The 71592-nt window shown below is 48.8% G+C and overlaps 1 pseudogene across 1 annotated transcript; it reads left to right on the top strand.

The window, feature by feature from the left end:
* Positions 1–39557: 39557 nt before the first annotated feature.
* Positions 39558–71361, top strand: LOC117078157 (annotated as a pseudogene). The gene is made up of 5 exons (XR_004434936.1): positions 39558–39612; positions 40235–40409; positions 63710–63836; positions 65837–65872; positions 68999–71361. The product of XR_004434936.1 is annotated as an inactive rhomboid protein 1-like (transcript).
* The last annotated feature ends 231 nt before the right edge of the window (positions 71362–71592 follow it).

Here is a 71592-nt window from a genome sequence, read left to right as displayed (position 1 = left end):
TACTGGTGAGAAGGCTCAGAGAGGCTAAGTGATTGACCCAAGGTCATGTAGTTTGTTAAATTGTAGAACTGGGACTTAAACCACGTTTCTCTGACTCCACAGCCCATGTTTTGTTTTGTTATACTTTTCTATATAATAAAGTCTAACATCTTCCTAAACTTATTTTAAAAGATAAAGCCTTTTGTTTTCATCCAAGGCTGGAATTTATCAGGCATCCAGAGCACCCAGAGATAGGCTCGGGGAAGCCAGACCACATCTCCCCTTTTCTCTTCCCTCCTAGTCCCCCTCTCTCAGGTCTGTGTTTGGGTAACACACGCCTTCTGTAGAGAGTACATATTTAAGCATTCCCAGGGCACACAACATCTGCTGCGTTGATACCAGCATTCCCTCCTGCAGGTGCGTGGTTCAGTGTGGGCGAGACAGAGTGTGGCGAAGACACGCTATAAATGTCAGCACGATATTCACACCAGACTGTCTAAGAATTAACAAGCCTTTGCAGAATGGCTTCTGTCGGCACCCCACTGTGTGGGGAGGACACACCCCCTTCAGGCATGGTGCGTTTGTGTGGTTGGCACAGAGAACACGTGAGGTTGTGTTTAGGAGTTGTGTGTGCATGCATGATTTTGGATGTGAACACACTATCTGCACACACTTCACAATCAGAGCCGAGCGACCAAGCCTCCCAGGGCCAAGGGAGTGAGTCAGCCATTGGCTGCTGAGGAACAGAGAGGCATGATGATGACAATTTTTCTTCAGGTGGAATGCTGCTTCCTGCCGCTGGAAGAAAAAACAAGTCCTCCTGGTAATTTAGAGGAAACAAACAAAAACACCTCAAATCAAACTCCAACTCTTGTAAGCTCTAGGGAGGATCATTAGTGTGAGAAATATTTTATCATTAAAAAAAATGGGTTTCTCTTTGTGTAAACAAATCAACAAAGAAGTCTGTTTATTTCTCACAATCAATTTTGGACAAATGTTATAGATGGAAAATTTGTGTCCCCCTGAAATTCATATGTTGAAATCCTAAATTCCAACATGATGGTGTCAGAAGGTGGGTTCCTTATGAAAGAGGCCCCAGAGAACTCCCTCACCTCTTCTACCGTGTGACAATTGCTAGAAGGTGCCATCTATGAATAAGAAAGTGGGCCCTCACCAAACACCAATTCTGCTGGCATCTTGACCTTGGACTTCCCAACCTTCAGAACTGTGAGAAATACATTTCTGTTGCTTATAAGCCACCCAGTCTAAGGTATTCTGTTATCACAGTCCAAATGAACTAAACCAAGAAGCAAAAGTGTGAGTTTTGTAATGGCTTCTGCTTATTCTTCCCCTGGTCTCTTGGAAGGACCAACTTTTCACTCTCTCTGACTGTCTTCACCTGAGACAGGTTCCCAGACATTAATCTATTGCATTGTCATGGAATGAGACAAGACAGTGAGTATCTTGCTGGGACACAGAAATAGGAACAAGGCCCTTGATGCCAGGTCTGAAGGGCCAGTGGAGACCTGAAGTTTCTATCTGTCCAGTATCCTTTCTCCCTTCTGGCAGTAGCACCCCAATTTATTATGGGAAGCCGTAACTTTCTCACTCTCCGATTACATGGTTTAGAAGGAGTTGACCCCACATTTAGCTCTAAGGTTGCAGATTTGACCCAGGCCTAGCCACTCAGCAAATTCCATTGCCATAACCACTGTCATTAGTTTAAGATGGGCATATGACTCAAGTTAGTCCAGTTAGGGACAATCCTGGGAACTTAGCTGGAGCTTTTGAGCAAGAGAAGGCTTCTTTCCACTGATGTTGCTAACTGCAAAGAGGTGAGACTGGGGCTTCCAAAAGTCGTCTTACCATAAGAGGAAAGAGCCCATCACAGAATAAAGCTGACCTAAAAGAAAGTAGAGCTCAGACTGGGAGCAAGAGAAAGCTTCTGATGACATCCATTGGGTACCTACATCCAGGCATGCCTGAAGCTATTATTACCCTGGGATTTATTAGGTGCTCGAGGCAATAAATCCCCTTTTGTGTTCAAACCAGTGTGAGTTGGGTTTCTAACACTTTCAACCAAAAGAATCCTGACTAAGAGAAGGCATTGATTTGACCAGAAGGTCAAAGCTCCCAGGAAGTTGAGGGTTGGGCTCGGTTTGAGAGCAGATTAAGGGAACTGCTTATGGCCAAGGAGTGGCAAAGCTTGAGTCTGACAGATGCTAAAAACTGAAGCCCAAGACTAAGAGTTTCCTTTCATATTGGGTGGTGATCAAAACTAGATGCTCTGTGAAAAGATGCTCAACATCATTAACCATCAGGGAAATGCAAATCAAAACCACAATGAGATATCACTTCACACCCACTAGGATGGCTAGAATGGAAAAAACCTCAAAAACAGAGAATAAATATTGGCAATAATGTGAAGAAATTGAAACTCTCATACATTGCTGGTGGGAATGTAAAATGGTGGAGGTACCTCAAAAACAGAGAATAAATATTGGCAATAATGTGAAGAAATTGAAACTCTCATACATTGCTGGTGGGAATGTAAAATGGTGGAGTTACTTTGGAAAACAGTGTGGCAGTTCTTCAAACAGTTAAACATAGAATAACTATATGAGCCAGCAATTCCACTCCAACCTAGATAGTCTAGAGATCTGTGTCTTAGTCCATTTTGTGCTGCTATAACAATAGCACAGACTGGGTAATTTATAAGGAACAGAAACTTACTTGGCCCACAGTTCTGAAGGCTGGAAAGTCCAAGACTGAGCGCCTGTATCTGGTGAGGGCCTTCTTGTTGCATCATAACATAGTGGAAGGCAACACATGGGCAAGAGAAAGTAAGACAGGGCAAGAGTGGGCTGAACTCGCTTTTATAACAAATCTACTCCTGCAAAAACTAACCCACTCCCACAGTAACAATATTAATCCATTCATGAGGGCAGAGCCCTCAGAACCTAAACACCTCCCATTAGGTTCCATCTTCCAACACTGTTGCATTGGAAATTAAGTTTCCAAGACATGACCCTTTGGGGACACATTTAAACCACAGCAAACTGAAAACATATTTGCACAAAATCTTGTACAGTGGATGAATATTCATAGAGCATTATGCATAATAGCCAAAGGGTGGAAACAACCCAAGTGTCCATCGATGAATGAATGGATGAAGAAAGTGTGGTGTATTCATACAATGCAATATTGTTCATTGTCAAAAATGAATGAAGTCCTTACCAGTCATGCTACAAAATGGATAAACCTTGAAAACACTGCACTAAGTGACAGAAGCCAGTTACAAAAGGCCACTTGTTATATGATTCCATATATAAAATATCCAGAACAGACAAATTCGTAGAGACACAAAGTAGATTAGTGATTTGCAGGGAATGGGAGAGGAGAATTGGGACTAACTGCTAAAGGGTATGGGATTTCTTTGGGGAAGATGGAAATGTTCTGGAATTAGATAGTGGTAATGGCTGCACAACATAGTGAATGCACGAAAAACCACTGAAGTTTACACTTTAAAATAATGACTTTTATTTTATATGAAGTGTCTCTAAATACATACTATATTAAAGAAAAAAACTAGATGTCCTGGGAGGATCTGGAAGAAGCCAGGCAGCACCTAGTTCATGTGGATGAAGGTTGGTTAGAAGAAGGCAGCCCAGAAATGAATGGCTGGGTAAGAATATAAGGGGTGTGTGGGATCTATGATTGACCTTATTTGTTGTACAAATGCCCTGTTTATGCATTGGTTGAATGCCCAGCACTTGGCCTCCAAGAGCTCAGCATGGACGCTCCAGAAGTCAGCACTCTTCTGGGTTTGCCTCAGTATTGGGGAAGTAGTCAGCCTCCAGCTTGCCCAGTGAAGAAAGCTCCTGCTCTCCAGGGAGCTAGAGCTCTGCCTAGATCAGAGGTGAAGAATGGCATACTCTAGTGCCAGGAAAAAAACTTGCATGTAGCAGATAAAAACTGAGGTCAGGAACTCTGAGGACAAACGGGGTACCAGGATCTGTGGACTGAAGAAGGACCATGCCATTTAACTCCAGCTCCCCTAGAAGAAACACTTTGGTAAGATCATCCCTCTGTGTGTGCTGTGCTGTAAGGCTTATGGATTCCCTTGATAATATCTGAAGTGATGCTGCCACTGTCAGTGCCCTCCTGCTGGTGACTTCTTATTGCAAACAATAAGAAGTCTGTGACTCTGCCTGCAGCGGCTCTCTGGCTGCAGGAGTAAGCTCAGCCCAGGCAAAGGGCAAGCTGGAAATGCCTGGGAGTGAATGCCCAGGAGCAGCCCTCAACTAGTAATCAATGGCAGCTGGTGCATAAATACCCCAGCTCCCTCACCCCTCGTGGGATGGGGGTTGGGGAACAACAACCACTCGAAGGTCTCCAGCAGGATTGAACCTCAGTTGTCCACAGTGGTAACTTGCTCATTAGTACCATCATTGCTCTCTCTCACTTCCCTGTGTGTTTTTCTTGGCTTCTGGATTACCTACCTACTAAACCACTTGCATGGAAATCTTAGTCTCAGAGTCTGCCTCTCAGGGAACCCACACTCAGAAAAGAGGTAACATTTATTGAATGTTGACTATCTTCCAGGGATTGTGCTGAAGTTTACACAGAGGGTCTCATCTACCCTTACAGAACCTCTGAGTTTGGCATTATTATACTCACTTACCAGAGGTCTTAGCCCGCTCAAGCTAATGTAACCAACTATCATGGACTGGCTGGCTTAAATAACAGACATTTATGTTTTGCAATTCTGGAGGCTGGGAAGTCCAAGATCAAGGCAGCAGCAGATTCAGTGTCTGGAGAGGTCCTCGTTCCTGATTTGCAGATGGGCATCTTATTATTGTGTCCTCACATGGCATAGAACAAAGAAAAAAGGTAAGCTCTGTTGTATCTTTTTATAAGGCACTAATCCCATCCGTGAGGATTCTATCCTAATTAGGTGACCTAATCACCTCCCAAGGGCCCCACCTCCTAATGTCATCACATTGGGGATTAGGATTTCAGCATATGAATTTGTGGGGGAACACAAGCATTCAGCCCATTGTACCAGATGAGGAAACTGAGGCTTGGAGAGGTGCAGCGACTTGCCTGCTGGCCTGACAGCTCAGATTCAAACCCAGGCTCAGCTAGTTTCCAATAGAATCCTCTGCAGGTTCATACAATGCCATGAACCTCCCTGTATGTAGGCTTGGTCTAAATCTCAAGTAGATTTTGTCTTGAGTGCTGATTCTGATTGGGCACTGTGTTGAGAAGGATTCTGAGGCGCTATCCCAGCTCTGTGGTCAGGAGTGAACCTTCATCCCTAGTGTCTTTCCAGCTTCTCTTTCTCCTTTATTCTGGAAAATGGCTCCTCTCTGACTTCATGTGGTTCTCTGGGCTGCCAGTCCTGGTAACAAAAAGCCCCCCTTCCACTGACTATATGACCCCAGCAGGCCAATCAGAAGCCTCCCCTGAAGTTTTCAGGATGGGGAAGGGAAGCATACTGTCCATCTTACCTCTGAATCATGAACTGGGAAGGAGGTAACTTCAGAGCTACCAGCTGCCGTCCCCAGGAGCCCTGCCTGAAAGAATGCTTGCAAACATACAGATACCTAGAGGAGAAATGAAGAGGGGAGAGAGGGGTCCAGTGAGGTTCCCAGGAGGGCCCAGGAGCTGCGCTGCTGCCTGCAGCTTCTTCTTTGGTTTTCTGAGTTACCCCATTATCTATATAACAAACCCCTTTTTGCTCAAGCTGGTTGGTCATTTCCAACAAAAAGAGTCCTGACTAACATAGAGTGCCATCATTGATTAGTAATGTCTGCCTTGGGTGAGTGAGTGGGGAGCAGAGGTTCATACAGCATATATTTCCCATTCCTGGCTAAGAGTTTGTCTGAGACAGTGAACATGTCCCATGACTAATATTCTTTAAACAACGAGAATATTACTTATCAATTCATTAACAAATATTTATTGAGTACATACATGCACACAGTCTTGTGCTAAGTGTCTCAGCACCATAAGACAAGAAACGTAAACAGAATTCACACTGAGCATCTACCATATGCTTGTTGCTTCATACGTGTGCTTTGTAATTTCCTCTAACCATTATAACACCTGGGCCTGAATGGTTTAATTATCCCCACTTTATAAAAGTTGAACTGAGGATCTCAGCTAACTAGGGGCAAAGCCTGGACTCAAGTCGAAGCTTTTGATCTCTGGTCTGAGGCTCTTTCCACCACATCCCTCACTCTTTCATTTCCTGAGTTATTCCATATACATTGATTCTGGCTAATTATAAAAGCAATAGCAGCAGTGACAACAAGAATAACAGCTGGCACTTACATAATCTTTACTACACATGAGGCATGGTTCTAAGCCCTTTACCATACTTAACTTACTTGGCCATTTCCAATGTTAAGCAGAAAGGCAGGAAACAGATAAATTCCATGTGTTTACCTACTTCAAGGAGATCGTGGTCTAGCAGACGAGACAAGCACCTAGGTGGGTAATTGATAATTTTGTGTTCACATCCACACTCTCAACCCAAAGAATGTCAAGACTCAGTTCAGGCATCATGTCCTCCAGGAGACCTCCCCTGACTCCTCTTTGATGCTTCCCCTGGGGACCCATGGCTCCTAGGTGCTGGGAAGCCCTGTCTGGTTCATCTCCAACGTCCAGTTCCCAGCATAAGACCTTGCTATGCTGGGTGCTGGGAGTATTTGATTCATGACCGTATATGGGGAAGTCCATGGGGATGGGTGGAGGCAGAAGATGGTGACTGTCTCGTAGAGAGGGGGTTCACAGAGAAGGCTCCATCAAGAAGGGGTGCTGGGTCAACTCAGAGGCGAGAGACACCAGGCCACTTTCATATTGGGAGGGCTCCTGATATCATAAATCATGGAGAAATAATGTCACAAAGTGGCATATTTTTAAACAGTTCAAGTGAATTAATGAAGACTTTTAACAACATAACCCCAAGGCACAAGAAGGTGTACGTGAGGGATGTGTTCCTGAAGACCTTGCATAACTCAAAACTCATAATTCAAGACCAACATGGACACTTCTGCTTACTGCCAGTGTGGCGCCACCGTGTGGCAACAGTGCAATGGGACTCACAGACCCAACCTGCCCACTATGAAAGTGCTATCGGACAACTGAATTTCCTGCCACTGCTTAGTGTGTGTGTGCGGGGCGGGAGATAGTGGGTAGGAAGATTTATATTATTTCCAGTTTTGTATTTAGAATGAGACTTCATTAATATTTTAACACAACACTGCCTCAAATTCACATAAAATGTAACCCCCATCTCAGGAACATCACCTGTGAATGTGTGAGGACCCCTGTGAATGTGAAGATGGGACAAGTTACCACTCTCCAGCCCCTGACAGCTCCTGGGAACTGCCATGCTCACATTGTCCCATGGTGACACATCGTCCACATCCTCTTTCCCACTGGGTCCAGCCACCAAGGCATGGAAGCATGAAACCAGGGTGGCCAGGTTCCACCACACAAGCAGTGTGCCCCACAGGCCTAGGGGTGCCATCCATGTGTAGCAGTGACCCTAGCACAGCCCCGTCAGAGGCAAACCCTTTGCTCTCAGGTGTTCTAGCAGCCCTACATCAGTCTTTTTTTTTTTTTTTTTGAGACGGAGTCTCGCTCTGTCACCCAGGCTGAAGTGCAGTGGCCGGATCTCAGCTCACTGCAAGCTCCACCTCCCGGGTTCCCGCCATTCTCCTGCCTCAGCCTCCCGAGTAGCTGGGACTACAGGCGCCGCCACCTCGCCCGGCTAGTTTTTTTTTTTGTATTTTTAGTAGAGACGGGGTTTCACCGTGTTAGCCAGGATGGTCTCGATCTCCTGACCTTGTGATCCGCCCGTCTCGGCCTCCCAAAGTGCTGGGATTACAGGCTTGAGCCACCGCGCCCGGCCCCTACATCAGTCTTGAGTTTTGGATCCAAGACAGCATCTCAGACTATTCAATCACTAATCCAATGAATGAATATTTATTGAGCATTTACTGTGTGCTGGCTACTGCTCTGGTGCCAGGAAAGTTCTTGCCCCATCTTGGGTCGAATATTCACATAGCCCATTTGGACAGTATTAAGGAAGTCCCAGGTCTTGGACTTTCTTTTAGGGGCAGAGATAAATCTTTCAATGCTCAACCGTGTTTAAAAAGTACGTCCTACATGCAAGGAACTGTCCTAGGCACTGAGCAGTGAGCAAACCAGGTAAAGACCCTGCCCTCATGGAGCTGCCATTCTAGTGGGGAAACAGAAAATAAACAACATAAATAAGTAAAATACACTAGACTTCAGTGATTCTATGATGCTGATTTCCCCCTGACATTTAACATTTCTGAAATCAGAGTGTGTCCTACATCAATGGTATCTTAGTCTTGTTCTGCCGTTTAATTGGCATGTTTTTCTTTCTTCATGGTGCATAAACTAATAGCTCATCTTGCTACTGGTGACATCTGAATTTGATGAACTGCACAGTAAGTTAGACCGTTTTGAGAAATAAGGAGAAAGCCAAGCAGGGAAGGAAGGTGGGGGTGTTGTGAAGGGCGGCTGCATTTAGACAGTCCTGGCAGATAGGCAGAAGGTGAATTTCAGCAAAGACCTGCAGGAGATGAGGGAGGGAGCCGCATGATGTCTGAGGGAAGAGCATTGCAGCAGAAGGAACAGCATATGTGAATGCCTCGAGGCAGCAGAGTGCCTGGAAGAGTGGGAGGCCCATGTTGCTGGAGGAAAATGAGTGAGGGGAGGTGAATAGAGGATGAGTTCAGAGGGGGAACAGAGGCCAGGTTATTTTGCCTTTAAGAGCTTTGTAAGGACTTTGGTTTTTACTCTGAGTAAACTTCCACAGCAATGTTGATCTTCAGACATCCACTTTGTGGATGAGGAAATGGAGTTCCAGAGAAGATTTTTAAAATGTCCCAGACCAACTCAGCAGAGTGGTGGAGCTCAGATCCTTAGCCAAATCTAACTCTTAAGGCTGTGGTCTCTCTCGAGCAGGCAGATGAGTGACCAGTACAGGGGAGACAAGTGAGGGTGGTCGAGGGGCCAGCCAGGCAACAAGGCCTCAGCTAGCATAGAGGAGGCTCTGAAGTTCAGGCTGGTGGGTGGTGTGACTGGGGGACAGCCTCCTTGGAATCTCTCTCATAGAGTCCCCCAAATTCACACAAGGAGCACCCCTTCAACGTGCAGTTCTTGCAAGGAGCTCTGGATTAAATGAGCCTGATTGTCAGGCAGTGATGCCACCAGAACATGAGTGTTTATCTTGTGGCTCAGAGACTTGGGTAAATACATTTAACAATTAGTGGCTAGTTTATGTAATAGTAATGCCCTAATAAGCCAACTCACAGGACTATCTTGGGGACTTATTAAGTATTAGAAGCTCCAAGTTGGATGCATGGAGCACACAGTATTCCAGAAAATCCTTCCCAGCCCCTCAGGTGTAAGTAGACAGGGAGGGAACAGAGGGTTGCCCACATCCCAATCCTCCCTTCCTCTTTTCTTCCTCCCTTCCACTCTAGAGCAAGACTGAACCTTGCCAGTTTGAAGACCACAGGCCTTAGCTGTGGGTAGTGGCAGATGAGACAGGCCAACCATTCCAGAATGTTTCCCTTTTGTAAAAGATTGATTGTATTAATGGCCTCTCTGTGTCTGCATCTCTCTGCAATATGACCTTGCAGCTCCTCCCATATAAAGGGGAGTCTGTTTCCCTGTCACTTGAATGCGAGCTGACTTCCTGACTTGACTTGCCAGGAGAATGTGGCAGGGGTGACTGTACACCAGTTCTAAGCCCAGGCCTGAAAGTGCTCACATGCTTCCTCTCACTCTTATGCCATGAGAACAAATCCTCTCTGTAGCCTACTGGAGGGTGCTGAACCACATGAAGGAGAGCCCAGGAGTCCTGGCATATAACCTGCACCAGCCTGAAGCAGCCATCTGACCCCCAAACAAGGGAGAGAGCCCAGGACAGATCGGCAGGGCTGCCTACCTGACTCTCAGCTCACCTCAGACATGTGAGCGATCCCACCTGAGACCAGGGGAATCACCTGGCTAATCTGTAGATCTGTAGTCTTATAAGCAACATTTAATGTTTTAGGCATTGAGTTTGTAGTGTTTGTTACACAGCAGTAGCTAACTGACAAGTTTCTGTTCTGAAGTAGTTCTTGATGGGCGGGGGTGGTGTGACTTAGGATGACTTAAGATATAAGGTCTTATTGTCCTTTTTTTCTTGGCAGTCAGGAGGAAATAGGACTTCCAAAGATCTCTGAAGAAATGTCAGGATATTTGTATGTTACTGTAACAGGATAAAAATGTGACCAAAAATGACTGTGACAGGGAAAAGAGATGTAACAAGAAAAATGTGTCAGGAGGCAGCATTCACTGACACGAAGTTCATGCACATCTTTTTTCCCCGCAAGCAATGGGGATACCTGTGTAAGCAAATACATTAATACTGCTGCTGTAACAGACACGCTCCCTGGCACTGACGAGCTCACCCACAGGATCCCTGCTGGGGTGGAAGGACGTGAGTATCCTTGTATCTGTGTTTGCTGACAGTCACTGAGAAGTGGCCAGCCTTACTGTTGCCCGTTTTTGCTGAGACCTCTATTGTCGTGGAAACTTCCTCAGCAAAGATTGCAGTCATGTAAAAAGGAAAAGAGATGGAGAGGTCTTTTTGAGTTTATCAGGAAACTCAGTGAAAATGTTGGCCCTGCAGCAGGCTAGATCAGGTGTTTGTTTGTTTTTGAGATAGTCTCCCTCTGTCACCCAGGCTGGAGTGCAGTGATGTGATATCAGCTCACTGCCACCTCTGCCTCCTGGGTTTAAGCAATTCTCTGTCTCCGCCTCCCGACTAGCTGGGATTACAAGCATATGCCACCAGGCCCAGCGAATTTTTTTTTTTTTTTTTGTGACAGAGTCTCACTCTGTCCTCCAGGCTAGTGTGCAGCAGCGTGATCTCGGCTCACTGCAAGTTCTGCCTCCTGGGTTCACGCCATTCTCTTGTCTCAGCCTCCTGAGTAGCTGGGATTACAGGCACCCACCACCACGCCCAGCTAATTTTTTGTGTTTTTAGTAGAGACGGGGTTTCACCATGTTAGCCAGGATGGTCTCGATCTTCTGACCTCGTGATCCACCCGCCTCGACCTCCGAAAGTGCTGGGATTACAGGTGTGAGCCACCGCATCCAGCTGAATTTTTGTATTTTTTAGTTGAGATGGAGTTTTGCTATGTTGGCCAGGCTGGTCTTGAACTCCTGGCCTCAAGTGATCTGCCTGTCTCAGACTCCCAAAGTGCTGGGATTACAGGTGTGAGCCACCACAGCCAGCCTAGATCAGGTTTGTTCTCACGGCATGAGAGTGAGAGGAAGCACACAAGCTCCTGTCAGGCCTGGGCTCAGAACTGGCACACAGTCACCCCTGCCACATTCCCCTGGCCGAGTCAAGTCAGGAAGTCAGCTTGCATTCAAGTGATGGGAAACAGACTCGTTAATGGGAATAGCTTCAAGGCCACATTGCAGAGGGACTCTGACACAGGGAGACCCAAAGAAAAGGCACCAGCTACTTAAACTTTTTTATCAGTTCACAGATTTCTTCACTTTCCCCCTGGAGGTAGGTACTAGCATTACCATTTCATAGATAAGGACACTGAGGCTCAAAGCAGTGAACTCTGCAAGGCCCATAGCTGCGAGGGGCAGAGCAGAGTCCTTAGGCTCCAGCCTCTGTGTCTCATGCTCTCTTGGGGACTGGGGGTTCCTGAAGTGATGGAATCAGCTTTCAATGGCCTAGTTCTTCGGCTTGGGGGTAGGTGCATGGGTATTCATTCATTGCATTACTGTTTCTCCTCTTTGTGTGTCTGAGATATTTTATAATTTTCTTAGAAGAAATGGAAAGTAATTACCTTGTGTTGTTTACCGAACCACAGATGCTGCATTTTGAGCCCCCAGTATATTCTTTATGAGCATCTTTGTGCAATCATAAAAATTGAGGAAAACAGCAAGAAGGGTGAAGGGAAAAGCAAAGAGAAGAAACAATCCTGCAAGAACGGGGCCAACCAGCCACATCTGCCAGGGGCCACCCCAGGCTTTGCAGATCAGGTGCCTGAGATGCTCTAGCAGTAAGGGTCTGTGATGCCCTGATTTCCAGTATTTGGGCCTGTTTTCTATGAAGAGTGATTCTTAGCTTGGGAGGAAAAGGCTTCTGGCAGCCTCTGTGCTCTGCGGGAGGCCCCAGCCTCTTCAGGCCACACTGCCCTATCCATCTGGCAGTGCCGGAGGCCTTCTTCTTGCAGCTGGACGGGTCAGCAACTTCCTGCCCCTGGGAGCAGCCCTGACCAATGGCTGAAGATAGTGGGGAATAAACATGCCTGCTCCCTTTCCCCTCAGATACAACACTGTGAGCTCTGGTCCTCCCTGGCTCTCAGCACATCTCCATGGCATTCCGCTCCAGTTGCCCATGGAGGTGGCTGGCGCCTGAACTCTCTTGGTGAGCTGTCTTCCCTTCCCTGTCTCACTAGGCCCTCTCTTAGCAGTGCACCCTGCCTCCCCTCCCAAGGAAAATGCCTGCACTTGCATCCCTGCCTCAGGATCTGCCTCTGAGGGAGCCTGAACCAAGACAGAGGAATATTTTCAACAAACCATAGAGGTGCTTTTGAGATCCTCCCCTCCCTGCCTCACTGAATTGAGAACTCATTCAGCAAACCACCAGAACGTCCAGGTATGCCACCCTCTCTGCACAGGGGCAGTGGAGAGTGCACAGGTTCTGAGGCAGCAGCCTGGGATGAACCTCTAGCAATTCCGCTCACCAGCAGTGTCACCTCAGATAAGCTACTTAAGGACTCTGGGCTTAGTTTTGTCACTTGTCAAGGAGGAAGTCCTCCTCCCCCTCTGTCGTGAGGATTCAAGGAGAGACACATGGACTCACCCTGTGTCCAAATATGGACACTGAGAAAAACCTCAATTTATGGTTTTAAAGATGTCAAGAAGTATTACCTTAATATACATGTCACAAAAATCCTTGTCAGACTCTGTTCTGATTTACTTGCTATGCAGGTCATATAGCAACTAAATGCCTAAAAAGTACAATTTAATGATCCTTTGGTAAACTCCTCTTCCCCTGGGCTGGAATGATGTTCTGGAGTTATAAATTAGAATGCTGGTACCCTACCTACCTGGGGGAGAGACATAAATCATGGTACACTGTGAAAACAGCACTAAGAGATGTCTGTGGTGGGCACTTGTGGGGTTTGGCTGTGGGATCCCCACAGGGCCTCTGGTTCTGGGACCCTCATTTCCCTCCAGAATCCGCTCCTGCCCACTCCAGACCTTCTGGTTCCGCATGAGTGGCCATGTGACTCAGGCTGGGCCAATCAGAGCTGTTGATCCCTTGACCAGAGTGATTGGTTCAAGAACCAGCACGTGACCCACGCTGGATCGATAAGAATCCATTCTGGGACCTTGTGTGGCTACCGGGAGAGGGAAGCTGTCTGTTGAACTTAAAGCAAGCAGGGTAAAGGCAGGGGCTCCTGGGGGCTGCTTGAGAGCAGAGGAAGGTGAGATCAATAGAGAGCTAGAGGCAGGGGCCCAGCAGCACGGTTTCACCCTTTGCCTCAGCTGCCTTGGAAGCCTGTGTCTAACACCTGAACTTTTCTACTACATGAGCCTGTGAATCCTCCTCCTCCTTTTTTTCCCCCTAAGCCATTTGCTGCCAAGAGTTCATGCCTTCTGTAAGGTCTGTGCAAGTCACAAAGAAGGCACAGGGAGGAGGTTAGCACTGCCATGAAGGGAACTGAGAAGCCTTCTGAGAAAGGGAGCCTCTGATTTTAGGCTTAGAGGGATGAATAAAAGTGTTTTTTTGGTGACCAAAGCAGGGAAGGGCATTTGAGGCAGAGGAAATCGCACACAAAGGTGTGGAGGTGGAAACTGGGAGTGCTTCTGTGTGGCTGGTGTACCGAAGATGAGGCAGAGGTGTGAGCAGGGGCCAGATCGTGGAGCTTGAATGCTAGGCTAGGAGGCTTCTCTCCTGTGGGAGGCTTGGGCGGGGGTTGGAGGTTTGGAGGCGGTGGGTGGGAGGGTGGGAGTCGGGGGAGGGCAGATGCCTGTGTGTGGTAAGCAGAATAGAGGGTGAGTCAGACCTTGCTGGGGCCATGGAGACTTAATGAATGTCTCCTGCAGAAAGTATCTCCCCATTGCCTGCAAGCAGACATCTTAAGGACTTAATATCCTAAGATTTCAGCTGGGAATGCGTTCTGTGAACACGTGGCAAAGCTGATGTCTGAGGTAACCTGGACAAGCTAATCATCTGGCCCACCTACACAGCCAAATCTAATTAAATATGTGTTTAGCATTCATGTGGAAGAGGAGTGGTGTTGTCTAAGGAAGGAGAGAGGAAGATGTGAGTGGCAGCTTCAGCCTCTGCTCCACTGCCTGAACAAGTGCACTCAGCTGCCAATCTTGCACCCCACGCCCATCCCTGTAAGGCAGCCCTGCAGTTACCTCACCACTCTCTTAGAAGTTACTAAGGCCGGCAGGGCGCGGGGGCTTATGCTTGTAATCCCAGTACTTTGGGAGGCCGAGGCGGGCGGATCACGAGGTCAGGAGATCCAGACCATCCTGGTTAACACAGTGAAACCCCGTCTCTACTAAAAATACAAAAAATTAGCTGGGCGTGGTGGCACGCACCTGTAGTCCCAGCTACTCAGGAGGCTGAGGCAGGAGAATCGCTTGAACCCAGGAGGCGGAGGTTGCAGTGAGCCAAGATCACGTCATTGCACTCCAGCCTGGGTGACAGAGCAAGATTCAGTCTCAATAAATAAATAAATTAAATTAAATTAAAAAAAGAAGTTGCTGGGGCCGGCCAGATGCAGTGGCTCATGCTTGCAATCCCAGCACTTTGGGAGGCTGAGGTGGGCGGATTACAAGGTCAAGAGATCAAGACCTGCCGGACTCCGTGGGATTAGTCTATAGTCCCAGCACTTTGGGAGGCTGAGGTGGGAAGATCACGAGGTCAGAAGATCGAGACCATCCTGGCTAACATGGTCCAACCCTGTCTCTACTAAAAATACAAAAAATTAGCTGGGCGTCGTTGTGGGCACCTGTAGTCCCACCTACTCAGGAGACTGAGGCAAGAGAATGGCGTGAACCTGGGAGTCAGAACTTGCAGTGAGCCGAGATTGCGCCACTGCACTCCAGCCTGGGAGACAGAGCCAGACTCCATCTCAAAAAAAAAAAAAAAGCCGGGCGCGGTGGCTCAAGCCTGCAATCCCAGCACTTTGGGAGGCCGAGACGGGCGGATCACGAGGTCAGGAGATAGAGACCATCCTAGCTAACCCAGTGAAACCCCGTCTCTACTAAAAAATACCAAAAAAACTAGCTGGGCGAGGTGGCCGGCGCCTGTAGTCCCAGCTACTTGGGAGGCTGAGGCAGGAGAATGGCGTAAACCCGGGAGGCGGAGCTTGCAGTGAGCTGAGATCCCCCACTGGGCGACAGAGGGAGACTCCGTCTCAAAAAAAAAAAAAAAAAAAAAAAGAGGGATCAAGACCATCCTGGCCAACATGGAAAACCCTGGCTCTACTAAAATACTAAAATTAGCTGGGCATGGTGGCAGGCGCCTGTAGCTACTCGGGAGGCTGAGACGGGAGAATCGCTTGAATCCGGGAGGCAGAGGTTGCAGTGAACTGAGATGACGTCACTGCACTCCAATCTGGCGACAGAGCGAGACTCCGTCCACCCCCCAAAAAAAAGGTCACTGGGGCCCACCCTCTGTGGAGCCCCCTGTGGAACAGCCTCCTCAAGGGTCTCACCCCTACCTCAGTAGCTTCTCAAGCTATCCTTTCAAACCCACATGGTTCTCCCAGGGACATTTTAGCAGCGCTTAGCCATTGGTGCCTTAGACATCTGACTCTCTGTCCCCTTCATCCAGTTCAGGGGTCAACAGGAGACCCCTAAAAACCGGAAATCAGGGACTGGGACAAAAATGCTGAGTGGATTGCCTGAGGCCACACAGCCTGGAGTTGACGTCAGCTCCCCCTGACACAATGTGTGGTCTGGGACTGGCACTGCCACCACTGGGAAGATTATTAGAAATGCAGAATCCTGGGCCACACTCCGGACCTACTGAGTCAGAATCTGCATTTTAACAAATCTCCAAGTGACCCATATGCATATTGAAGCTTGAAAAGTAGTTCTGCTCTGTACATTGCATGGAACTAGCCAAACAAAAAGAAGAAAAATGCCAGAAAAACTAACTTTGGCTGGGTTGAAACAAGGAAATTAAAAAGAGTTATTGTTTCTCTCCTACACATTCCAAAATGTGGTTATATTACTTTTGTAATGAAAAAGATGAACGCTTAAAATTTAAGAAAATCTGAGACACAAAATTACACAATGTCATAAAACTAGTAAATTATGAAATGGTTGTTTGCATTTAAAAGTAGGTCCCATTTACAGTCTGCTATTGCTTTTTGCTTTAATTGTTCTTTCTTGCTTTCTTATTTCTCCTCCCTCCCTCCCTCTTTTCCTCCCTCTGCCTTCTTCCTTTCTTTTAAAAGTACCCCAAAGCCAGAAGCAGAGGTGCTTTTGAAGGCAGGCTCAGGCCTCACCCCCTTGGGAATGGCTGGTGCAGGGAAGGGCATCTTCTGTCTGCAAAGGGAGCTCATTATAATATAGGTCTTATCAAAAGTGAATAGGGATGAAAATTTCCATGCTTATTGAAATGAAAAACAACAAATGATTTAAGGGTGAAGTGTGATTTGTAACTTGCCTTTTCTCCCTGGTGATCTCCCTTCATTAATTCTTTTTCTGTCCACACAGGATGAAGGCCCCTTCCCTTTCCCAAATTTCTCAAGGTTTTTAAGCCCCAAAACTGCTGGCTTCAGACTTGGCCTCTTTGCCTAGTTTACTCTTACTTGTCCTTCAGCACTCAGCATGAATGTCACTTCTCGAGGAAGCTTTCCAAAACTCTTTAGCCCTGTATCAGGCAGAGCTCTCATTTGCAAGTGGTAGAAAAACAAACTTAAAGTGACTTAAGTCAAAAAGAGTGACTGTTGGTTCAGATAATGTAAAAGCCCAGCTAGTATCTGGCTTCAGGTATAGCTAGATCTAGGGTCTCAAATGACATTGCCAGAAGCTGCCTAATGACAAATCTCTCACCTTTCCTCTGTGACGTTCCAGGCTTAAGCAAGCTCTCCCCTGGGGCTCCTATGTAAGCTCCAGATATTTGAGCTTCCAGCTTAGAAACCCCAGCTGAGAGAGAACAACCCTCTTCCAGCTGTCCCTGCAAAAGTCTCAGAGTTGAATCTCATTGGACCAACTTAGGTCACATGCATATCTTTGACCAGTCATTGGAGTGGTCAGGGAATGGAGTGTTCCTATCAGGCAGGGTCATGTACCCACCCTAAATAAACTCCTCCCCACCTGAGTTACATGGGCTGATGGAAGGAAAAAGTATGTCCCTGAAGGAAAATTAAGAAGATGAGGTCATGAGGCTGAGTGGGCAATACAACAGCAGTTTACAACAGACCTCCTATTACAGGGTTTCATAGCACCCTGTAATTTGCATGCGTAATATTTACTGGCTTTTAAAAACTATATAGTAATTTGAGTGGTTCCTTGATTAGTGTCTATCTCCATTGAGATTGAAACCCTAAGAGCAGAGATTATGTGTGCTCACAGATAACAGTATCCACGATGCCTGACACAAAGTAGGTGTTCATGAAATATTTATTGAATGAGTGGACTCACTCCAACTGCTTTAACAACAGCTCTGTTTACTCACATTTACTAGGGACGATCTGGAATGCTGGCAATCGGCCTCCCCATTTTAAATCAGATTTGGACACTGACATAGCCAGAACCTCTGTCCCAGCTGTGCCCTGGGACAGTCTGTGCCAAGGAAATGCTGTTCTGCCAAACTGGGGACATCTGCCACAAAGCTGATGGCAACTAGAAACTTGTCAGCTAGTACAGCCCCTGGGGTGGGTTGGCAGCAGACAGGGTTGGGGAGAGGGGGAGATTTTGGATTCTGCTGCACTGTAGTGCCTGGCTTCTGAAAGCAGACTATCTCGAGCCTCACAACCTCCGTGTATGGTAGTGTGAATTCTTTCATTTATTTTAGGGAAGGAAGTGAGGTTTGGAGCAGCACACGGGTCTCCAAGCTCATAGCTGGCAGAGCCGTTACTTGAATATAAGTCTTCCAGACCAACTCAGGTTCAAATCCAGGCTCTGCCACCAGCTTGCTGTGTGACCTTCAGCAAGTGTCTACCTCTGGGAGCCTCAATCTCTTCATCTGTTAAATGGGCCTGGTTATTCTACCTGAAGAGAGTGCTTAGGATGGTGTGGGCTCTGTGCAGCATGCAGAAGCCCTGATCATGCAGTAGGCACTTGCCTTCCTCCCTTTTGTAAAGGTTGCTCCAGCTAAAGCCTCCCTGGCAGTAATTGAAACAAAGAAGTAAGCTAATGGGGAATGCCGCCAGGGGGTTTCTTTGCATTCAACTAGAAAACGAATGATCACACCTGACCATAGGACACACTTGTCACTCAGGACACAGTCCAGAAAGCAGCCTCCCTGAGGGTGGCACCAGGCTCTTCCCATCCCAGAGTCTTCGCAGTAGTCAGGGAGCTGATGATATTTGGTCACCAGATGACCACTGAAGTCCAGGAGATGAGAGCCACACTCTCACTGCAATGTGGGGTAAAGACTCATGCCCATAGGAGCTAACGCTCCTTATAACAACAGCTCCATGTGCAAGGCCCCCAGGTGCCTGCAAGGGACATAACCATTTATAAGAGTCCCTGCACATGGGAAAGCCAAGCGTTATGACGTCTCCATCAGACACATGTCATTCTTTCGTGGTCCTCCCAGTCCAGGTCTAATTCACCAATCAAGGGTCATTTTAATATAAACAGTGTTGCCTGGCAACGCAGCTGACATTCAACCTTTATATGGTTGCTAGGATTGACAGAGCTGGTAAGTTAATCCAAGGTTAAATTTGTTCTTAAGAGGAAAAAGGGTTTCTTTTTTTTTTCTTTTTTTTTTTTTTTTTGAGACGGAGTCTAGCTCTATCGCCCAGGCTGGAGTGCAGTGGCCGGATCTCAGCTCACTGCAAGCTCCGCCTCCGGGGTTCATGCCATTCTCCTGCCTCAGCCTCCCAGGTAGCTGGGACTACAGGCGCCGCCACCTCGCCCGGCTAGTTTTTTGTAGTTTTTAGTAGAGACGGGGTTTCACCGTGTTAGCCAGGATGGTCTCGATCTCCTGACCTCGCGATTCGCCCGTCTCGGCCTCCCTAAGTGCTAGGATTACAGGCTTGAGCCACCGCGCCCGGCCGGAAAAAGGGTTTCTTAACCCTTTATCTGCAAATATTTGTTGATGGCCTCCCTCCCCAACATGTGTGAGTGCACGTGCATGTGTGTGCATGTACACACACACACACAGACACACACATACACCTGCCCTTTCCTTGAATCCTTTGCTTTCTCTCCCCATCTCCTAGTGGCATTCATTGTTTCAGGGAAAGAATGAAAGGCAGAAACATTGGGGGAAGGGGGGCAGAAATCTTCGAGTTTCAAAAGCCAAGATGTTTTAGTTTCAAATGCCAGAACTTTGGATTCCAAGACCAAGATTTTCCTGCGCCTGGCCTTTTGGTTTTTGGAATCCAATCCCTGAGCCAGAGCATAGGTTGACGTTCTAATTAATAGATTTGGAAAGAACAGATGAAGAACTAGGTGACCTGAACCTCAGAATATTGAACAGTTTCCCACCTGAGGAAGGGAGAATGAGGGACCATAATGAGCAATGTCGGTGGGGTCCCGGCAAGGGACTGGGCCTACGGTGCCCTGGCTGTCCTTGTCAGCCCCCAGTGAGGACCATTGCTCAGGGGCAGCAGGAGGATGCCAGCTTTGCCCTGGGTTGTTCTCAGCTACATTGGACTCCCTTTGTGTGTTCACTCCTATTCGTCTACTCCAGCGGAGCCTGGAGCCTGGCAAGGTGCTGAGGGAAGCACGGGATCCCACACTTGGGTGCTTCTGAGCACAGCCCACCTGAGATCCTCCCTCCTCAGTGGGGAACCCTATCCCCCCCACTCCTGGGCCCCTACACCTCAAGAAGATGCAGGCGGATGAGGCTTGGTGGTGGTGTGTGTGAGGGAGGGAGACAGGAGGTCCCTGAGGGAGAACTGCTGATTTTATATTTATTTATTTATTTATTTGAGATGGAGTTTCACTCTTGTTGCCCAGGCTGGAGTGCAATGGCACAATCTTGGCTCACTGCAACCACTGCCTCCCGGGTTCAACCGATTCTCCTGCCTCAGCCTCTCAAGTAACTGGGATTACAGGTGTGCACCACCACGCCCAGCTAATTTTTGTATTTTTAGTAGAGATGGGATTTCACCATATTGACCAGGCCGGTCTGAAATTCCTGATCTCAGTGATCTGCCCGCCTCTGCCTTCCAAAGTGCTGGGATTATAGGTGTGAGCCACCACACCAGATCTACTGATTTGATTTCAAATTGGAATTCAAAGAACATCAGCTTTGGAGTCAGCACTGTCAGGGTCTGAAACCCCATTTCCCTGTGGGATCCAGGGCAAGGTCATTAGTTCATTCAACACATGATCTTTGAGTGGTTATCTCTCTGAGTATAGGTTCTGGGGTCAAACTGCCTGGGATTCCGAGTTCTGTTTCTTCCTGGGATAAGTTATTTCATCCCCTTGTGCCTCAGTTTCCTCATCTATAAAATGGGAACAAAATCAATACCCACTTCTTAGGGTCATTCTGAAGTTTAAAGGCATTAGTAGTATCTAAAGAACTCATAAAGTGCCATGCACCTAGCAAATACTCCATAAATGTTATGTACTACTTCTATGTGTCAGACTTTTTTCTATGCAACAGAGGTACAGGAGTGAACCAAACAAAATAATCAGTGGCATGGAGCTTGTGTCCAAAGGAGGGGGGCAGATAATATCAGACCAAATCTAGTATCTTTATTTGGAAGAAAGAAACAGGATAAGGCTCAGGCAGTTCCTTTACTCTCTGAGCACTGGCCCCTCTGGGGTTGATGAGGGAGCCCATACATCTGTGTTGAGCGCAGGCCTGGCGTTTAGTTGGTGCTCACTAACGGTGTGTCCTTCCCCTCCCTGCCTACTCTCCTGCACAGCTGCCCACGTGACCAGCCAGGACCTACCTCCTCCCCGGCTGGAGAGCCTTGGCCATCAGGAGTGACAGGAGAATCAATAGAATCGCAGATACACAAGAAATTCCCAGAAGCAGGTTCCCGCCAACCAGATGTTCCCACGCCTTTCTCAGGCAGATTAGTGTCCTAGCAACTGGAAAAGGGGAAAACGAAGTCTGTTTTTCTCTGGGAATAGAATGGACAAAAGACATTTGTGTAAGTTCAACCTTCTGGTAAAGCCCCAGGCAGGAAACACATTTGGTGATGAGAGCATTCAGTTCAAGACCCCCTTTCATCACTGTGATGTTGACCAGGTCAATTTCCTGCTTCAAGAGCCCTCAATGGCTCCCTGCTATCCTTCAGATAAAAGAGGACTCTTGATTTTCTCCACCAAACCTGTTCCCTTGCTATCCTCCTGACCCTTCATCATCTGATGTAGGGTGCCCCGATCACCCAGAAACCTGGGAGTTCTCCTTGACTCCTCCTGTGCTCTTGCTCTCACGTGCAGACCATCCATGTGTGTCTGTTTCCTTCTGCATCGGTTATCTGGCATGACAAGGCTGCTGTGTAACAAGCAACTAAAACCCTTAGTGTATGCAACAATATGCGTGTGTTCATGTGTCTGGGGTCAGCTAGGCAGCTCTGCTCATCTCTGTGGGGCTCACACATGTGTCTTCAGTTTGTCTGGCTGTGGGCTGATCTAGGTTGGCCTTGGCCTGGGGCAACTCTACATGTCTCTTCTTCTTCACCAGACTAGCCCCATGGCCAGGAGGCACAAGAGCCAGGCTGTCCCCAAGAGCACAGGCCCATCTCAGTCTCTGCTGATGTCACACCTGCTGGCATTTTATGGATCAAGCAAATCATGAGGCCAAACTGGGCATGGAGCAGGGATGCTGCAGAGTTAAATGGCAAGGAGGAGGCTGCAGGGGGTGGAGAATGAGGACCATTGGGTGTAATCTCCCCCACCTGCTCTGCATTCCGAAGCCACTGCCTCACTCCATGCCACCCCCAGCTCAACTCTAGATCTCACCCAACCTCTGACTTCCACCCCACTTTCATCCCCTGCTTACAGGCCATTCCCCACCCAGAATCCAAGGCAACTTCTAGAAATGTAAATCTGACTATGGCAGATTAAAATACTGCTTAAAATCCTTCCATGGCTTTCTGTTGCCCTTGGAATGAAACTCCAACTTCTAACTGGGACCTAGAAGGCCCTTGGGATCAGGCTCTGCCATTTTTCCCAACTTCACTTCTCACCACTGTCTAATTCCTGCTCAATCTTCCAGCCACAGGGTCCTCACTTAGTAATGAGCTAAGATGACTTCTTTCTTAGGGCCCCTGTCCTTGAACATTCACTGGGACTAGACACTCTCTTCTTACCTCTCTCATGATCGCCTCCCCACTCCACTTAAATCTGCTGAAATGCCACCTCCTCAGTGAAGCCTTCCTGAAGTCAATTCTACTTCGTCTCTGCCACATCCCCTTTTTGTTTTCTCCTCACCACCTGTTTGTTCATGTGGTCTGGGATCAGCTATCCCAGATAGTTTTAAGCTTTTCCCCCATTTTCTTCCCTGCTTCCCACTAGAATGTAAGCCCCATGGGGGTAAGACTTTGTGCATCTAGTTCACCCTTTTGCCCCGTCCTGTCACATAGAAGCTGGTCATTGTGGAAGAAGAACTAAAGTACATGTTTCTCATTCCAGCACTCAAGGTACTTAATATCTTGTTTCTGCAAAGACACCGGGAGGAGTAGGGGAGAGGGGAAAAACAACGTGGGTCTGGCCTGTCCAGGGAGATGGGGACCCACATACGGGATGGCAGCTCGGGAGTCCATAGAGACACAGTCCCCAGCTCCACCTTCTAGAGTGACTAGGAAGTACAGTCATTTCTGAGCCCCAGTCAAGCCCTAGGGACATCCATTCCACACATTTTTCATGAGCACCTTACTGTACGCTGGGAACCAGGCTAGGCCTTTGGGGACCTGAGGAGCTTTAGGGAGGACATTCTTCTCCTTCATCCAGCAAACACTTAGCAACTCTTCTGCACCAGCCCAGTGACAGGTGTTAGGAACATCGTTGGAGCATTTTCCTGCCAGTCCTGTCTCAAGTTGGCCCACCTACCTGCCTCTTCCTGCCCATTGCTGGCCTCCCACACCTTGGAAGCAGGGACTTCATCTAAGACATCCTGGCACCTGCAGCCTGGTACACAGCATGGAGCTAGATAATAGGGCACTGTTAAAGACTGAAGTGGACTCAGGATCATTTGTTAATGATCAGATGACTGACAGTCTGCTCATTAGCATACAGTGTGACCAGGCTGCCCCAGGGAGAAAAGCATCTCAGGTCTGAGGAAAGTGCTTGGCACATAGTAGGTACCAAATCAATTTTTAATGTCCCCATTTTGGAAGCCCCTCCCCCTACATTTCACAACCCTGGTCATGCCCTCTCCTCTATAGAACCTGCCGTTTCTCTCTGTTGCAATTAGTGGACACCGTGGGTGCCCCACCCAGATCCCCATGTCAGATCCTGCACCCATCTCCCCACTGCTGGGAGTGTTGGCTGTGAACATCTCACAGCAGCACCTTTCTCCTACAAGTGGCCCTCAGCTGACAGGAGCCTCCCAGGAGGATGTCTGGGAAGTTGTGCTTTTCCCGTGGGATGGTGGAAAAACCTCTCTGGTATGGTTCTTGTTCCAGAGCTCCCATGGGGTCTGGCGAGGCTGGACTTTTCCTGAAACTGCGTCCGTGCTTGGTTTCTCCTCCTTTACCTGCAAAGACACCGGGAGGAGTAGGGGAGAGTTTACCGGTTTCTCCCAAGAGCTCTCCCTCAATAAACACTTGAGTACGAGTCTCTCTCTAAGGCTTTGCCTCCAGGGAACCTAATCTAAGACAATGCATTTTAAATATATGTCTTTTATGTGATATCAGGCACTTCCAGGCTTTGACCCTGAAACCCTCCCAAACCCCATCCTGTCTCCTGTTTCCCCTTCTATCAGCTTCTTGTGTGTGATCATGTTGAAACAGTGGGTCACAAGACTGGGGGAGCTGGAGACCTGAATCCCTGCATGGGGGGGCGGTGATTTTGGACTTTATATGAGTGAGAAATAAACATCTATTGTATTTGAGTTATTATACATGTGGGAATCTGTTTGACCCAGTGGCTAACATTACTATGACTCATACACTTAACCCACACTTGGGGTTAAGTCATTTGTGACCCTGAAGTCCTGACTGATGATGTGGAAAGAATGCAAACTTTGTACTTAAAGTTTGGGTTCCACCTCTGCCATACACACTAAGTGACCTTGCGAAAGTCATCCCACCTGAGACTCAATTTCCCCACCTCTAAAGCAAAAAAGCGTTAAGTCCTTCCTCTGAGGGTTATTGAAAGCATTAAATGAGATAATGCTTAGCCATGGTGCTGAGCCTGGCAAAAAACAGGGGTTTGATAAATGCTAGTTCCTTTCCCCTGAAGGTTGTGATGCTGTCTCCTGAGTGTTGAGTCACACTTCCACACGGTGTGGTTTAGGCCTGGGCCTCAGCCCCTTCATGACCGTGCTGGGTGGAAGGGTCTATGGCTGTGGGAAGTGAAAATAAAATCCTAAACTCCCAACCAACTGAATGAGCCCCCTCTTGGTTAAGGGGACTCCAAAAAAATTGAGTTCCTGACTGCAATGTGATGGGAGGTCAGACCCGCCTCATTCTACTCCCTCCCTTGCTAACTGCTGTGAGGCTTTCTTCCCTGAGGGCTGTACAGAAACCAGCCCTTTCAAAAGACTTGTCACACCACTGATTGCAGCCAGTTGCCTAAAGCTGCCCTTCACTTTTGCAGTTTCGACACATAGTCGGCCAGCATCCTTTCCTGATAAGAGACCACCGACCACACAGTGGTTCTGGCCACAGTATGGAAGCTGGTCAGGGAGGGTTTTTGTGTCCTCTATCTTCTTCACCTTTTGACATCAGAAGGCTGAAAACCCCACCCTGGGATCGTGCTAATACCACCCTTTTTTGTACCTACGGCCCATGAAGGGTCTCTACTGTGCATGGGTGTGTTTCTTCTTTGTAACTATTCATGGTTCCTCCTATGGCTTATTGAGTATGCATATTCAGCCACCCTATTCAGCATAAATCCCTGTCTTATTCTTCTGATCTCAAAGTGTCTGTTTCCGGCTTCTGGCCAGAAGCTATGCTTCCCAGCCTGTCAGAATGGCCACCTGCAGGCTGCAACCATTTATGAGAAATAAAGCTCTCCTTTCCAAATTTTTGAAGCTTTTCATTCTTCAGTTGATAGCTGCCACAGGTTTTCAGCCAGTTTTTTCACTTGAACATGGTCACATCACACAATGTCACCCACATGTGCCTCCTCTTCAGCTCTCTTCGTGGTCACTGCTCCAGTACAGGCCTCCTTGTCATCACGGGGATCATCACACTAGTCCCTGCACTGGTCTTCCTGACACTAGCCTTGCTCCCTCCCATCCATCTTCCCAAAGGCCACAGGGTGAGGTCTCTAAAGTCGAGATCAGTCTATATTATGCTAATATTAAACAATTTTCTTTTTGTTTACAAATTCCAGTTTACTCATCTGTAAAATGGGAGGGTTGAATAGATGAACTCCACTGCTCCTATTTTCATGATTTGGAGATGTGGTCCCTACTCCTTTGGCTGGCAGATAAGGTATGCTCCTTTTCAGGCTCACTGGGTCTTCATTACTCTGTCTTCCGTGATCTGTGTGTGCAAATATCCTGCTCTTTCCAAACTGTTCTCCCTCTGGTTCCCCAGGGCCCCTTCCTGCCCCTGCCCTCTGGCCCGTGTTTCATATGTCCTCCTCACAGGCCAACTCTACCTCCTGTGAAAATCTTGCCCATCCCTAAAGGCTCAGCTTAAATACCACCTTCAACAGGAAACCTTACTTGAATTTCAACAGGATGCTACCAGATTTTTCTTTCTCCTTTAAGTCTTTACTAAATCGTGCAGTGGAAGGGGCTGTGCCTTAATTATTGGTGTATCTCTCACGGAACACAGTCCCTTGCGCTTAATAAGTGCTCTAAAAAATGTTTATCTAATTGATTCTATTGTATATTCACCATCTTACTGTTTGTTTTCTATCTGCCCTACCTGTTTTGTTTCCTCTTTTTTCGTTCCTTATCTTGGATTAATCAAGAAATACTTTTTATTAGAGCTGGTTTTTCATATCCGTGGGTTCTGCATTGTGGATTCAACCAACGGTGGATCAAAAGTATTTTTAAAAATTGCCTCTATACTGAACATGTACAGACTTTTTTCTTGTCATTATTCCCTAAACAATACAGTACTATAACTATTTGCGTAGCGGTCACATTCTGTTGGGTATCATATGTAATCTGAAAGTGATTTAACATATACGGGAGGATGCACACAGGTTATATGCAAATGCTATGGCTATTTCATATCAGGGACTTGAACATCTGCAGATTTTGGTTATCTTTGGGGAGATATTGGCACTAATTCCACTGCCCCCCACCAGATTCCTGGGTGGCTGTATTTCATTTCCCCCCATGTTTGTTAGCTATACATTATTTGACAATGTACTTAGTGGTTAACCCTCAATATTATGACATGCATCTTTTAAAGTCCAGTGCAAATTTGTACTTTTGTCACATTAGAGGCAATGCTGAGATCTCAGACTATTTTAACTCCGTTTACGCTTCTCCCATTGTTCTCATGCATTTTAATTCTACGTGTATTTTAAACCACAGAAGACATTATTATAGCTGTTTTTTTTTTTACAGTCAAGTTTATTTCAATTTAATCCAAATTTACCCTTCTTTCCTTTCTGCATGTTCATATTTCCATCTGGTACTATTTTACCTTCCACTTGGAGAACTCCCTATAGTATTTCCTTCAGTGTGAGTCAGTTGGTAAAAATTCTCTTCGTTGTCTGTGTCTTTATTTTGTCTTCATTTATAAAGAATATTTTCTCTGAGTACAGAATTTGAGATTGGTAGTTGTTTCCTTTCCATATTTGAGGTTGTTCTACTGTCTTCTACTTCTAGCATTTCTATTAAGAAGTTAGCTGTCAGTGTTATTACTGACCCTTCAAAGATGATGTGTCTTTTTTCCTCTGATTGCTCTACTTTTTTGCCTTTGAATTTTAGCACCTTTACTTGTATATGCTTAGGTGTGGTTTGTCATATATTTATCCTGCTTAGGGCTTGTAGTGCTCATTGGAACTGTGATTTGATGTCTTTTTATCAATTTTAGAAAATTATTGATTATTATCAGAAACATTGATTGTGCATTTTATTTGTTCTTCCCATTGGGCCCCCAGTTATGTGTACGTTAGACCTTTTCACTATGTACCATATATCTCTTCCTTTATTTTCCATTACTTTTGCTTTTTTTTTTTTTTTTTTTGAGACAGGATCTTGCTCTGTCACCCAGGACGGAGTGCAGTAGCGTGATCATAGCTCACTGCAGCCTTGAATTCCTGGGCTCAAGCCATCCTCTTGCCTCAGGCTCCCAAAGTGGTAAGATTACCAGGTGTGAGTCACTGAGCCCAGCTTTCTTTTTGCTTTTCATTCTGGAGATATTTTTCTGCATACTGACCCATCTTTCAATCCACTAATCGTCTTTAGGTGTGTCCAGTTGTTTGTAAACCCAGCTAGTGAGTTATTGGTTTCAATTATTGTGTCTTTCAGTTCTTTAACATCCAACTGATTATTTCTTAAAGATCCTAGTTCTCTGAAGAAATCCTCTATTTCGTCTCATTTTCTTGAATATACCATTCACAGTTATTTAAAGTCCATGCCTGATCATACTAATATCTGGGTCACCTTTGAGCCTATTTCTACTGGCTTTTTTTTTTTTTTCGTTTTGTTTCTATTTATTGGTGTGTCTGGAAAAAAAGGTTTTTTAAAAATTTAATGCCAGATATTGTGCATGAAAAATTGAAGAGGATCTTCATGATGTGACCTTCCCCCAGAGAAGGTTGCTCTTTCCTGTATCAGTAGATGAAGTAAGAACATATCACCTAAATCTATCACGGACTGAGCTGATTCAAGTCTGGGTTGCAACTTTTGTAAGTCTTGTTCTACCTCTGTTTCACCCATCCAGTTATAGCCATCCAGTGGTCTCAACTGAAAGCCTGGGCTATTTACTAGGGCCTCTCCTTCCTGCTGGGCTCTGAACTCCAGTTTTTTCTCATAAGTGCTGTGAGACTGAAGAATACCCCACTCTGCTTTTCCATTGCTTTCTCCTTAACTTCCCAGTCTCCTCTTCTAGAGAGCTTAAGAAATGGCAGGCCGGGCGCGGTGGCTCAAGCCTGTAATCCCAGCACTTTGGGAGGCCGAGACGGGCGGATCACAAGGTCAGGAAATCGAGACCATCCTGGCTAACACGGTGAAACCCCGTCTCTACTAAAAATACAAAAACTAGCCGGGCGAGATGGCGGGCGCCTGTAGTCCCAGCTACTCGGGAGGCTGAGGCAGGAGAATGGCGTAAACCCGGGAGGCGGAGCTTGCAGTGAGCTGAGATTTGGCCACTGCACTCCAGTCCCAGCGACAGAGCGAGACTCTGCCTCAAAAAAAAAAAAAAAAAAAAAAAAAAAAAAAAAAAAAAAGAAATGGCAAATGCCTAGAAGGAAAAACTGGTACTGAGGATCGGGCTTACTTCTGTGTCTCCTTTCTCTCCAGGATCCCTGTCCTGATGGCTTGGTGATCCCAAACTTCAAATTTGATCTCTTCAGCCCCATGAAACTACCTAGAGCTTATTTGGCTTCTCAATCTTTCACCCTGTGCCAAGAATTGGCAAATGCCCCAAAAGAAATTCATCTCAATGAACTTCTCTCTATCTGGATCTTGATCCCTCAAGTCCTGAATGCCTTTGCAGGCCCCTGATACACACACACACACACACACACAATGGTGTGTATATATGTACACTACATCTGGCTATGATAAAGTAGTTGGTAGCAGGCTGGTGGGTACCAACTACTTTATCACAGCCAGGAGCACAGCCCTTTGGCTGTATCTAAAATGAGGAGCTCTCAAAGCCGATATGAACCACACATTCTAAAACTATACTAGGGACTGATGGGGACATTACCAAAGTTGAATAAATAATACTGTATTTTATTTTATTTATGTATTTATTATTACGAGACAGAGTCTCGCTCTGTCACCCAGGCTGGAGTGCAGTGGCACAATCTCAGCTCACTGCAACTTCTGTCTCCCAGATTCAAGTGATTCTCCTGCCTCAGCCTCCTGAGTAGCTGAGATTACAGGTGTGTGCCACCACTCCCAGCTAATTTTTGTATTTTTAGTAGAGATGGGGTTTCACCATACTGGCCAGGGTGGTCTCGAACTCCTGACCTCAAGTGATCCAGCCGCCTCGGCCTCCAAATAATGCTTTATAATAATGATTATAGATACCAATTTAAAAACTTATGAAGTGCCAGCCAAACTGTGTAAAATCTCGAATCTTCCCAACAGTCATCTAAGGTAGGTATTATTATTTTACTCACTTTACAGATAAGCCAGCTGAGACTTTGAGAGGTAAGGCCAGTTGTACAAGGAACTGAATATTTGTGCTCTTAATCACAATATACTGGCACCATTGTGGGTTCTAATTTTGTCTTCTTGGGCTCCACAGAACAAGTATGCCACTTTTCCTCCTGGGTTACACGGTCAAGATGTTTTAGACAACAATTAACAAAAAAACTGTCTGAAACTGGTTTAAACAATAACGTTAAACAGTAAAGGAAGTCTGAGATGGGTAGTTTTGATTCAGTTGTTCTGTGATACCCTTGAGAACCCAGTTCTTTCCTTCTCTCTACCTTGCAGTCTCCAGAAATGTCTACTTTACTCTCACAGTCTCTTACTCACTTTGACAAGGTGAATGCCACAGTTCCAGGCATAACATGTCAACTCATGGTCAGGCAGGATAAGGACACCTTTCCCTGAATTCCCCAAATTGACGTCCCCTCAAGTTTTGTTGGACAGACTTGAACCATAAGCCCACTCTAACCAATCATGAACCATTATGGGGTTCCCGTAACTGATATGGATCAATCTAATTTGATCCTTGGAGACTCAGAAAAGATCACCTATTCCTGCATCACTCAGATATGGGGTAAGCACCTGAATAAGCCACACCCTGCCAGTAAGGAAAAAGGAGGAATAGAGAAAGCACTACTGAGATGTGAAGGAAATAAATAAAAAACAAGCTTGGAGAAATGCAAATTTAAACTACAATGAGATACTACTACACACATAGTCAAGTAGCTTTTTTTTTTTTTTTTTTTTTGAGATAGAGTCTCACTCTGTCACCAGGCTGGAGTGCAGTGGCACAATCTCAGCTCACTGCAACCTCTACCTTTCGAGTTCAAGCAATTCTACTGCCTCAGCCTCCCTAGTAGCTGGGACTGCAGGTACCCGCCACCATGCCTAGATAATTTTTGTATTTTTAGTAGAGATGGGGTTTCACCATGTTGGCCAGGATGGTCTCGATCTCCTGACCTCAGGTAATCCACCCACCTCGGTCTCCCAAAGTGTTGGGATTACAGGCGTGAGCCACCGCACCTGGCCTCAAGTAGCCTTTTTAAAAAAAAAAAACCCTAAAAATACCACGTATTGATGAGGATGTGGAACAACTAGAACTCTAGTATAGTTTTTTGGTTTGTTTGTTTGTTTGTTTGTTTGTCATAGAGATGGGGTCTCGCTATGTTGCCCAGGCTGGTCTCAAACTCCTGGGCTCAAGTGATCCTCCTGCCTCAGCCTCCCAAAGTGCTGAGATTCCAGGTGCCAACCACTGGAACTCTCATACATTGCTCCTGGGAATGCAAAGTGGTACAGCTACTTTGGAAGATAGTTTGGCAGTTTCTTATAAAGCTAAACTTCATTTATCATATGATCTATCAATTCCACTCTGAGTTATCTCTACAAGAGAAATGAAATCTTATGGTCATGAGGCAGGAGGCAGGACTTTACTCCAGACCAGACTGAAGATTAGCTAAAACAGGGAAAAGGTGAAAAAGCACCTCTCCATAAGACATACCCAGTGCCATGTCAGTTTACCATTAACATGGCTATACCCAGAAGTTACTGCCCCTTTCCATGACAGTAACCCAGAAGTTACCACCCCTTTTCTAGAAAATTCTGAATAATCTGCTTATTAATTTGCATGTAATTAAAAGTGGGTAGAATTGCCCCTGAGCTGCTACTCTCATGGAGCTGTAAAAATGCTGCCTCAATAAAGCTGTTTTCTTCTACCACCAGCTTGCTCTTGAACTATTTCCTGAATGAAGCCAAGAAGTTTCCCAGACTGAGCCCCAATATGTGGCTCATCTGCCCTGCCACAGCCACACAAAAAAACTGTACATAAATGTTTATAGCAGCTGAGATGGAGAGTTTTCTGGGTTTTTTTTTTTTTTTTTTTTTTTTTTTTTTGAGACGGAGTCTTGCTCTGCCACCCAGGCTGGAGTGCAGTGGCCGGATCTCAGCTCACTGCAAGCTCCGCCTCCCGGTTCACGCCATTCTCCTGTCTCAGCCTCCTGAGTAGCTGGGACTACAGGCGCCCGCCACCACGCCCGGCTAGTTTTTTGTATTTTTTTAGTAGAGATCTGGGTTTTAATTCAATTGTTCAGTGATATCCTTGGGGATGCAGTTCTTTCTTTCTCTCTGTTTCCTAATCACTAAAAACTGGAAATAACCAAAACTGTCATTCAGTTGGTGAATGGACAAACAAACTGTGGTACATCCATATAATGGAATACAACTTAGCAATTAGAAGGTATATTAGTCTGCTTTCTGTTGCTTATAACCAAATACCTGAAACTAGGTAATGTATAAAGAAAAGAAATTTATTTCTTCCAGTTCTGGAGGCTGTGAAGTCCAAGGTTGAGCAGCTGCATCTGGTGAGGGCCTTCTTGCTGGTAAGGACTCTTTGCAGAGTCCCAAGGTGGTGCAAGCCATCACATGGGAAGGGGGCCGAGCATGCTGGCTCAGGTCTGTCTTCCTCTTCCTGTAAAGCTCCCAGTCACAACCCTATGATAACCCACTAAGCCGTTAACTCATTAATCCATGGATGGATTAATCCACTCATGAGGACGGAGCCCTTATGACCCAATCACCTCTTAAGGACCCCATCTCTCAACACTCTCACGTTGGGGATTAATTTCAACATGAGTTTTGGAAGGGACAAATATTCAAACCATAGCAGAAGGAATAAACTACTTTCATCTATAATAACGTGGATGAATCACAAATGCATTATGCTAAGTAAAATAAGCCCCACTCAAAAGGCTCCATACTGTATGATTCCATTCTGGGAAAGACATGACTATGGAACCAGTAAACAGATTAGTAGTTGCCAGGAGCTGGGGGTGAGAGGAGACGTTGACTACAAAGGGGCTTGGGGAAATTTTAGGAGCAGTCAAACAGTTCTATATCTAGATGGTGTGGTGACTACACCAATGTATACATTTGTCAGAACTCACAGAACTGTGCACTAAAGAGGGTGAATTTTACTTTATGTAAATCATACTTTAATTTTAAAAATTACTAAGCTGAAAACTTAGATTTTAAAACACCAAACTCTTTCTAGATAAAGTCTATAAAAATCCATGTGAGACAATAGAGGTGAAACAAAGGAGGAAACAAAACAAGCTTGGTTATGTGATGTAAGTCATAAAAATAATTTTTAAAAGTGGACATTTAGGCAACACTTACTATGTCAGGCTTTGTGCCAAGCAGTTTGCTCACATTGGCTCATTTCATCTTCATGGCAGCCCCAGAGCTAGGGAAGTAGGTTCCCATCTTACACATGAGACCACCAAGGCATAAGGAAGTCAGGAAACTCGCTCAAAGCCAGACAACTAGGAAGTATCAGAGTCAAGCCTGGCAGCCACTCTCTCTGGTACCTGCAGGTGGATCACCTGAGGTCAGGAGTTCGAGACCAGTCTGGCCAATACAGTGAAACCCTGTCTCTACTAAAACTACAAAAAATTAGCCAGGCGTGGTGTTGCATGCCTGTAATCCCAGCTACTTGGGAGGTTGAGGCAGGAGAATCACTTGAACCTGGGAGGTGGAGGTTGCAGTAAGCTGAGATCACACCACTGCACTATAGCCTGGGCAACAAGAGTGAAACTCTGTCTAAGAAAAAAAGAAAAAAAAAGAGAGCGATACAAGTCTTTTTTCTTAACCACAGAGCCTCCAACAAGTCATTTCCCATGTTCAGCCTCAGTTTTGCCATCTGTGAAATGGAGCTATTAACATTCTTCTTTTATGGTTTTCAAAGAAAAGACCATGATTGCCTTTAAAACAAACAAACAAACAAACCTCGCAAATGTGAGAGAATAAACAGAGATGGTTTTAGGCATTTCTGGTCTCCTCTCAAGTATGAAATCTGTTTATTTAGACATTTCTCTGGAGATGTTTAGCCCACCCTCATGGGCACTGAGATGGATTAAGGTCAGGAAAGCAGTTTTCTGATGCCCCATCTAGAGGGGCAAAAAACAGCTCTACAAATGTCCCAAGATAGAGAAAAGGAGATATACCAGGACTCCTCGGCGTAAAGTATTCTGTGGGTTAAATGAAATCGTGGCTGGGTGAGGCCCTGCAGCCTGAGGAGGGGTGAGATCTCTGAGAGCAGGTCCACTGCATGGACTTCCAACATGAGGGCCAGGCAGGGTTCAGGCTTTTGTTTTGCTGAGTAAAATGTGCAGGTTTGCTGTCAGAGCTAAACTGCAGAGGCTGACAACAGAGAAGCTAATTCTGGCCCCCGCATCCTCCTCCTCACCCTCCCCAATCTGTGCTGAGCCTCTTCCCTGAATAACTGTGGCTGAACTGGTATTTGGAGAATAGTAATTTCCATCCGACTCAAAAGCTGGGCTGCGTGGGGCTCCTCCTGAGTCCTTGTTCTGGCCCAGACACTAGAGGCTGCTGTTTCCAAAAGGGAGTCAGGCTATGCTTTCCCCATGATTGCCTAGTAGTGATGTGAGAGGAGAGGAGGTAGCTTCCAGCTTCAGGAGCTGGAGGGGAGGTGAAGGGCAGCCTCTATTTCCTTTCACTTCTCAGCCCTGACTGGACCACACAGAGAGCATCAGACTCGAGGGAAGCAGGACAGGAGAGGGCACCTGGGTCCCCTTTCTTGCTCTACCCCACCTCACTGAGTGGCCTTGGATGAACCATGTTGTAGCCCAGTCTCGTCTGCATTTGGCAACAGCTGCAGAATAATCTCGGAACGAGGTTCCTTCCAGCTCTAGGTGCCTGGGATGCCTTCCATCGAACGTCCCAGACCCCTTACCTTCTTGTATCTTAGCCACACTGCAAGGTTGGGGGTTACAAGCCCCACTTTAAAGATGGATAAACTGAGGCTTGGAGAGGTGCAATGACTTGCCTGAGGTCATATAGCAAATAAACTGTGAGCTCTGTGACAGCAAGGATTTTCATCCAAATCACTGATGTACTCAACACAAAGTACAGTGCCTCCCATGTAGCAGATGTTCAACAAATATCCAGCGAGTGAATGAATGGAACAGTGGAGCTGGGAGCTAGGATTTGGATCCACGACTGGGTGACTCTGAAGCTTTTGCTCTTTCTAATGCTCAGCATAGTCTCCAGGTAGACCAGCTGAAAATATGTGGATTATCTTTTTTGGAAGAGGAAGGACATATAAAAATATAGAATATGGGTTGCCTGATAGCAATCATCAGGGAAGGAACAAAGTGAAAGCTCAGGGTAATGGGGAAGCCAGTCCTGGACTTACAGCTTGAATAGAGAAGCGAGGTGTGAGGCCTTGTACAGGAGCTTAAACCAGAACATGAAGGCTTTTCTGGAGCTTTGCTGGGTCCTGCAGTAATTGCAGAGTGATTGTCAGTGCGTAATTGCATGCGAATATCCCCCGGAGAGCCCACTGGCACCGGGGCAATTACCCTTGCACAGGGACCTCAGAACTTTTGTGATCTCTCACTCCTATTGATAAAATTATTTGGGAACATATGCCCCCGAAATGTGTATGTCCTTGTAAACTGAACATATGTACCATTGTCAATCTATATATTAAATACCAGTAAAGCTTCCTTTCTTTATAATTTTAGATAATAAAGAGAAAGATAACTAGTAATAGTTCCTTCCTGCACCCCAGTGGTTTGGCTCAGCATTTCTTCCCTCACCAGACCAAGTTGTGCCCGGACCCCTCCAAAGGCTGGCAAGTTCCTGGGAAGTGCACCAGCCCTGTCCCTCCACTCCCCAGGGAGCCCTGGCTGGTGGCCTGGAGGCCAGGCTGGGGCTGAGCTCCTCCCACCTCTTGGTGAATAACCTTGGATGAGCTTGGTTCCTGCCTGTGACAGGTCTTACAGTCCTCACCCAGCCTCCTGCACAAGGTCATGCTGAGACTCACTCAGAGGCTGTGGGGTGCAGTGGGGAACATGCCCTGGGCACCACCAAGACAACAGAAGCCAAGGAGGCCTTCGGATCAGCTGGCACTGCTTCCCCTGCAGCTGTGGTTCCTCAGGTGCCTCTCCCATTTCCACGATATTAATACAACTAATAATAGTGGCAAACACTTACATAGCACTTCCCGTGAGTCAGGCACCAAGAGCTTTACATGTATTGACCCATTTAATCTGTACAATAACCTTATCAGGGAGGTATTTTTAGTATCGCCATCCCCATTTCACAGATAAGAAAACTGAGGAATAGTTCAGGAACTCACCAGAGGCCACACAGTTTGGAGGGGATTTGAGATCAGATAGCCAGTTTCCTGTGATTTCTCCTCCTATTTCTTTCTTTTTTTTTTCTTTTTTAAGTTCCAGGGTACATGTGCAGGATGTGCAGGTTTGTTACATAGGTACATGTGTGCTATGGTGGTTTGCTGCACCTATTAACCCATCAGCTAGGTGTTAAACCCAGCATGGATTAGCTCTTTTTCCTGATGCTCTCCCTCCAGCTTCTCCCCTATTTCTATTCTTCTGATTACATCTTCCTGTTATGGCTCCATCACCACTACCTTTTCCCTTTGTTCCCTGCTCTTGCTGCCATTCTAGTTACTATTCTTATTATATGATTCCCTCAAACACTGGGCTTCTGTTTGCACCTTCTCCCTTTACTCTCCCTACCTGATGGCTTTGTCTCCTCCTTTATTCCTCCCCTTCCTACTGTAGGTCTTCCTATTCATGTCACCATTCTTTTTCTTATCACTATTCTGAACAGTACCTTTCCTAGTATCACTCCTCTTCCTACTACTACTTCTTCTATCCCTCCTCCTGGTAACTAATTTCCTCTCTGACTCCTCCTCAGCCCTGTTGCATTTTCTGTTACTACTTCCTGTATTCATAGGACATCCTCTGTTACTCTTCCTCCTCTTCCTTCCTCTAATGCTCTCTTTCCTTTCATGGGTTTCTAGAATAGCTGCAAATTCTTTGTCACTCCTCCCATGAGAGGTGGGGTCTGCACCCCCTCCCCTGGAATCTAGGCGGCTTATGACTGCTTTGATGGATACAGGATGGCGGGAAGTGCTGGGACACGATTTCTGAGGCTAGGTCATCCAAGGGGAGGCAGCTTTCACCTTGTAGAGCTGAAACACTCGTCCTTAGAGCTCAACCCCTTGTAAGAAGTTTAACTGCCCCGAGGCCACCATGCTATGAGAAAGCCCAGGCCACATGGAGACACTGTGGTAGGCACTGGGGCAACTGTTCCAGCTGAGTCCAGTCTTTGAGTCATTCCAGCTCAGATGCCAGGCACCAGTGAGTGAAGACCCTCCAGATGATTGCAGCCCCCCGCTATTGGGTCAGCCCCAACTCTACCCCACTCCACCCTTTGAGTCTTCCTAGCTGAGGCCCTAGACCATGTGGAGCTGAGACATATTCTTTCTGACTTCTGTGCCCAAATTCTTACCCCTAGAACTCACGACCGTAATAAAGTGATTGTTCTATGGCACTTATGTTTAGAGGGGCCTGTTGTATAGTGTTAACAGGACCCCTGCCTCCTCTCACAGGGAGTTCCTGGGCCAGCACCCTGCCCTCCTAACTGGTCTACTTTGCTGGGGCCTCCTTTCCTGGCACTGGCATCTTCGCTTCTCCCATTAGCAGTTCCAGCTCCGTCATCCTCAGAGCAGCGGGCATCCTCGCTGTGGAGGCCATCAATCTAAGCGCAGACAGGAGTGATTCACAATGCTGCTGCCTAGGGAGGCTCACTTCCTTGTCAGAGAGATCTCACAGCCATTAAGACAAGCTCTGGAGTCAGCACTCCTCAGACTCAGGCCTGCCTGCTGATCTGCCCCTCCCTTACCCAACCTCCTGGCCTTGCATCCTACTTACTAAAGTGGTTAATAATTCAGGATGAATACAGGGCTGCAATGTGACCCATCGAGGGTCTTAGAAACATAAGTAAGAGACAAGCATATCGATGGACTTTGTGAGTAGCGCTGTCTGGGGATGCTGTGGAGCTAGGCAGATCTGGGTTCAAATGCCCATTCTGCTACTCCTGGTGGTGTGACCTTGGGCAAGACATTTAAACTGTCTGAGGCCAAGTGTCTTCATTTGTGAAACGGGGATAATTATATCAACCTTGCAGGATTATTGGGGACCTAAGATCATTCCCTTCCTCACAAAAGTGGAACTTCTGCTACCCAAAGTTCGGATGGCTTCACTGATAGTATGAAGATGCCTGGGATTCCACCACTGAACTCTCTTTTGGAACAGAAGCCACTGGGCCAGCTCTGCTTGGCCCTATTAGAGCATTATGATGATTCCTAGTTTGCAGGTAGGGGTCTGAGGTTCAATGAGACAAGGTGATTTGACCAGAGACAGACAATTTAAACCTGGCAAACCCAGGGTTCAAGCAGAGGCTGCTTGCTCCTCCCAACTCTCACAGGAGTTACCATGGGCTCTGCACTGACCACCAGGGTCATATTTCACTGTGCTGTTGACCAGCAAGACCCTCTTCCTCTCTGAGCCAGAGCAGGGAGAGAGAACATCCTGGCATATAGGCTGATTTGACTGTGTGGGAGGAGGCAGCCTTTACTAAGGTATAAACACTTTAAATATTGTAAGAATTTGTCTGTTTTAAAATTTCAACTTTTTTGTGTGTAGATAATACATTTCTAGGGTCCAAAATTTCAAGAGGCACAAAGGGAGATTCAATGAAAAGTGGGCCTCTCTTACCTGCCCCTGGCCTCGTGAGTCCTCTTTTAGAGAGGGCCAATGTTTCCATTAGAGATAGTTCCCCACAGATCTAAGCAAATATGAATGCAGCTTTCCCTCCTTTCTGCACCTTACAAATACTGTCCTTCACTTTGCCTTTCTCACTTAACAATGCACCTCAGAAATGGCTCCCCACTGGGACACAAAGAAGGCCCTCTTCCTTTTCAGGGCTGTGTAGTACTCCATTGGCTGGATTTTTGTGTGTGTGTGTGTGTGAGTGTGTGTGCACACACACCTTTTCTCTACTCATTCCCTTGGAGAAAGCAAATCTGACTTCTGAAGACAGGTGTTTCTGCTCCATCCCTAGGTGGTTCATCCCCAGATGCCTCTGAGATCAGATGAGCTCAGTTGCCTCAGCCTGGTGGAGGGAACCGTTATTATCTCCACCACTTCAGCCTTTGCTGTGTGTCCAAACACAAGACGTGCCCTCTCTGGGCCTCTTAGGCCTCATCAACAAGATGCAACCCTGAGGCCTCCTTCCCAGGACAGAGCTGAGAGCTCCTCTGGAGGTCTTAGACCACTTTTGCCTTTTACAAGCCTGAGACCAAGGGGCACTTACTCAATTCATTGATTTTTTTCGGTAACTTATTTACGTTTTCCTTCACCCATTTACTCACTTATTAATTTGCTCATTGATAAAGTCACTAACTCATTCATTCATTCACTCACTCATTCACTTATTGACACATTTATTCAGGCCTTGATCCACTCACTGGTACATTCCTTCCTTCATTCATTCGCTCATTCACTAACTTATGCACTCATCCACACACCTGTGTATTCACTCACTCACGCACTGATTCATTCATTCACTCACTTATTCACACATTCATTCATTCACTAATTCGTGGTGATTAGAGTCATTTGGGTGTGAGTTGGAGAGCCCTGGGGTGGGGGAGACTGAGGACGGTTTGTGAGGCGGCCCGCTGGATGTCAGCGAGGGTGCGAGACGGCTGGGGCGCCTTCGGGCTCCCCTCCAGCCGTCCTCGCCGCGCCCGCCCCCAGCGCCCGGGAAAGCGCGCGCTCGAAGAGCGTCGCTGCTCAGCCGCGGGCTCGGGAGCCGGAGCGGAGCGCCTGGCGGCCGCCCTGGCACCCCCACCCTCGGCGGCCGCCCATGCCCGCGGCGCCCTGGGCCCGCGGCCCTCCCCAGCGCTGCGCTGCGCCGCCCTGCCCGGCGGGGGCGGGGCCGGGGCCGGGCTGGCGAGGCCGGGCCGGGCCGCAGGGCGGCCGCGGGGATGCGGGGCTGGCGGAGGAACCTCGCGCTCTGCCTGCAGCGGCTGCCGGACGAAGGTAGGACGCGGCCGCTGCCCGGCTGGTGAGCGCGGGCGCGGCGCGGGGTGCAGAGGGCGGACCCAGAGCTGAGCTGGCCCGGGGCGTACACGCGGGGGGCGCCGGGGAGGGTCCCCGCGGGAGGGGAAGACGGGTGCCGGCACCCGAGGAGCGGGAGGGGGGCGCCCCAAAGCGGGGAGCCTGGAGGATCACCGCAGGACGTGCGCTGCGGAGCGGAGCTTGGTCCGGGAAAGCCAGCAGTGGGGCCCACGGGGCGCGCGAGTGTGGGACGCGGGGCAGGACGCCCACCGGGGGCTGGAGCGAAGGGTCTGAGCCCTCGAGGGGGCACCCACCGGCCCGGCCGGCGGATCGGGTTCCTGGAGCGAGCCCTGGCTGGGCGAGGCGGCCACGTGCCTCACCTGCTCCCTCCAGCCAGCCCGCCGGGTGTCGGGATGTGCCCGCGCTCACGGTGGGGGTCCTTTGGCCCCCGAGGCTGCGGTCCCTCGCGCCCAACTTTCCTTTGCACGCCCGGGGCCACCCCCAAGCCGACCCCAGAGTCCACAGTTACTCAAAGTTGCGAGGAGGCAGGGGAGGGGGCTGACTAGCCGCACTGCCCCCCTGCCCGGGCCTGCCCCTGCCGCAGCGCTGCGGCTCAACCGCTACGCGGGGCCGCCCGGGCTGCTCCCCGCGTACCTGTTGTCTGACCGCGAGGGGACGGGAGGAGGAAGGAGGACCCGCGCCGGGGTCCTGCCACTGCTGAGGAAAAGTTTGGATTTGGTGCTAATGAAGAATTCCCAGAACTGGGAGTCAGGGGCAGGGTGAGGTCACAGTGGTGGCTGCCCACTCCCTGCTCACTTTGGGGGGCATAATGGCTGACTTAGAGGCCCCTCAGACTGTGCACATCGCCCTACCTTTGACCTTCACAATCACCCCCTTAGGAGGGCGCTATTTTTCTTTCACTTTATAGGTAAGGACACTGACCCTCAAAGAGGTAAAGCCCCTTGCCCAAGGTCACACAGCCAGCAGGTGGTAGAGCTGCCCAGGAACCAAAATCTATGTGACCCGCAAGCTTTTGGTAGTTTCCAGCCCCCCTCTTCTTCCAGTCTGCCCCCCAGGTTGGGCCTCTCTCAGTCTAGTGGGAAAGTTCCTATTTCCAGCCCAGGCCCAGAGCTCCTGTGTGGGACTTGGGGGAGGGTGGAGGAAGACGGAGAGAGCTGGTCCCTGCCCCTCCTGTCCTGTCCCAGGGCCAAGTAGGATCTGTCATCTCGGCCCCACTGAGGTCCTGGGTTGTGAGGGGCTGCAGGCAGAGCCTGTGGAGGGTCTTGCTTAGACAGCCATTAAGCCTTAGCCAGTGCATCAGGCCCTGGTGGGCCTATAGGTGTGCCCAGCGAGGGAACAAACCCTCCACTCCTCCTCTGACCTGAGTTGGTGCGGATGGAGCAGCAACTCAGGGTAGAGAGGGTGCCTAGGTTTCCTTCCCTGAGATTGAAGAAGGAGGCAGGGGAGAAGGGCTGCCAATAAGGAGGGGGGCGGCGTCTTGGAGGGTCGTGGTGTCTTGGGGGAATGCCCCTACTCAATGGAACCGCCCCCAAGGAGCAGAGCTAATTAAGAAAGAAATCTCGGCCGGGCGCGGTGGCTCAAGCCTGTAATCCCAGCACTTTGGGAGGCCGAGACGGGCGGATCACGAGGTCAGGAGATCGAGACCATCCTGGCTAATATGGTGAAACCCCGTCTCTACTAAAAAATACAAAAAACTAGCCGGGCGACGAGGCGGGCGCCTGTAGTCCCAGCTACTCGGGAGGCTGAGACAGGAGAATGGCGTGAACCCGGGAGGCGGAGCTTGCAGTGAGCTGAGAGCCGGCCACTGCACTCCAGCCTGGGCGGCAGAGCAAGACTCCGTCTAAAAAAAAAAAAAAAAAAAAAAAAAAAAAAAAAAAAAAAAGAAATCTCGCAGAGCCGGGTGCCCACCACCAGCTTTCGTCTGAGCATGCCCTGTGATCTTGGACAAGCCTCTCTCAGGCTCACTTTCTGCCTCTTTAAAGAGGTGAGGGGCAACCTGTCCTGTTGGGGACCTAGGAAGGATGAAATGAGGGGCCCTGGCAAAGCACACAGTCCAGAACAGGCTTGGAAGTGGGGGCTGTCATGTCCTGAGAGGGAGGATATAGCTCTCTTGCTCCTGACTCCCCTCGCCTCGTGTGTGTGTGTGCGCGCGCGTGTGTGCATGTGTGCGTGTGTGTGTGTGTGAGAGAGAGAGAGAGACAGGTGAGGCAAGTGGATGGTGTGTGCAGAGTGCATGGAGACATGTGGGTGGCGTGTTTGAGATGCATGTGGGTGTGTACAGGGCACGTGTGTGACATGTATGAGGCATGAGAGTCTTGTGGCACCAACAATGGCTTTGCCCAGCACTGAACACATCTCTTGAGAGAAGGCCAATGCCTTCCTCAATGCCAGGAGGTGCCCCACATTTGAGTTTTCCTTGGAAAATCTGAGTTGGGATTGATCCTTGAGCTCCGCACTAAATCAGAGGGTGGCTGGTGTATCCACCCACACCCGCAAGAAATTACTGTTTTAAAAAGGCAAAGTCTCTGGCTTTCCCTGGGCCACGAGAAAATTAGTCCCCGTGGGCTAGGTCTCAAATGAGAGGTTTGGAGATGTGAGTCCTGCTTGACAAGAGGTTGTGGGGAGATGTCAGCCAGGCCCAGGAGTGACAGGGATAGATGCAGGGACAGGGCCATCCCCCTGGCATCTCTCAGAGAGGAGCCCCAGCCAGCGGGAGGGATGTTTTGAACAAGACCAGCTCATCTGCCTACCAGGTTGTATAATTTAAGGCCTCAACAAAGAGGAGTGGGCTTGAAAACCAGACTCATGTCCTTCTTAAGTCCCTCTGATTACTATGTGACCTTGGGGAAACTACTTTATTTTTCTGAGCTTCAGTTCTTTCATCTGTGAAGTTGGAGGGGCAGCCTTGCAGGGTGCTCAGAAAGAGTTAATGCTCATATATCCTAGCACAGGACCCAACACATAATAGGTGCTTAAGAAATGCCAATTCTCTTCTCCCTTTCTTGATTATTATATCTGATTTAACTTCAGATTTGGAGAAATGATCCGATGTATTGTTGGGCACGTTGGTCAGAGGAGACCTCAGGGCTCAGGGTGGATTTCTGAGTCACGAGTGGCCAGCTTGAGATGTTCCAGTGCTAGGGTTTGGGGGGATCCAGTAGGTTTGTGTCTACCATGTGGCTACTTGAATTCATGGCCTACTCTTGCCCAGTGAGATTGGACAAGAGTGTGGTTACACACACCACAGACTTACATAGCACACGTGTCAGAATCACTCACACAGGGTTTAGAATCTTAAACAGCAGTCATCTTCCTTGAAGAGAGACATATGTAGCTGCTGGGATTGGGATACTTTGTGATTCTTGCTTTATGATGTTTTTGAGTTCTGTGTGTATGTGTGTCTGTGTGTGTGTGACTGCGTGTGTGTGTAACTCCATACTTCCCAAGCACTGGGCACCTTGAACTTTTGTTTTTGAGGGATTGGGGATAACTTGAGGCTAAGGACTGGCTTTTTTTTTTCTGATTGTGCAGAGACCAGCTGGAGCTGACAGACACACACGCACACACACACACGAGAGAGAGAGAGAGAGAGAGAGAGAGAGAGAGACTTGTGCTTCAATGAACCTCCCCCTTGACATTTTCTTTCTTTTATTGCAGCAAATGCTTCCAGAGGACCCCTTTCCAACTTCCCCTCCCCAGGCTCTAGCTGGTCTCTGCACACAATCAGAAAAATAAAAGCCAGTCCTTAGCCTCAAGTTGCCCCCAATCCCTCAGATAACAAAAGTTCAAGGTGCTCAGTGCTTGGGGAGTGTGGAGTTGAGGGTGGCAGCAAATTCCTATCAGGGAGACTGCTCAGAGGAGGAAGGCGCTGCGACCCAGTTGAGAAGGTCAGATTTCCACTGGCAGATTCTTCCTGTGGTGTGGCCTGATTAATTTCCCTCCTTATGCTGGTCCTTTCTGTCTCTAATAGACCCTTGGAATGTTAGCCAGAAGTGTTATAGAAGTCATCAGATCCAACCCTCTTATTAGAGAGATGGGGGAAACATAGATGCAGCAAGAAGGAAACAACTTTTTATTCATGCAACAAATATTTACTGGGCCTTGTTCTGGGTATTGGGGGATAAAGCCGTGAACAAGACAAAGACCCTGTGGAACAGAGTTTATATTCTAGAGGGGGAGACAAAGAACAAGTGAGCAAATAAATGTGAGTGGGAGAGTTCCAGAGAGTCATCAATGATATGAAGACAACACAGGAATACAGGGTGATGTAGAAGAGAGTCGTGGGGGAGGGGGCTTCTATAGACAGGATGGTCTAGGATGGTCAGGGAGGCATCCCTGGAAGGTGACTTTGAGCTGGCACTAAAGAGTGAGAAGGCTCAGCCACACAAAGAGCAGAAGGAAAAGCAATGCAGGCGGAGGGAACAGCAAATATAAAGGGAAGCCCTGGTTTTCAGGGGGTTGTGTGGGGAGGACAGTTTGACCTGTTGGAGGAATAGAAAAAAGAATCGAGGAAGGGAGAGAATGATAAGGTTGGAGGAACCAGATCATGAACAGTCAGATCAGTGTAGGGCCTTGACTGCCATGTAAAGGAGTGTGGATCTTATTGTGATGGGAGCTCTTGAAGGAGGGGCTCCAAGGGAGCTCTTGGGAGACCAAGAGCTTGGGCCAGCTCCGAAAATGACCAAGGTTTTAAGTGATAGAGATGGTAGTAGGCAGTGGCATCCCAGGCAGAGAAATGGCATGAGTAAGGAAGGGGGTGGAGGTGAGAAAGCTGTGGGAGATAAGGCTGTCAACGTTAACCAAAGCGTTTGAAGTCTTTGGGGAGGGTGGGGGGGATCTGTCCAGGGTGCTGATAGACACATCCAGCGTTTCTGCAGTTATGGACTGCTAAGGGAGAATGGCTGTGTGTGTGTGTGTGTGTCCCCCTGTGGTACCCAGCTAGCTGATGTGTCCCTATGCTGGTTACCTAGGAGACAACAGGAAGACGATAGGGCGGCTTTTGATTGGCTCCTCACTCCTGCTGCTCATTTCCCTGTCATAACCGCAGGCAGAGGTTACAAATGGTCCATGCGGTCTTGCCAAATGCTGGAAGAGGGGCCATGAATGTTCATTGCCCCAGGTCCTGTGTGTGTTTGTGTGTGCGTGTTTGTGTTTGTGTGTGGTTGCCAGTGCGTGGGTGCATACACACTTCCTGAACAAAGCGGCATCTGGAGCTAATGAACTTCCTGCTGTGAAACATCTGCTCATTGCCTTAAATCAGGTAGTGGGGACCCAGATAAATTTACAGAGAACTAGTTAGACTTTGGAAGGAATCTTTTGTTTGGGTTTAATAACTGCAGTGTCAACACCGGAGCTGATTTTAAATGTCTCCTTGTACCTCCAAAAAATGCAAATAAAGCTTTGAATGGCGGAAGTCATTTCCCATGCCATGGACCATGATGTCAGCATACAGAATTGCCCCCCCAACCCCCACCCCAGCCGAGAACAGTGATATAGATTGTAGACTTGTTTTTCTTACCCTCTTCTTTAAAATCATCTCTTTATTTTGCTTTGTGAGTAAAAGGACAAGGAATCTACACTGTAATTTGGCTTAGAAAGGTGGTGGGGAAACACAAAACCCATCAAAGTGATTTCTTTGCAGTTGGCTTTCGAAGGCAGCAGCCTGGGTAGACTTGGAAAATAATTTAAAAAAAAACAAACACACACAAAAAACAGCCTCAGGGCTGCAGAAGATTTAGCATTCTCCGTCTCTCTTCCCCCTGCCCTGCCTCAACTTTTCAGGGGTTGGCAGATGACACAGTTGGTGAGGAAGGAAACGAGGATTCCTCACATTCTTGGCTTCTCTGTCCTTGGCTCAGGTTTTAGCATGCCACGCATGAGCCTTCTCTGCCTCTTCCCTGCCATCCTAATGGGGAGTTTTTCCCCATTGGAAAAAATTATCGTATGTCTTCCACCCAGCTCCCTATTTCTCATGTCTCTTCTACCACTTATCAGAGATGTTTTATCTGAAACACATACTGGAAGGTGATTTTCACCTGCCTACACATTGCTTATTATGCTCCATTATTTACAGTAAGATCTCACACTTAAATGCCTTCACTCAAAAGGTGAGTGAAGGGGACCCCAGTGCCTTTGCACTTGCTGTTCCTTTTGCTGGATTGATCTTCCACTGGTTCACTAACTCACTTCATTTAGATCTATGCAACTGGCTGGGCACAGTGGCTGCTCCTATAATCCTAGCACTTGGGAGGCCAAGGCAGGTAGAAGTGCTTGAGCTCAGGAGTTTGAGACCAGCCTGGGGAACATGGCAAGACCTCATTTCTACAAAAAAATTTAAAAAATCAGCTGAGTATGTTGGCGTGTGCCTGTAGTCCCAGCTGCTCAGGAGGCTGAGGTAAGAGGATTACTTGGGCCTGGGAGGTTGAGGCTGCAGTGAGTCATGATTGTGTCACTGCACTCCAGCCTTGGGGACAGAGTGAGATCCTGTCTCAAAAAAAAAAAAAAAAAAATCTATAAAACTGTCCCCTCCTTAGAGAAGCCTTCCCTAACCATCTCACATAATATAGCAGTCCTTTGGTCCTGTGAGTTTCCTATTCCTGCCAGCCCTTTGCACTGCTAGGTTTTATGTTAAGTGTTCGTGTATCACCTTTCTCTCCCTCTAGTAAGTGCTGTGAGGACTGTGCTTGTGTCTATTTTGCTCTCTACTATATTCCCGGTTATTAGTATATTGCATGGTGCACAGTAGCTGCTCAACAGGTCTTTGTGAAGTGAGGGAGTGAGATGGGCCTGGGGACAGTGTTGGACCAGAGAATGTGGGCCTTATGGGTTCCTGGTTCAATCACCAGAGTTTCTGACTTTTGTAGAGAAGCTAAAAGTCTAGAGTTTAACATATTGTCTCTCCCAATTTTAAAATGTTAACTACCAACCTAAACAAAAAACCCCAAGGGTCAAACGCACTCCCTTTTGAGCTGGATTTAGCCCAGGAGTCCTTACTTTGATGCCTCTGATACTCAAAGCCCTGTGATTGGCTGCAGTAACCTTTCTTCCCTTCTTACCCTGCCAGATGGCTTGCTTCTTCCTACTCAGAGCCTTTCTCAGGCAGCTGCCCCTGCCTGGAGTGCCTCTCCTGTCCTCTTCTTCACCCGATAAGTGGTGGTTTCCTCCAGTTCTGACCCCAAGGCCAGGCCTGTGGGTGCAGCTTCCTGTTGTCCCCGCCAGCATGGCAGAATTAGCCCCTCTGACTTTGTTGGAACAAAAGCATGTGCTTGTATCTCCCTTACTGGATGTAGAGCCTCATGGGGGCAGGGACTCCATCCCATTCCTCTGTGAGTCTGAAGTACCCAGCTCAGAAGCCAGCATGCAGTAGGTGCTCACTAGGTGAGTGGTGAATGAAATAAAGAAGAGAAGGGGGAGGAAGCAAACTTTGCGAGCCAGGCCCTGGGCTGCCCCTGTTCACATCTGGCCCTCCCCGTGGCCCCATGGCAGGGATGCTGAGGCTTATGGAAAATGGCTTGGCCGGAGCTGTTGGTCTGCAAGGGGCAACCTGTGGAGCCAGGCAGCCTCTCCCTACTTGTGTGTGTCCCCACCCCACTTGCTCTGTGACTGTACCACCCTTATGGCCACACCACGGCTGGGTGGGTGTCTCAGACAGTGCCTGAGCCGGGGGCAGTCTGTGGTCCTTCCCAACACTATGAGTGATTCCCGTGGTGACTGCCTGACCTTTCAGGCCTCGGTAATTTTTTTTTTTTTTTTTTTTGACAGAATCTTGCTGTGTCGCCCAGGCTGGAGTGCAGTGGCGCGATCTCGGCTCACTGCAAGCTCCGCCTCCCGGGTTCACACCATTCTCCTGCCTCAGTCTCCTGAGTAGCTGAGACTACAGGCGCCTGCCACCGTGCCTGGCTAATTTTTTGTATTTTTAGTAGAGACGGGGTTTCACCGTGTTAGCCAGGATGGTCTCGATCTCCTGACCTCGTGATCTGCCCGCCTCGGCCTCCCAAAGTGCTGGGATTACAGGCATGAGCCACCGCGCCTGGCCGCATCTAATTTTTAAAAATGGAAGAAAAAGTGGTTTGAAAGTGCAGATGGCTCGTACCTGTGGAAGTCCCTGAAATGGGTGTGGGGGAGGGGCTGAAGAGTGTGCTGGAGCAGGGGCTGCACTGATGAGAGTGCATGAGGTAAAAAATAATGACAATAATAACAGCCAGGCGCTGGGGCGTACACCTGTAATCCCAGCACTTTGGGAGGCTGAGGCAGGAGGACCACCTGAGGACGGGAGTTCTAGACCAGCCTGGGCAACATAAACATCTTCTCTACAAAAAACACAAAGATTAGCTGAGTGTAGTGGTGCACACCTTTAGTCCCAGCTACTCAGGAGGCTGAGGTGGGAGGATCACTTGAGTCCAGGAGTTCTAGACCAGCCTGGGTAACATAGTGAGACACCATCTCTACAAAAAAACACAAAAATTAATCGGGTGCAGTGGCGCACACTTGTAGTCCCAGCTACTCGGAAGGCTGAGGTGGGAACATTGCTTGAGCCCAGGAGTTCCAGGCTGCAGTGAACTATGATTCTGCCCCTGTGCTTTGGCCTGGGTGACAGAGTGAGACTCTGTTTGATAATAATAGTGACAGCTAACCATTATTAATCGTTTACTCCATGCAGGCTAAGCGCTTTATATATTAACTATTTTAATTTTCACAACAACCCTATGAGGTGGGTACTATACTTAATCTCACTTTTCAGATGAGGAAAATGAGGCAGAAAGGTTGAGTGACTTGCCTGAGGGCACACAGCACCTAAGGGGCAGAGCTGGGATTTGAACCCAGGCTAGAGGCTGTGCTTTTAACCACTGGGAAGTGAATGAGGGCTAAGGTTTCCATGTGGCTCCTGCAGGGTCCTTTGGATGTGCTTGTCCCAAGTGGAACTCATCTCCTTCCCCAGGATTCACCCACGTGTCGAGTGTTGATCCCAGGAGGCTGAGTCTCAGTCTGGGACTCTCCAGACAAGCCTGCTCCCAGCCTTTGCCCTGGGTGTGGCAGCAGGTCACTGCTTCCCTACACACCTGACCCGAGTCTACTTTTCCCCCTGGGGCATCTGATCCACATCCCAAGAGCCCAGGGCAGTGATGAAGGAGGGCCAGGGCTCCTTAGCTCCCAGCACAGACTGGGTTAATGTTTAGCAAGACTGAAAGAGACACTTGTTTGCTGTACCTGCTACCTTGAGAGAGGGGTAGGGACATACCAGAGTCAGAGGCAGAGAGACAGAGCACCTGTCCTGGGAGGGTTCAGAGCAGTACTTGAGGGCTGGGGAGACCAGGTCTCTTCAGGGCCATTCCAGGCACAGAGAATAGGCAGGTCTAGGCCCCCAAAAGGCAGGGCTACGCCTCGCCAGCAGAGGAGTCACAGGGAGGCAGCAACTGCAGCGAAAGGCTTTCTGCTGGTCACAGGTGGCTAGGGATGGGCTGGGGTCTTTGAGAGGGGTGAGCCCCTCAACATCAGGGTCATGCAAATAGAGCTTAGATGAGCTTTCATTGGGGATGTGGTTTGAAAGTTTGGACTAGCGCGTAGCTCTCAACTATGTGGGCCTGGGTGGGGGTGTCTTTGTGTTGTCACAATCACAGCAGGGCTGCTGGCCTTTAGTAAGAGGGTACCAGAGATGTTACATCTCTGGCATATCCAGGACAGTCCTGCCCAAAGAACTCTCCACCCCAAATGCCAGCAGCATCCCTCTCGAGAAACTTCGATGCCTTTAGCCTCCAGAGCACGGGGGATGTTGCCAACCTGCAGCACACCCGAGCTGTGAGAAGGGAGACTGGCCTGCGCCTTGTGAACCATGGGGTGGCATCATTGCTGGTTTGTCACACAAAACCCATGTTCAGGGTCATCTTGGGAGAACTGTAGGAGCCCTGGACCCGTATGGTGACTGTGTCATTGGTTTGTGTGATGCTTTCTGTCCACTGGCCAGGACTGAACGAGGCTTGGTGATGCACATAGCAAATGGTGGTAAGTTGTTCTCGTCTGATTCTTGAGTTGCCGGAAGTGGGAGCCATGAGGATCAGTCATGTTTGTGGCCCAGTGGGGAGGCCCTTAGGCCTGTGTCTGAGAAACCAGACAAGACACTGAGTCAGAGGAAAGTCGGAGTGGCTTTTGGAGCAAGTATTTGTCTCAGGAATTTTTTTTCTCCATAATATAAATAATATTCTCTCAAGATCTAAGCCAAAAGCAGAGACAAATACTGTGCTCCCCAGGTTGGACTGAGGGGCAGACGGGTGTCAGGAACTTGGCACCCGAGCTGTGCTGGGCTGAAACCCCAGCAGCTGGGGAAATCCAGGCCAGGCTGGGCTGGGTTGGGGATGACATTAGTCCCCAGCAGTGTCCACATGTATGTGGCGACACCAGGCTGGTCCTGGCCTATGGGTGTACCAGGCAGGGGTGCGACCAGTGGAGCAGGTAATACTCAAGTTAGATGGCGGCAGCATTGTGGCTCCATGTCCTTGTTCTGGGAGAAGGGCACGAGTCAGATGGTGGTAGCATTGTGGCTCCAAGTCCTCAGTCTGGGAAGAGGAAGCTAGTCAGACAGCAGCAGCATTGTGGCTCCATGCTATTGCTCTGGAGGAGGATCCTGGCCAAGAACCAGGATCATGGGGTTTTGGGGCCAGAATTCCAAAGAACAGGGTCAAGCAAGACACTAGACTGCAGATGGGGAAATGGAGGCAGCAGCCTATTCTTGTGCTAGGCTACCACGAGGAGTCAGGGGAAGAGTAGCTTGTTGGGTGCCTGGAAACCCAGAGCTTCACATCTGATGTCGAACACCCCCGCCGGTGCTGGGAATTGGGGCTCCGAATATCTAGCCAGCTGGATTTCGTGAAAAGAGCCCAAACCGTGAGAAGAGCTAAACATGGGTTCACATCCTGGCTGGCGACCTTGGGCAAGTTCTCGCCTTTCTGAGCCCAGTTTCTTCAGTGGAGTGTGTGGGGTCAACTGTTTGAAGGGGCTTCCCAGGGCCTGATGGCCTCCCACCCTCTCTCCTTCCCCCTCTCCTTTATCAGCTGGAGACCCAGAGCCTGTCCATGCAGGTCTGCTGGCAGGAGACTCAGCCTCGGGGCTCTTTAAACTTGGACAGCACCTCTCAGGGTGGGAGCTTTGGGGCCTCTGAGCCCTGGAAGACCCCATGGATCATCAGCCTCTCACCTACTTCTGCATGGTCCTGTCTGTCACCCTTTCTCTGAAAGTTCCCCTACCCCAACTCTGAGCTAAGCTCAGGGACCTAGCCTGGGAGCAGCTAGGACAGGCCTGAGTGTGGAGATGGCAGAGATGTCCCTCTATGTGGAGCTGCTGGATGCATTCGCATGGCCATTTACATTTTACTGAGCAGCCTTATTCACATTATTTAAAGTCATCCATTCAATCAGCAGACTTTTTTTGGTATCTACTATGTGCCAGACATGAGAATACAGAGCTGAAGTAGATAGACAAAGTCCCAGATCTCACAGAGCAGACAGATGTGGATACAGAGGCCCGAGAGGCTGCTGCTTCTTCCCTTCCTCTTGATGTGCCTCCTGGGCACCAGGTGCTCACATCTCCTTTCTCCTTTTCTTGACATCTGGTCTGCCTCAGTTTACCTACTGGGACTCATGCCTGTGTAGTCCTTGTCCTTGAATGGCTGTACCCCCAGAGGGTCCTCAGGGTGCATGGCACTGGGAGATAGAGGGCCCACAGCTTTCTCTGAAATCAGGAGGTTGGAAAAGAAGGCAAGAGGCACGGTTTGGCTAATACCCCAGGCTCCCTTCTAGAAAGTTAGCTAACTTTTCCATGTGCTGAGTCTATAGAACTCTGAGGAAATACTCATTCTTTATTCCATTTGTTCTTTCATTGCATAAACCATTATTAAGCCCCTATTGCATTCTAGATACTTCTTTTACATAATTTCATTTATCTTTCCAGAAACCTGACTTAGCATAGGTCTGATTATTTCCATCTCACAATTGAGAACCTGAAGCACAGACAGGTTAAGTCACTTGCCCAAAGATGCGCTGCTGGGAAGTGGCAGAGTGGGAATTTCAGCCCAGGAATGTCTTTCTGCCAAGCCAAGGCTCTTTCTGTGTCCCCAGGCAGCTTCCTCTGGAAGTATGATGCTCAAGATCATACAGGGAGTATTAATATCACGGGAGTGATGGGGCACTCAGGGAAGGAGCGTGGAATTCTGTCTGGGGCTGGGGAATTGGAGTTGATATTTGACCTGGGTTTTCAAGAGCAAGTGAGAGTTGGCCAGAAGGAAAGAGCAGGGAAAGGCATTTAAGGCAGAGAGATCAGCATGTGCAAAAGCACAGAGTGGGGAGAAGTGTGCTGTGCCCACATCTGAGCCGTGTGACTGGCCTGTCAGCTGTGTGAGGTGCACATGTGGAGGGACAACTCTGCAGAGGTGGTTGGAGCCGGATTGTTGAGGGCAGAAATAGCCACATCTGGCTCACAGGTGGGTCTTGTTTGACTCCAACAGTGGCTTAAAAAATAATCAGTTACCAGTAAGTTTTCAATGGGGGAGGACGTTCGCATGCAAAAATATAGATTTAGTGCTTTCTTTGGAAGATCAGGCAACCCTGGGTTTGCATTTTTGCTTTCCCGAACCCAGGGGCACATTGTCATACTCTCCACCCAGCCCCTTTATACACTTAATCACCTGCTCAGCTGGTAGAGGCCTTTGTGTTTGAGACTTTGAACTCACTCGCTAGATGAATTTGAGCTTCATCCTCATTAGGGAGTTGAAAGGTTTTCAAGCAAGAGTGACATCTTCAGAAAGCTCCTGCTGGCTATTAAAAGGAGAGAAGCAAGTGGAGGCTGGGTGACCCCTGAAATGACCATCCTTGCTATGTTAGGAACATTTGCTCAGCATTTCTAGGAGCTTCATTCGTTCTCTCTCTACTTCTTGTAATAACCCCACAAGGCCAGGCATCAGCCTTATCAGATGAGAGAAAAAGTCCAAATGCAGATGTGATGAAGAAAAGGATTGAAAAATTGGAAAATAAAAAGTAAAATGTTTTGTATAACAAAAGAAATCATTCAGAAGTTTTAAAGACAAGACACAGATGAGGAGGAGTGGTATTTACAACCTACATCCCAGATAAAGAATGATATTGTGAGTACACACAGATCTGCAAATCAGTAAGAAAAGTAAGCATCCAGGAGCTTGGGAACAGGCCTGAGCAGGCAGTGATTAGAAGAGGAAACACAGACGGCCAGAAAGGGCTGAAAGAAGGCCAGCCTCACCTTCTCGGAGATTATCCTGTTAGCATTAGGAAAACACTCATAAAAGCCACGTGCAATATCAATTTTAATGGGAAATTTAAAAATTCATGGTGTTTAGCTGGGTGTGGTGGCTCACCCCTGTAATCCCAGCGCTTTGGGAGGTGAGGCAGGAGGATCACATGAACCTAGGAGTTTGAGACCAGCCTGAGTAACACAGTAAGACCTCATCTCTACAAAAAATACAAAAAGTCGCCAGGTGTGGTGATTCATGCCTGTAGTCCAGCTACTCAGGAGGCTGAGGCAGGAGAATGGCATAAACCCGGGAGGCGGAGCTTGCAGTGAGCCGAGATCGTGCCACTGCACTCCAGCCTGGGCAACAGAGCGAGACTCCGTCTCAAAAAAAAAAAAAAAAAAAAAGTGTAGTCTGTGGTGTTGGTGGGATTGTGGGGGAAGTAGAGGCTGACATCTACAATAAGTGGGTAGAGCTATCACGGAGGGTAGTTTGACAGTTACCTGTCGATATGGCAAGTGCTGACACTCTTTGACCCAGCCATTCCTTCTCCAAGTATCCACTCTAGAGAAAAACCTATCACAGACACACTATATGAATAAGGGCGTTTGTTGCAGTGTTAATAAAATTTTAAAAAGGAATAAACTGACTGTCTATAGGGGATTGGCCTGAGAACTCAGTCACATTGTGCAGGTAAGAAAACCTCAAAACACATCCGTGAAGAACCTTTCTCCAACCCCTGTCTTCCATCTGCCTAGTCCCGCCCTCTCCCATGGTAGGCAACCACTATCATCCATTTCTAGACTGTCCTTCTAGAAATTTCTTCTATGCCTATAGAAGCAACTGTGAATACACTTCTTCCTTTTTACACAAAGAGTTGTGTACTATCATGCACTTCTACACTTTGCTGTTTTATCACAAGGTATATTGTACACAATGAAGAGTGATGGGTACCTTTGTATTTTTTAAAGAGCAACATAAAGACATCCCCAGTGCACCCATCCTCCAACTAAAGAAATAGGACGTGTCCCGCACCCAGTGCTGCACGGCTCCCCAAGAAGGCTGTTCCAGTTTATGCTCCCACTTAGGATTTGTGTGAGTTTGCAAAACGGATAAAGACTTGAGATGGCTTAGCTTGTTCAAGGCCCCGAGTGAGTAGGCGGCTTCTGTTTAGCCCCAGGCCTCTGCTCAGTGGGGTAGAGACCACAGCCTGGAGGAGAGGGATGGAGGCAGGTTTTGGGGGGCTGGGTGTGAGGGGTCCGTCATGAGGCGCCTGTCTTGGAGGTCCCTGGATGGATAGTCCTAGAAACTGGGAGCCAACTAGAAGCTTGCTGGGGAATCCCCTGTGTGGGAGGTGTGGGGGGGCCCTTCAAACAACCACTTTTCAACCAAATGAGCAAATGCTTCCCCTCTGTCATCCAGGGACGGTAATTTATTCTAGGGTGAAAAATGAATTCTCCCAGGAAGCTTTCCTGCTGGAGACCCTGGAGCCTTAAATTCACTGCTTGCCTTCTGTGCTGACGGAACTGAGCCTCAAGATTTATATCTGGGGGTTTGTAGGCAGCTGGCTCTGGGCCGGCAGGAGTCCCGGAGGGCAGGCGGGTGGGTGCAGCTGTATTTTACAGTGAGGCTGGGCCCCAGGAGGGTGCACATCAGTGGTCTCCAGGGTCCCAGGAGAGGCCACCCACCTTGGGTGAGTGGGGAGGGGCTTGAGCAGAAAGGACCTGTTCTCAGAGACCTCTCTGTTTGGCTCTCCTGGGTAATAGGTAGGGAGACAGTGAATTGGGAAGGAAAGAGGGTGGCCCAGGGTCCCAGGGGAGGCCAGGGTTCCTCACACCCAAGGAGTCAGACTCTGGCTTGAGTGACTTGCTTTTTGCTGTTCTTTTGTTTCTTCTGATACAAACCAGGCTGAGCCACAGAGCTCACTAAATAACTCTTGACTGAGTGCCAACAGTTTTTTGGGAACAGAGCAGTGACTAAGACCTCGGTGAACTCTGCCCTCCAGGAACTCACAGACACAGCTAGCGGTCTCCCAAGTGGGTGCAGGAGCCATGCCCAGGAGAGTCTCCTGAGGAGGAGGTTGGGAACAAATATGGAGAGCTTCCATTTACATTTATTTTCTCTCACAGTTTAATTTGTTTCTCTTTTTGCGTATGTTGTATAATGTGCATGATATACAAATATATTAATACATGGATACTTTATGAGTAATATGGATATGTCACTGCAGAAGAATGCACATTTTTTACAGATGGAGTGCAAGATTGAAAAGGTTTGGCCGGGCGCGGTGGCTCAAGCCTGTAATCCCAGCACTTTGGGAGGCCGAGACGGGCGGATCACGAGGTCAGGAGATCGAGACCATCCTGGCTAACACGGTGAAACCCTGTCTCTACTAAAAAATACAAAAAACTAGCCGGGCGAGGTGGCGGGCGCCTGTAGTCCCAGCTACTCGGGAGGCTGAGGCAGGAGAATGGTGTAAACCCGGGAGGCGGAGCTTGCAGTGAGCTGAGATCCGGCCACTGCACTCCAGCCTGGGCGACAGAGCCGAGACTCCGTCTCAAAAAAAAAAGAAAAGAAAAGGTTTGAGGAGGAGCCCTGCCTACCTGTTGGGAGTATAGTAGTTGGAAGGACCCTGAGCTGGGGTCTTGGAGGGCAAAGAGCACCTGGCATTTACTGAGCACCTACCATGTGCTGGGCACAGGCACAGCTCTTTCTGTAGAAGCCGCAATCCTACCAAACAATGGGAGGCAGGGATGGTTAACCCCATTTTGCAGGCGAAAAGATTGAGGCCCAGAAAAAAGAAGGTTTGTTTGTTTGTTTTGTTTTGGGTTTTTTTGGAGATGGCATCTCACTCTGTCACCCACGCTGGAGTGCAGTGGCACAATATCGGCTCACTGCAACCTCCGCCTCCCAGGTTCAAGCAATTCTCCTGCCTCAGCCTCCCTAGTAGCTGGGACTATAGGCGCCCGCCACCATGCCTGGCTAATTTTTGTATTTTTAGTAGAGACAGGGTTTCACTATGCCACTGTGTTGGCCAGGCTGGTCTCAAACTCCTGACCTCAGGTGATCCACCCACCTCAGCCTAAAAGAGAAGGGCTTTGCTTAACTTAGTGCCTGAGCTAGGATTGGACTCTCGACCCTCCTGTTGGCCAGTTTCATGGTTCCTCCTTTTTCTACATTTCTAATTTTATAAAACCACATAAGATGTTTGTTGGACATTTAAACTAGTTTTAATAATTAAGCACAGCAACATCAATAAACAAAGACAATTGCCGTGCAATGGACCCCCTTCTCCATACAGAACTGATATGGACACATTTCTCTGGCTTCTGGCAATCTTTAAGAAAATAAATCCTCTTAAAATGAAATGACTTTTTCTCAGATTAAGCATGTAATTGTTGTTAAATATAGACTATTTTGAAAATAAAGACCAAGAAGAAAATGAAAATCATCCTCCACCTGCCCCCTCCCCAGGGCCACTCTGGTATATTTCCTTTCAGTCTTTTAACTATCATTTATTTTTTGTTGCTGTCATACCACACACATTATTTTATGTTTTGTTTTTTCTTCACCTGCCTTTACAGGATCAGTATTTCCCTGGATTATTAAAAGCCCCTGAGTTGCAGCATGTGTCCCGGAGTGGTCATTCCAGGCATGGTTTATTTACTTGCTCCCCCATGGTTGGACATCAAGGTTGTCTCAGCACTGGGCTTTTTGTTTTTCTTTTTCTTGAGACGGAGTCTCCTCTGTCGCCCAGGCTGGAGTGCAGTGGCGCAATCTCGGCTCACTGCAAGCTCCACCTCCCGGGTTTACGCCATTCTCCTGCCTCAGCCTCCTGAGTAGCTGGGACTACAGGCGCCCGCCACCACGCCCAGCTAATTTTTTTGTATTTTTAGTAGAGACGGGGTTTCACTGTGTTAGCCAGGATGGTCTCGATCTCCTGAGCTTGTGATCCGCCCGCCTCGGCCTCCCAAAGTGCTGGGATTACAGGCATGAGCCACTGCGCCCAGCGAGCACTGGGCTTTTTAAATAAGGTTGCAGTAAGACTCACCTTTCCTGGGGCTGCCATCAGCCTATCATGCAATTCATGTAGGCTTTCCCCCCGCAGATGTTATTTCTTACACTTGTCATTTTTAAGGGACACATAATCTCCTGGAGTATGGCTATTCCTCATGTTCTAGGCCATTTATCCCTCTCCATATTCCATGAGGCCTCCCGCTTCCTCTGGGAAGTGCCCCTAACCCCAGGACCTTTGATTCAGGGAACTGGTATTCAGGGGGAGGGCAGGGCTGTTGTCACCATTGCCTGAACCCAAGCATTTGCTGCCTCTCCTGCCTGCCTCCTGGCCCTGGCACCCAGCCCTGCAGGTGGATTCCTTGTTTCTTCTTTCATTCATTCTACAACTGTTTAACTCACACGTGCCAGTCTCTAAGTGCTGGGGTACAGTAGTGAATAAGACTGAGTCTTTGTCCTTGTGGAGCAGAGAAGATGGACCAGAAATGGGACAAATAAGAGTTCACTGGGGGAAGAAGTGCTGTTTGGAGGACAGGGCAAGGGGATGAATGGTAGAAGCTGATGGGGTAGTCAGGGAGGGCCTTCTAGAGGAGGTGACATTTGTGTGGGGCCCAGCCAAGGGAAGACCTGGAAGAAGAGTGGTTCAGGTGGAGGGGACCACAGGAGCAAAGGCCCTGGGGCAAGAGTGCGCCTGGTGTGTTTGAAGAACGGAGGCCAGTGTGGTTGCCATACCGTGAGAAAGCGGAAGAGTGAAATGGGGTGAGGGCAGAGGGCTCAGCAGGGGTGCCAGGCCGACGCAAGAAATATGGGTTTCTTCTGAGCATCATGGGAAACCTTTGTAGTGCTTTAAGCGGGGGGTGGGGGCATATGGGGGTGGGGGCGTATGGGGGTGGGGGCATATGGGGGTGGGGAAGTGGGGGGGGAGCTGATGTGGGTTCTGATTCCTCATTCCTGAGACCTTATATCTGTTGTCCCCCCGACTCTGTCGTCTTTAGGCTGAAGGGACCCTCCATTTCCTCATCTGTAAAATGGAATAAAAATGGTACCTTTCTGCTGGAGAGGTGGTGAGAATTAAATGAGCCAGTGTGACAGTGCCTGGTATGCAGTGGGTGCTTGGTTGAGCTAGCTGTGTATCTGCCTCCTGCAGGAAGCTGGGGGGCTGAGGTTTGCTCTCTCTGGTCTCCTTCAAGCCTAGCCTGCCTCCTCCTTGCAGCTCATGCCTGTTTCCTCTGATAGTCACCCTAGGACAAGGTGGCTCTGCACAGCTGCAGTCCCTTTCCCCTCCAGCTGCCTCGGTCCCAGAAGTGGGGGCCCAATTGGCCTGTGTCTGCTCTGAACTGTCCTTTATGTGTGAAATGGGCCAATTCTACCTCCCAGAGCTATAGGGAGGCTGTGTGGGCCCCATGGGGGCTCACTCACATCAGGTTCAAAGATATTAAATCACACACCTTTAAAAATAATATTTTTTGTTGAAATCTCCATAATATGGCCGGGCGTGGTGGCTCATGCCTGTAATCCCAGCACTTTGGGAAGCCGAGGCAGGTGGATCACGAGATCAGGAGTTTTAGACCAGCCTGGTCAGTATGGTGAAACCTGTCTCTACTAAAAATACAAAAATTAGCTGGGCATGGTGGCAGGCGCCTGTAGTCCCAGCTACTCGGGAGACAGGAGAATCGTTTGAACCCAGGAGGCGGAGGTTGCAGTGAGCTGAGATCGTGCCACTGCACTCCAGCCTCGGCAATAGAGCGAGACTCTGTCTCAAACAATAACAACAACAACAACAACAACAACAACAACACAACTCCATAATATTTGTTTGGGGGTGTGTGAGTGCCTTGCCTCAGTCCTGGCCCCACAGGCATCCTGGAAAGAGGTGGCAGGTGGCCTCTTGGGGAAAATCAACAGCAATTGCATTGGATTCTGCACTTAATTTAATGAAAAGACCCTGTAGGGAGGCAGAGGCAGTGAGGCAGTGAGGCAGAGGCAGTGAGGCAGTGAGGCAGGAGTGGGCTGCCTCACTATGGGCTGCGGGCAGGAGTGACTCCAGAGGAGATGGATGGGTGCTTCATAAGAGATTCAGATCTAGGCTCACTGATCTGGGATCCTCCTCTGCAGTCTGAGAGGCAGGTGTTCTAGGGCTCCCAACAGCTCTAATTGCTGTGTGAGCCTGGGCAAGTCATGGCCCCTCTCTGGGCTCTGCAGCACCATTGGGCATTCTGGAGCCCCTCCTCTGCCCATAGTCCGTGGTCCCAGCCTGCTGCCCACCTCCCACTGGACATGTGTTTTACAAGGATTTCCACACAGCGAAATCCTCTTCCTTGTAGCCAGCACCTCTTCCCCGAAAGTTGTTTTTCCATGTTACAGAGGAGGAAACTGAGGCTTCAAGAGGTCCACTGATACACACAGAGTCATGCAGCAAGCCTGGGGGCAGCAATGGGGTCATGTGGTCCCTTCGCAGAGTCAGGAGCCTCCACAGTGGGCTTGAAGGACACTCAGGATTTGGATGAATGGTGACTTGATTCTCCACACAGCCCCACGTGGCTTCTGTTCTGTTGTGTTTTATTTTCCCTTTCAACACAGAAGGGCCAAGAGAGTTATGGGACCAGCCTGGACCCCACAGAAACTAGTGCCAGAGCAAGAATGCAGTCACCTCCTGGTCCAGCTTTTCTCTCTGGCTTGTCACAGAAGTCCCTGGGCCTCCGTGACTTGAGCTGAGCTACTCCCCTCACCTGCTGTGTGACCCTGGGCAAGTGACCTGACCTCTCTGAACCAGAGTGTCTTTGTCTATAAAATGTGGATGGCAACCCACCTTTCAGGGTTGCTGGGAAGATCAGATATTGGCAAGTGGCCTAGGATAGCACTGGCATCCATTTCCTCTTGGAAAAATTCTAATTCTAGGACTGCCCTGAAACTATGGAGGAAATCTGACTAGAAAGGAGCCCCTCCTTTTCACAAGTTTTGGGCTTTGCTGGTGTGGCCCCTCTCAAGGTGGAGGAGGAGGGAAGGAACTTGGCGTACACTGGTGGTTGCAGATGGCAGGCAGCTAATTTATTTACCTCTTCCTAATAAATATGCGTGACACATAAATAAAATATCTCACTTGTACCACTCCACCCGGATCCCGGCAGGCAGTGACAGTCAGCAGCGTAGCTTAGAAGCAGGCCTCTGTGAGCATGTGGAGTCTGGCAAGGGGGTTAATGAGCTGATTATTCTTCCTTTAACCTAATTTCTTGCCACACATCCAGCAGTGCTCAGAATTCCCAGTTAGGAGGTGCTGGGCTTTCCCTCCTGGCCTCCCAGCCTCCTAGCCTCCCAGCCTCCTGGCCTCCCAGCTGAGCTCTGGTCAAAGAAGGCGCCAGTAACTTGTGCTCCCCTTGGAGCTGGGCAAGACTGGACTGGACTGCCCTGGGAGGTGGTGGGCCCTGATCAAGGTTGCTGTCAAAAGGGTTCCTGTTCTGGCTGGGGGTTGGACTAGGAGGCTTTCAGGACACTTCTTGAGACATCTCTCGTGATGGTTTCACCACTGAGGTGGGCCTAGGTTTGTAAATTTGCCCTGCATCTGGTTCATGCACTGGCCTCATCACAGGGCTCCCAGCCCCCCAAATCCCCCCCCACCGCCACTGCAGTCAGTTTCTTCTGCTGCTCTTACCCAGCTCATCCACGAGCCAGGAAACGGTTATAAGACAGGGTAAGAATTCATGGAACTGCCACCCCCAGAGCCGAAAGAAAGCTGGAGAGGGGCAGTGGAGCGAGGGCAACCTATGGAGTCAGGAAGACCTGGGTTCCACTCCTGCTCAGTCACTTGCTCTGAGTCTCAGTGTCTTCATCTGGGAAATGAATACATAGTCAGCGTCTACCTAACAGGGTTGTTGTTAAGACTTGTTCACTCATTCACTCAACAAATATTTACTGGGCAGCTACTATGTGCCAGGCACTGCCTTAGGCCCTCAGGACACAGTGGTGAACACAACAGAGACTAGGACCTTGCCCTGATGGATCTTCAATTCTAATGGGCAAGTCAGTCAAGCACATGTCAACAAATAGATGTACACGCTAATTAGGTCATGGAGTGAAAATAAATGAAGCAGAATCAGGGGATAGAGAGGGAGGGAGACTCCTTCTCAGCTGAGATGCTTGGGGAAGACTTTCTGAATGATGAGAAGGAACCAGCCCTGCAAGGAACTGCATGCACAAATACAAAGGTCCTGAGGCGCAAACAAGCTTGACATGTTCAGGGAAGACAAGGGTGGCTGCGGCACAGTGAGGTGAAGTGGCTCTGGACACGAAGCAGATATCTGTTGGCCCTCACTTCCTCTCTTCTCCAGACCTCCTGCTTTAATCCTTCCTGTAATCTAAGAGTGAGGGTCACAGATTCCTAAAACATCCAAGCTAGAAGGACTTGGTGATTTGTGCAAAGACCCCCTTTAGATCCATCCAGATGTGCCTAAATCTTGTGGGTGGCCTCTGGTCTCACCCTGTGCCTACCTTGCAGCTGTATTTAACACTTATAGAAGAAGACAGACAACTCAATAGAAAATTGGGCTAGTGACTTGAGCAGTGATCGAAGCAGCCAGTAAATGCATGAAAAGGTGCTCAATAGCTTCTCACGTGAGGAAAATGGAAATTAAAACCACAGTGGGATACCTGCCAGGAGGGCTGACATTAGAAACGTTGACAATTCCAAGTGTTTGAACATTTGTGTGGAAGTGGAGCTGTGAGACTCTCATACCCTGCAGCGGGAGTATAACTGTGGCTTTCCTGAGGAGTTCCTGAGATACGAGGAGCAACGCATCACGCTCCCTGACCGCTATCTCTCTTGTCTCCCCTAGCCTGTCTCCCTGGCAGCACTGCGGCTGAATTCCTTTTCCCATTACTTCTCCCCTGTCTCACAGTCTTTCCTCTGTTGCCCCACTCCTCCGCTTTGCTTCCAAGCTTGCAAACACCAGCATCCAAAACAGAGGCCAGGCCAAACTCTATCAGCTGAGCCACGACCACCTGTTCCTTCTCACGCCTTTCCAAGAAGGCAGTAGCAGGCAGGCAGTGTTAGGTTTTAAGTGGTAGAAACCCAACCCCAACTCGCCCAAGTGAGAAAGAGACCTTCAATGCTCATATCGGCTTCAGGAAGGGCTGTATCCACGGGCTCAAGGGACAACATCAGAGCTTGGTCTTCCCATCCTTCACTTCTCTCTTCCTCTGGGCTGTTGGCTTTTCTACCTTCCAGTGGACAAAGAACATGCATCTGGCTCCAGCAAAAGTCCTGGGGCTGTCTCCCATTGGACAGTGTGAGGTCACGTGCTGGCCTCTCAGCCAGTCACTGTGGCCTGGAGAAAGGACTGTTCCGATTGGATAAACCTGGCTTATGCCTATCTTGGAAGCAATGTCAGCCCTGTGAACCACATGGACGGGAGTGTGGGAGGGAGACCCCCCTCTACAGTCAGTCTTACCTGCTGCTCTTACCCAACTTATCCATAAGCCAGGAAATCACACGGACAGGGGATGGGGGAGGGGTCTCCTCAGAGCAAAATCAGGGTGCTGTTACCAAAAGGAGGTCTGAATGCTGGATGGGCAGAAACAGCTGATGTCCACTGTGGGAGCCTCAGTTCATTTGGATGAGGAGGGTGGGGCTCCAAGAGTGTATTAGTTAGAGTTCTCCAGAGAAAGAGAACCAATAGATCCATCCACTCATCTGAACATCTATCTATCCACCCATCCGCCCATCCATCTATCTATCATCTATCTATCCATCCATCTATCATGTCTATCCAGAGAGAGAGAGAGAGAGAAAGAGAGAGAGAGAGCGGTTGATTTAAAGGAATTGGCTCATGCAGTTGTGGAGCTGGCAGTCAGTAATCTGCAGGGCAGCCCAGGCAGGCTCAGGCAGGGTCTCTACGTTGCAGCCTTGAAAACAATTCCTTCTTCTTTAGAGAATCTCAGTCTTTGCTCTTAATTTCACTACTGGTTGCGTCAGGCCCACCCACATTGTGGAGGGTAAAATGCTTTACTCAAAAGTCTGTTGATTTAAATGTAATCACATCTAAAAAATACCTTCACAGCCACAACCAGACTGTTTGACCAAACAACTGGGCACTAAAGCCTGGGCAAGTTTTGGGTTTTGGGGTTTCTTGTTTGTTTGTTTGTTTGTTTTTGAGAAAGGATCTCATTCTGTGGCCCAGGCTGGAGTGCATGGAGTACAGCGGTGCAATCTCAGCTCACTGCAGCCTCAAAGTCCCAGGCTCAAGTGATCCTCCTGCCTCAGTCTCTCAAGTTGGAATTACAGGCATAGGCCACCACACTCGGCTAATTTTTTTTGTAGTTTTTGTAGAGACAAGGTCTCACTATGTTGCCCAGGGCTGGTCTGGAACTCCTGAGTTCAGGTGATCCTCCGGCCTTGGCTTCCTAAAGTGCTGGGATTACAGGTGTGCACCATCACGTCCAGCCCAGCCTGGCCAAGTTGACACATAAACGAACCATTATGGGGAAGCAAAGGTGCTTATCCAACACCAGGAGGCAATTTAAAGATGTGTGGTCCCTTTCCCACCTGAGGCTGAGAGAAACCACTCAGGGAAGGCAGGAGAGGCCACGGGGTCTTAGCAGAGGGAGAGGGAGGAGAACCTTCTGGGGCCACCAGGACTTGGCACAATGTGGTCTCCATGGACCACTTGTAAATGAGTGTTGGCTTAGCACCTGCTCTAGGTGCTGGAGTGTGGAGGTGACCAGACCCAGCCCCTGCCCCATACGGACCAACATGAAGTCCTGTGTTGGACACAGTAGTTCTCTGAGTACCCTGGCATGCAGTGACTTAGCCATCAGCCTCTATGCTGAAAGGAGAGGCTGCCAGACACTGTCACGAGAGCCACAGAGGGAACCTGTTACCCGTGTGATGGACAGCCTCACCCCACCACCCCACCCCGTGTGGCATCGGGTACAGCCCAGAGGCCAGTCCAGGAATGGCATGGAAGGATGTGAGGTTCTGTCTGCTTCTGCTGCTGCAGAGCTGTGAGCCCTGGGGAGGCTGCTCCTCTCTGCCCTGGTCTCACAGTCAATGCGATACTGGAGAAATCAACATTTGATAAGGGTTGGTGGCATACCTTGTGTTCAGCCCAGAGCCAAGCTGAGGGGAATGTTTCAGAAACAGAGGCTCGGGGAGGAAGGCCACTTTGCCCCAGGCAGGTGGCAGAGCGGGTTGTGAAGGTGGGAGACTGAACGCCAGCCTGATTGGGCCTGACTCCAGGGCTGTGGCATTCTCACCTTGGTGGGAGACTCTCAGTAGAACCTGCGTTGTTGGGCTGTAGTTGCTGTTTTCAGTACCAACCATAGAAGTTACCACAATGCCTCCCACCTGTGAAATGCTTTCCCGCCTGACAAAGTTCCTACATGCCCATCCTCCCATCCGATCACATACGAGCCCTGAAAAGTTTGCAAGAAGGTTGTCTCAGGGACATTTAAAAAAAATTAACTTTGTTGAAGTCTAATGTATATACAATAAAACACACTCATTTTTAGTGTACAGTTTAGTACTTTTTGGCAAATGTATACATTTGTGTAGCCACCAACCCAATCAAGGTACAATTAGAACATTCCCACCAGACCTAGGCTACCACTGATCTTCCTGTTGGTATGTATTTGATTTGTGTTTAAGAGTTTCGTATAAACTGAATCACAGCATGGATATCTTTTGTCTCCGGCCTCTTTGGCTCAGCCTGTTTGGAGACCCACCCATGTGGTTGCACATGTCAGTGCCTTGTTCTTCCAGGGAGTGGGTGTACCTCAGAGTGTTCATCCATCCACTTGTTCGTGGGCATTTGTGTGGGTTCTATTTTGGGATGCTGTGGATAAAGCTGCCCTAAACACAGATATGCAAGTGTCGTGTGAATATGTGTTTCCTTTCTCTTGGCTAAATACCTAGCAGTGGGATTGCTGGGTTGCATGCTAAGTGTGTATTTAGCTTTTTACAAGAAACTGTTAGGTTCACTTTATTGGAGAGGAAATTGAGGGCCAGAGAGAGAGAAAACAGCTGGCATGGGTCACTACATGTGAAAATAATCCAGCTCAGACCACAGCTCTTCTACCTCACTGTTGACTCACCTGACAAATAAGGGAGGAAAAACCCATTCCTTCATAAATTCTTTTTTTTTCTTCTTCTTCTTCTTTTTTTTTTTCTGAGACGGAGTCTTGCTCTGTTGCCCAGGCTGGAATGCAGTGGCACGATCTCAGCTCACTGCAACCTCTGCCTCCCGGGCTCAAGTGATTCTCCTGTTTCAGCTTCCTGAGTAGCTGGAATTATAGGTGCCTGCCACTACGCCTGGCTAATTTTTGTATTTTTAGTAGAGACGGTGTTTCACCATGTTGGCCAGGCTGGTCTTGAACTCCTGACCTCAAGCGATCCTCCCACCTTGGCCTCCCAACATGCTAGGATTACAGGCGTGAGCCATGGTGCCTGCCCCGTCATAAATTCTTATTAGCACCCACATATGTGTCACTTCTCTTAGTCCTCATGACAAGCCTACGAGATAAATCATGGTATTATCCCGATTTCCCAGATGAAGAACTGAGGCTCAGAGAGGTGACATGACTTGCCCACGGTCAGTAGCTGGAGATGGTGTAGCTAAGGCTCAGACCCAGGTCTCTGTGCTCTTGGTCTTTGCAGTGCAGCAACTAAAGATGCAGGAAACACAAGACAAGCTCCCCTGGCCCTTGTCGATGACAGTGCTCATCGATCACCACAGTCCTTCCCGAAGGCTCAGCCTCAGAGGCTTTCTTAACGTGGAGCTCCACACCGTGGAGATGGCAGGAAGAGAAGGGCAATGAGAATCTGCCTCTGCTCAATCTCAGAGTCTAGGTCTGTCCTGCAAAGGAGGACCCCTCACCAGCTTGAAGGCTGAACCAGGGAGACCTTAAGCTCACATCCTCTTCACCCCACAGGCCCTGGGCAAGGATGAGGCCACTGTTCTGTTGCAAGTGAAGCCAGAGCTGAGAGGGTTTGCATCATCCTTAGCCAGCCCATTGAGGTAGGGACCATGATGACATCAGGGCAGAGGGGCACTATTTAAGCATCCACTGTGTGCCAGTGCCCTGCTAGATACTTCACTAGTGGGACCCCCAGCCGCACATGCACCTAGGGTACATGTGAGCAACTTGACTTAGGCCAAGGGATGAGTTGGTTTTACTTGGGCCTGGGGTGTTGTCCGTTGGTCAGTATCTTCCCAGAGGTCATGTCTGCTGGGACATCATCTGGGTGACCTTTTATCTTATTTTGATAAAGCTGTCCTGAGCAATTGAATGAGCAACCTTGAGCTGAGTCCAGAAGGAAAGGACCTTCCAGGTTGAGGCAACTGCCTGGAGGTGGGAATGTCCAGCTTTTGATTGTAGAGGAAGCAGGGCAATGGGCACACTAGGATGGACACTGTCATTTGACTCCACTGAGTGGCCAGGAGCCAAACCATCACTGCGTGTGTCTCTCTCTGCTTTGTCTCTGTGTCTTCCTGTCTCTGCCTCTCTATCAGCCTCTGTCTTTTGCTGGATCTTTTTCTCTTGGTTGTCTGTTTTCTTTTCTTTTTCTGACTCAAAAACATTTTTCGATTTCTCATCAGTTTCCTAAGAAAGAAACATGTACCATTTGTCTCTTAGCCAATTCATCATGAACATCACTAGTAAAAATAATCAACACAAAATAAAACTGGCATCAACTAAAACTGTGCACAGTAAAAATAGTTATTGATCTAAAAATTGACAGACGAATCTAATCTCCATGCCAACATTAAATTCTGCCAAAATCTGATGGGAGAGAATTGGAGCTGAAGGAAATAATGGGCAAAAAAGGAACTCCACAGTGGTAGAAGTTGTCTACAACTGGTATAGGAGCTACGAGCAAAGAAATGGATTGGCGAATCAAATCCTCATTACAAACTTTAATTAGGAAAGACTTCATGAAACCTATCTCAACAAAGCAAGACTGAAAGTGGAAAAACTTGGAAGTAGCCTAACTGTGCTTTTTAGAGGATGAATCAACAGTTTAAGTGGTTGATGGGGTTTGTGCAGGACAGGGCTTCCTTACAGTCATCAAAGTCGGTAAAATTCGTACGTTGGTATTTGAGATGTCCTTGCTAACAGTGGGGTCAAAATGGAATCTACGGCCTGAAGAGAAGATGGTGCCCACAAGATTCTTGGCAAATGTTGCACCAGTGAGGCCATGTTTGTTGACTGGCCGGTGTTGCCTCACGGTCAGGCTGTACATGGCAGGAGAGCACCTGTAAAATACGTATCTGATATCATTACTTCCTCTCTACGGTCAGTGGCTCCCCACTGCTGTAAGGATCAAGTTCAAAGGCTTCCCATGGCCCTCCGGCCCAGCGTGGCCCAGCACCAGGCCTCTCACCCTCGCCTCTCCCTGCCTTCCTTGCTCACTGGTCTTTCCATTCTTGGGGAAAAACAAGCCGAATGCGAGGCTGCGTAATGAAGTGGGTTCCAATCCAGCCTCAGTTGCTGATGAGCTGTGTAACCTTGTGCAGGTTTCTTAACCTCTCTGCGGCCCAGTTCTCCATCTGTAGAATGGGACTCACAGTGCCCGCATCCCAGTGCCATCCTGAGAATGGACGGAGTGATTGCAGGAAAGCTTTGAGAGCCACGCCTGCCACGTGGAAGGCTCAGCCTGTGCTCACTGTCAGCCCACCCCATGCCCTGCCCAGACTCTTCTATCTGCCTGGGGTTCCTGGTGTGGCCAATTCCCACGGATCTCCAGACCTTGCCCCCAGCCTCCTGGAGCTGCTCCCTGCTACACCCTCTCACCACACCCGCGATCCACTCACTGCCTTTTATAACACAGCAGTCCTGAGCCCCACAGGGTGGGTTCTCCCATTTCCAGCACTGGCCATGGCTGCCTGCACTTAGCAGGTGATTAACAAATCACCACCTTAGGTGGTGATGGGGTGGGGTCAAGACTCACCTGCCCAAGCCTGTCCTGGCTGATAAGAGGGCACAGCCTCCACGCAGCTGCCATCTTCTGTGACTTCTAACACAGAGCATGGGCCTGAAGCTCCCCTTTTCTCCTGCCTGCCTGCTGGCGTGCCCCTCAAGCTCTGGGGAGACAGGGCGGGCCTCAGCAGATGCCCCAGCAGATGCCAGCTGCCTCCCTGATGACAGCCCCTCAGTTGTTTCCTCCCCACCCTTTTGTTAAAGGGCCCAACCTTCAGGGTGGGTTCTCCAGGCTGCCAGCCTCAGCTGTGGGATTCCAGTGACTGGTGACGAACTCCCACCCTTCTGTCTGGAGTCCCTCTGTAAGCCCAGCATGCTCCTATTAAAACGAATATCCCACAGGACAATTCTCTAGAGGACTGGCATCAACTGAGGGTGGCCTGTGGGCCGGCTGCTCTGCTGGGGGCTTGCTGGGTCCCCACCTCAGGTACCACACACCACTCAAAACCAGCAATGGGTAGAGAGGTGGGACCCACCCATTTGAGGCTGGCTTCTGGATTCCTCACCCCATGTGTGCTCAGCAGATGTCTTAGACCCCAGTGTGGCCCCAGAACCTTGTGAACTGAAATCACGTGGGGGTGGTGTGGGCATATTCAGAACGCTCATCCCAGGCCCCAGCCCAAACATAAGGAATCAGCATTGCAGGCAGTGGCACAGATGCATCTTTTTTCTCCTCTTTTACTTAAAATTATAAAATATACGTGTGAGTTTAACACAGAGGTGCAGCATAGAGAATAATGAAAAGTAAACACCCTCATAACCACTCTGGTTGAGAAACAGAACATTGCTATCCCCTTAGAAGATCCCCCCACCCTGCCACATGGGCTCATCTCAAATCGTATCCCCCTTCTGCTCCCCCAGAGGTACCCACCCTCCTGACCTTTTTTGAAAATCATTCTCTGGCTGTTCTTTATGGTGTTATCACCTTATGTGTATCACTGCACAGGGAAGTTTGTTTTCACCTGTTCTTGAATTTTTTATCAATGGAATAATACAGTGTATATTTTTCACTGTCCGGTCCTTTTCATTCAGCATGATGTTTTTGATATTTATCCGTTTTGTTGTATGTTGCGCATTCTTTTTCATTGTTACGTAAACTTCCATTGTGGGAAGCGAGAGTCAGTGGTCAAGATGAGCTTCTGGACAGCCGTAGCACTGATGAAAGGCATTAGGGACGGCACCTTGTGCCGGGCACAGCGTTGAAACTTCACTCCAGCCAGCTTTCTGGCAGAGGACACGACTGATTTCCCTGATGAGCTGGACATATCCTTCTTTGCCCAGGAAGGTATCCTCCATGAAGAGCTGTCCACATACCTGGACGAAGTTTTTGAGTCCCCATCGGAGGCAGCACTCAAGGACTGGGAGAAGGCACCGGAGCAGGAGGACCTCACAAGCAGGGCCCTGGACCGCAGTGAGCTTGAGCACAGCCACTTATGCTGCTTCTGGAGCGAGGCTAGCGGAAGCAGGAGGGCGCTACAGCCTCTCAGCCCAAAGTGCGGCTCCGACAGGAGGTGGTGAGCACCGCGGGGCCGCGGCGGGGCCAGCGCATCGCTGTGCCAGTGTGCAAGTTCTTCGCCCGGGAGAAGCAGCTGTATGGGCTGAGCATGGTGGGACAGCTCACCAGCCGCACCTACCACAAGCACATCGACAGTTCCGTCAGGCAACAGATTGAGGACATGGACAACCACAGGCCCTTCTTCACCTACTGGCTCACCTTCATGCACTTGCTTGTCACCGTTCTAGCCGGGGGCATCTATGGCATCATGCCCGTGGGCTTCTCGCAACATGAAATGGTGGACTCGGTGCTATGGAACCATGGGGTCTATGAGAACATCAAGTACATGCAGCAGGATAATTTCTGGATTGGGCCCAGCTCAGAGGCCCTCATCCACCTGGGCGCCAAGTTTTCGCCCTGCGTGTGCCAGGATCCACAGGTGCACAGCTTCATTCGCTCAGGGTGCGGGCCCGAGTGTGAGAAGCAGTTGGCCTGCTGCGTGCACAATGACAGGTCGGGCTGCCTGCAGACCTCGGAGGAGGAGTGCTTGTCCACGCTGGCAGTGTGGGTGACGTGGCCCATCCATCCCAGCGCCCCAGAGCTTGCCAGCCACAAGAGACAGTTTGGCTCTGTCTGCCACCAGGATCCCAGGGTATGTGATGAGCCCTCCTGGGAAGACCCCCATGAATGGCCAGAAGACATCACCAAGTGGCCCATCTGCACCAAAAACAGCGCCAGGAACCACACCAACCTTCTTCACATGGACGGTGTCATCACAGGGTGGTCCTGCTGCGTTGGCACCAAGGGCAAGTATGAGATCACCTCTCGGGAGTACTGCGACTTCATGATGGGCTATTTCCATGAGGAGGCCACGCTCTGTTCTCAGGTGCACTGCATGGATGATGTGTGTGGGCTCCTGCCTTTCCTCAACCCTGAGGTGCCTGACCAGTTCTACCGCCTGTGGCTGTCCCTCTTCCTGCACACCAGGATCCTGCACTGCCTGGTGTCCATGTGCTTCCAAATGACAGTCCTGTAGGACCTGGAGAAGCTGGCAGGGTGACACCACATAGCCATCATCTAGCTGCTGAGTGGTGTCACTGGCAACCTGGCCAGTGCCATCTTCCTGCTGTCCCAAGAAGTGGTGATACCGGCTGGCTCCCAGTTTGGCATCCTGGCCTGACTCTTCGTGGAGCTCTTCCAGAGCTGGCAGATCCTGGAGTGGCCCTGGCATGCCTTCTTCAAGCTGCTGGCTGTGGTGCTCTTCCTCTTCACCTTTGGGCTGCTGCCCTGGATCGACAACTTTGCCCACACCTCGGGGTTCATCAGTGGCCTCTTCCTCTCCTTCGCCTTCTAGCCCTACATCAGCTTTGGCAAGTTCAATCTGTACCAGAAATGCTGCCAGATCATCATCTTTCAGGTGGTCTTCGTGGGCCTCCTGGCTGGCCTGGTGGTCCTCTTCTACTTCTATCCTGTCCGCTGTGAGTGGTGTGAGTTCCTCACCTGCATCCCCTTCACTGACAAGTTCTTTGAGAAGTACGAACTGGACGCTGAGCTCCACCAAGCTGGCTGTGGGCTCCAGGGACCATGCGCTCCAGCAGGCCAGAGCCAGACACGACAACCCTGAGCCTCACAGGCTTACAGGAGTCACCTGCTCCATGTGGGGACTGGCCTGTTTCCTGAAGACAGACCTCTTGTGCCTTGTTCACTTCTGTTGAGCCCCTCGTACTGCTGGGCATTTATTATACTACTTCCTGTGATCATCTTCTAACTTGTCTCTTGACGACCACCTCATGTGGCCAATAAATGGACTGGGAGCGTTTTAGTAAAAAAAAAGTTCCATTGTGTGGATATGCCACCGTTGTTATTGATCTTCTACTGTGGTTGGACTTTCAGTTTGTTTCAATTTTTGACTTTTATGGAAAATGCTGCTGTGAATACTCTGGTGCCTAAACATGCCTCTGATACCTAAATGCATACATTTCTGTTGAGTATATACCATCAAGTGGAATCGGCACCAGCCCACAGGATATGCATATATTTAACAGCTTTATTGAGATATATTTTAGAATATACATATCTTGACATTTTAATGGATACTGTCAAGCACCTTTCCACAGTAGCTGTACCACTTTACATCACCACCAGCAGTGTCTGAGAGTTCCAGTTGCTCCACATCCTCAACAGTGCTTGGTACTGTCAGACTCCTTACTTT

Source organism: Trachypithecus francoisi, unplaced genomic scaffold (genome assembly GCF_009764315.1).
Source record: "Trachypithecus francoisi isolate TF-2019V2 unplaced genomic scaffold, Tfra_2.0 Lachesis_group0, whole genome shotgun sequence".
NCBI classification, from domain to species: domain Eukaryota; kingdom Metazoa; phylum Chordata; class Mammalia; order Primates; family Cercopithecidae; genus Trachypithecus; species Trachypithecus francoisi.
The sequence above is the reverse complement of the archived record's forward strand: the minus strand, read 5'-3'. Positions and strand labels throughout refer to the sequence as shown.